The sequence below is a fragment of the Jaculus jaculus genome, chromosome 4 (genome assembly GCF_020740685.1).
Source record: "Jaculus jaculus isolate mJacJac1 chromosome 4, mJacJac1.mat.Y.cur, whole genome shotgun sequence".
Classification (NCBI taxonomy): domain Eukaryota; kingdom Metazoa; phylum Chordata; class Mammalia; order Rodentia; family Dipodidae; genus Jaculus; species Jaculus jaculus.
In genome coordinates, this window is record NC_059105.1 from 133,127,090 (window position 1) to 133,199,178 (window position 72,089).

The 72,089-nt window shown below is 43.5% G+C and overlaps 1 non-coding gene and 3 pseudogenes across 1 annotated transcript; all 4 read right to left on the bottom strand.

The window, feature by feature from the left end:
• Positions 1-22,397: 22,397 nt before the first annotated feature.
• LOC101601858 lies at positions 22,398-23,484 on the bottom strand (annotated as a pseudogene).
• Positions 23,485-36,548: 13,064 nt separating this feature from the next.
• Positions 36,549-37,205, bottom strand: LOC123460260 (annotated as a pseudogene).
• A 26,082-nt stretch (positions 37,206-63,287) lies between these two features.
• Positions 63,288-63,394, bottom strand: LOC123460455. The gene has a single exon (XR_006637015.1). It is a non-coding gene; the product is annotated as a U6 spliceosomal RNA (small nuclear RNA).
• Positions 63,395-68,478: 5,084 nt separating this feature from the next.
• On the bottom strand, positions 68,479-69,290 carry LOC101594591 (annotated as a pseudogene).
• Between the last annotated feature and the right edge of the window lie 2,799 nt (positions 69,291-72,089).

Here is a 72,089-nt window from a genome sequence, read left to right on the forward strand (position 1 = left end):
AAGCTAGGGAGGGGGTCTTGCTCAAGGGGTTAGGGAGGGGGTCTTGCTTAAGGGACTTTCTGATTGGTGGAATCCACCTGTGTTGCTTGGCTAAGTCTGAAGCAACCATAGGCAGGGTGGTGACCTCCTGGGTTCCGGGAAACTGAGACAGAGTTTTTGCAACTGGGGCTGTTTTAGCTTTGGGATTTTTCCATGGGGTTTTACAAAGGAGCTTGCCTACAAAGCCTAAAGACCTGGGTTCGATTCCCCAGTAAAGCCAGATGCACAAGGTAGCTCCTGCATCTGGAGTTCATTGCATAGGCCCCTGCAATGCCCATTCTCTCTGTCTCATAAATAAATAAAAATATTTTTTAGAAAGAAAGAAAAGATCATAATTTGTATTATACTTGCTTGGGTGTGCTTGGTGTTTTCTGAAGCGTTTTGGGTGTTATTTCTTTTTTATTGAAAGATTAAAAGGGTTCTGTGATCACATAGTTTTGGCAAACATGGATAAATACCAGGATTCTCTATGGCAGAATTTACTAGAACAACAAACATGCCAATAAGAATTATGATACAGCTGGAGGCAGGTGTGGCAGTGCACACCTTTAATCCTAGTACTTGGGAGGCAGAGGTAGGAGGATTACCATGAGTGTGCAGCCAGCTTGGGACTACATAGTGAATTCCAGGTCATCCTGGGCTAGAGCAAGACCCTACCTTGAAAAAAAAAAAAAGAATTATGATACAAGGGTTGGAGAGATGGCTCAGCAGTTAAAGGGCAGTTGCTTGCAAACTCTGGCAGCCTGGATTTGTAGCCCCAGTATCCACATAAAGCCAGATACACAAACTAGCATATGCATTTGGAATTGGTTTGCAGTGGCGGAAGCCCTGGCATGCCCATTCCCTTTCTCTCATTCTCTTTCCTTGCAAACCAATAAATAAATTAAGAATTATGGTTCAAGGGGGTCCGGATGTGATGATGTACACCTTTAATCTCAGCACTCTGGAGACCGAAGTAGGAGGATGATTGTGAATTCAAAGCTGGCCTGGAGCTGGGTGTGGTAGTATACACCTTTTTTTTTTTTTTAAAAAAAAAACCAATTATTTATTTATTTATTTAAGAGAGGGAGGGAGGGAGGGAGAGAGGGAGGGAGAGAGAGAGAGAGATTGGATGTACCAGAGTCTCTAGCCTAAGCAAATGAACTCCAGACACATGTGCCAACTTGTGCATCTGGCTTATGTGGGTACTAGGAAATCAAACCTGGGTCCTTTGGCTTTGCAGGCAAGTGTCTTAACTGCTAAGCCATCTCTCCAGCCTGGTGGTGCACACCTTTAATCCTGGCACTTGGGAGGCAGAGGTAGGAGAAGTGCTGTGAGTTCAAAGCCAGCCTGGAACTACAGAGTGAGTTCCAGATCAGCCTGGGCTAGAGTGAGACCCTACCTTGAAAAATAAAACAAATAAACAAACAAACAAAAAAAATAGAACAGGGCTGGAAAGAAGGCTTAGCGGTTAAGGTTCTTGCTTATGAAGCCTAAGGATTCAGGTTCCATTCCCCAGTACTCACATAAGCCAGATGCCCAAGGTGGCACATGTGTCTGAAGTTCCTTTGCAGTGGCTAGAGGCTCTGGCATGTCCATTCCCTCTCTCTCTCTCTCAGTCTGCCTCTCTCGCAAATAAATAAATAAAATATTAAAAGAAAGATATTTAAAAAAACAACAATCCCCACCCAAATTATGATACAAGGGGAGGGAATGGAGGAGAGGAAGGTTAATCAAAATTAAAGCTGTAAAATACAATTAAAGATGTCAAATACATAAATAAATAAAATATTTTTAAAAAGATGTTATGAGGGCTGGAGAGATGGCTTGGTGGTTAAGGCACTTGCCTGCCCCCGACCTGCGGGGCCACTGTTATGCGGGGTGGTCGAGGAGGGCTCCAACCTGAAAGAATGGGTGGGAAAGAAGAAGGAGGCCAAGTGGAGGTTTTGTCAAGGTCTCATTTAATGTTGGATTTTTTAGCTCTTTTATAATCAACCAGCAGGTAGGGCAATAAGGGGGGAAAAAGGGGGAGGGGGTACAAGGAAGGAGAAAGTAGGGCCACCTGGCTGTAATCTTCTGGAGCATCTTCTCGGAATCTCTCTTGTGACGTCTCCCAGAGCAGCTGTTTGTTCTCGGGGAAGGGGCTGCATGAGGGCTGCTAGTTCTCTTTTGTCCTCAGGGCAGTGAGGGGCCATATGAAGGCTGTTAGTTCTTCTTTTGTCCTAGGGTGGTCAGGTCATGGTCTCTGACACTTGCCTTCAAAGCCAATGACCTGGGTTAGATTCCCCAGCACCCATGTAATGCCAAATGCACACAGAGGCACATACATCTGGAGTTCATGTGTAAGTGGCTAGAGACCCTGGTGTGCCTAAGCACTCTCTCTCTCTTTGTCTGTCTGTATATCTCTGTCTGAAAATAAATAAATTATAAAAATATGTTTTGAATAAGTCACATGGAAATCTTTTGTTAGCTGTATAGATAATAGTTTGGGTTTAGAAGTACCTTGTAGGGTTGCATAATGCTGTAACCAGAAGCCATAGATTGTTATAAGAAAATTTAAGTGCCACAGGTGGGATACCTTCTAGTGAGTTATTGTAAAGGAGGCCCCTGATGTCCCTCAAACATTAACGGCTATTGCCACGCTCTTGATTGCACAGCAGAACTAGATGGTAAAACCCTATTGCTGAAGATACCAACCACATGCTTTTGCTGAAGGTCACTGAGAAACTAAAGTGGAGCTGAGCTGGGAGTCTCCTTCCTGTTGACTAGCTGTCAGGATGCTGGAAAGACCTATGCGGCTTGTTGGGGGAGAAAAGTCATCAATGGTCTATATCAGCAGTGAACTCTAAAGCTTATAGCTGGACAGCTAGGCCAAATATACCAACTTGTGCAATGGTGGCATGTCTGCTATGCGGGGGATCCAACAGCTCTCTGATTGGACTTGAGGCCTACTCCACAAGAGGGAATTCATACCTGGTGTTAAAAACCTAATCAAAAGCCTATGCCTTGGGAGGTCATAAGCCCTAGGGGGAACCTACTCTGTTCAGTCTGGCTAAATGCCCACCAAACGCACTCTGAATTCTTATGTCTACATCCATGAATTAATGGTATTCTCACTTTTGGTTAGAAAAGCTTTTCCTTTCAGATACTGGTGGCCAGTGGAAATACTCAACATTCACCAAAGTGCTGAGAAAAAGTGACAGTAGAGTGTCCAGCTGTTATGTGAGACATCTCTATCACATCCTTCAAGACTCAGGGACCATTGTGGAAGAGGTGGCAGAAAGAATGCAAGAGCCAAAAGGAGAGGAGTGCTTTGTAATACAGTCATCCAGACACAAAGTGGCTTTGATACTCATGACTTCACAGTGGCTGATGCCATCTACACAAAATCTACATAATAGGAGGGAAAAATTATAACATCAAAATGGACTAGTTGGAAAGAAGAGATTCAGTAGGGGAGGGGGAAGGAAAGGTGGTGTGAGGGGATTGTGTTCATGACATATACAGAAGCTGCCAATAAAAAGTAAAAAATAAAAATAAAAGAATTACGATACAAATCAGGTGATGTCCTGCTGTAAATTATATAAAACTGGCTTCAGGCTGTCTTGCCCTGGGTGACTCCATTTTTCAGAGCAGCAGTTGGCTTCATTTTGAGTGAAAATGCAAAGGCAGAATGACTCTGCATCTCATTTGTGCACCTAGACACCACCACCTGGGCAGTATCGCCTGTGAGGCACAGACTAAAAAACAGCTTATAGCTAAGTGGAAAGATACCATCTATAAGCTTGTCAGTGGATTGGAAACACCTGGGCACATTGGTGCATTAAAACCGTATCAGAAAAACCAGGCTCTGGGGGTGGGGAGGGAGGGAATTACCATGGGATATATTTTATAATCATGGAAAATGTTAATAAAAATTTAAAAAATAAAAAAAAAAGAAAAACCAGGCTCTTCAATGTTGTTGATTTTCCTGGTGCTGGAGTTTGGACTTGATGTGTGTGGGAGGTGCTCCAGCATAATGGCAAGTGCTCTACCACTGAGCTACACCCCGTCCTCAGTCCTCACTCATCCATCTCTCCAGCGACCACACCATCTGTTGCAGTTACCTTCTCCTTGCTGGGACAAAGCACCCATCAAAAGCAGCATATGGAAGGAAAGTTTTTTTTTTTAAATGATTTTTTTTTGTTGTTTATTTTTATTTATTTATTTGAGAGCAACAAACAGAGAAAGAAAGAGGCAGATAGATAGGGAGAGAGAATGGGCGCACCAGGGCCTCCAGCCAGTGCAAACGAACTCCAGACGCATGTGCCCCCTTGTGCATCTGGCTTAACATGGGTCCTGGGGAATCGAGCCTTGAACTGGGGTCCTTAGGCTTCACAGGCAAGCACTTAACCGCTAAGCCACCTCTCCAGCCTGAAAGGGTTTATTTTTGAGGGAAAGTTTACTCATGGCATGACTGAAAAGAGGCTTGGCATCACATCTTGCCACAGCAGCTGGCAGGAAGCAGCAAGAGAGTGAGCTGGCTCTGGCAAGGGGGGCTTAGCTATAACACCCCAAGGTCTCTCACAAGCAACGTACTTCCTCCAGGAAGGCTCCATCTCCCAATTTGCCACCAGCTGGGGATTGAGTATGAGGCTTAATCACAAACACTGAGGTGATGGGGACATTTCACATTCAAACTAGCATACCTTCAAGTTGGACCTTATAAAAGGGCACCTAACACTGTGTTGGCAATTACAATGAACCCATTCATTTTGGCAAGAACTCTACTTACTGAGCTTGTTGCAGTCCGGTTCACATTGCTGGTAGAAATCACCCAACCAAGAGTAGCTTCTGGGAAAAAGAGATTTATTTTGGCTTACAGGCTTGAGGGGAACCTTCACGATGGCAGGGGAAAATGCTGGAATGAGCAGAAGGTGGACATCACCCCCTGGCCAACATAAGATGGACCACAGCAACAGTAGGGTGTGCCAAACACTGGCATGGGGAAACTGGCTATAAAGCCCATAAGCCAGCCCCCAACAATATACTCCCTCCAGGAGGCATTAATTCCCAAACATCCATCAGCTGGGGAGCTAGCATTCACAACACCCAAGTTTATGGGGGACACCTGAATCAAACCACCACATTCCACCTGTGGCCCCCATAAACTGATATCCATACATGATGTAAAATACAATGCATTCAGTTTGACTTTAAAAGTCCCCATAGTTTTTAATCAATCCCAATGATGTTCATACATCCCCATAGTCCAAGATCTTTTAACTGAGCCATAATACCAAAAATAACCTCAAAAAACCCATAATGGCACAGAATAAATATTCACACTGCAGTAGATGGCATTGGGCATAGCAAAGAAACATTCAACCAATACAAGATTTAAAACAACCAGGGCAAACATTTGTAGCTTCAAGTCTAACAACTCCAGCCAGTGACAAATCTTCAAGTCCGATAATTCTAACCATCAACAAGTCTCTGGCATTCCAATTCCGCCCCTCCAGCTAGGCTACTCACAGTCCTGGGAAACTTCATCGGGGCTGGCAGCTCCTCGGCAGCCATCTCATGGTCCTGGCATCTCCACTGGGTCTCCACTGCAAGCCACGGTTCATCGTCATGGCCCCATGGGGTCTCTATGCAGGCAACCAGCAAACCGCTTCACACTGCCCATGGCCGTTTCCAAAACACAAGACCGTGTTGCAAACTCAATGACCCTCTTTCCAGCATTTCTTAAACTCCACGATACTAGGTAGGGTGCCAGTTTGTTAATCCGGGGGGAATAAAGCCGACTTTGAAGAACAGGACACTCCTTGAGCACTCAGGCCCTTTCAAAAGAGTCGACATTCTTCCTGTTGCCCCAGCACAAGTCAGCTAGCCCAGTTTCAAAGGCTGTAATCTCTCAGTTGCAGCTGAATGGCCAAAAATTTACCCAAAGATTTTTCTTTCTGGGCCATATTCCTCTGCTCACACCAGTTCATTTCTACGCAAGGCAACCCTGCACAACTTCTCAGGACGTGGGCACAAAAGCAAGCTTCTCACACAGACTGCTAGCCCAGTCCAAGCAAAGCTCTTTCTCACCCTCATAAGCCAAACCTCACAGTCCACAGTCCTTATTGCATTCAGGTCTTGCAGCTCAGACCAGAATAGTCCATCAAGCTGTACTTACAGCCCTGCAAGGCATCTCTTAGGCCAAAGTTTCAAATCCTCCCACATTCCTCTTGGAAACCAGCTCCAAAAGGCCAAAGCCACACAGTCGGGTGTCTAGCAGCAGTCCCACTCCTCGGTACCACTTTACTGTTGCAGTCCGGTTTGCATTGCTGGTAGAAATCACCCAACCAAGAGTAGCTTCTGGGAAAAAGAGATTTATTTTGGCTTGCAGGCTCGAGGGGAAGCTTCACGATGGCAGGGGAAAATGCTGGCATGAGCAGAAGGTGGACATCACCCCCTGGCCAACATAAGATGGACCACAGCAACAGTAGGGTGTGCCAAACACTGGCATGGGGAAACTGGCTATAAAGCCCATTAGCCTGCCCCAAAAAATATACTCCCTCCAGGAGGCATTAATTCCCAAATATCCATCAGCTGGGGAGCTAGCATTCACAACACCTAAGTTTATGGGGGACACCTGAATCAAACCACCACAGAGCTACAAGTGATTTTTTTTAAAAAATTGGGTTTTTTTTTAGAAGTTTCTATTTATTTGAGAGAGAGAGATTGAGGATGAATGGGTGTTCCAGGCCTCTAGGCACTGCGAATGAATTCCAGAGGTATGTACTGCCATGTGCACCTAGTTTACATGGGTATTGGGGAATCAAACCTGGGTCTGTAGCCCTACAGCTGATTTTAAATATGAGAGGTTGTATTGCAATGTCATGCCCTGTTTGAAGAAAGCTTAGATTCACCTTTGCAAAAACGAGGTAGAGAATCAAGTTGTACCTGGGAAAACAATCTAAGGCTATTGGGAAGAAAAAAACTCATTTGCTGAAGAGGACAATTTGGGGATATACCCAGCGATGTTAGTCAGGAACAACTTCCTTTGCTAGATTATCTGGTTTTCCTTCTTTGGTCCTAAGTGGAAGAATTAAGCCATAAATTTAGAAAGTTAAGGCAGTCTTATTAACATTGGTACAGCTTGTGGGAGGATTATACTACCACTTAGAATTTGAACTAATGCCTATGGATATTGCCTTTTAAAATTTATTTGTGTATTCATTTGTTTGCAAGGAGAGGGGGCTGGCAAAGATGGCTTAGTGGTTAAGGAACTTGCCTGCAAAGCCTAAGGACCCAGGTTTGATTCCCCAATACCCACGTAAGCCAGATACACATGGTAGTGCATGTGTCTGGCGTTCCTGCCTTTAGATTTTCATTTTAAAATATTATTTATTTATTTATGAGAGAGAGCGCAAGAGAACGGGCACACCAGTGTTTGTGATTGTTTCCTACTCATCCCCCACCTGGTAGAGCACGTGGGAAGTGGAGCCCTGTTTGGGGAAGGTGTGGCCGGGCGGTCCTCGGGGTTGAGTGCAGCCCTGTGTGTTCACAGTCAGCTGGAGCTCTGGCTGTTTTCGGTCTCTCTCTGCTGTAGGTGTCTGGTGAAGTGAAACAGCTGCCTCCACCAGGCTCTTCTTGAAACTGTCAGCCCGAAGCTTTCTACCCTATAAGCTGTTTTTGCTTGGGTGCTTTGTCCCAGCAAGAAGAAGGTAACTACAACACCAGCTGTATTTTTCCTATTTTCAATTTTAATATTTTATCTTTTTGGATTTTTGAGGTAGGGTCTCCCTTCAGCCCAGTCTGACCTGGAATTAGTCTCAGGCTGGCTTCAAACTCATAGTGATCCTCCTACCTCAGCCTCCTAAGTGCTGCGATTAAAGGTGTGCCCCACCATACCCGGCTGGGCTCTAGTTTGTTTTTTCAAGGTAGGGTCTCAGTCTAGCCCAGGGTGACCTGGAATTCACTATGGAGTCTCAGGGTGGCCTTGAACTCCCAGCAATCCTCCTACCTCTGCCTCCTGAGTGCTGGGATTAAAGGCGTGTGCCACCATGCCTGGCTGGGCCCCTATTTTTTAAATTAAGAAACGTAGCATATGAATATATAGCAACTCAATCATAGTCCTATTGGTTATATTCAAATTCTCTCTCCCCTGCCCCTATTCCATTGAGTGGAATTATTGGTCATCACTGTGGGGTCATGAGCATACCAGTCCATCTCTGTTTGTGCCTCGGAGTTCACCTTCTGAAACTGTACCGCACTCTTCCCCAATGTTCCCAGAGACTTGGAGGGCGTGTTATAAGTCTCCTTTAGTGTTGAGCTCTAGGCAACCTCTAATTTTCTGTTTTGATAAGGTCCGAGACTCCTCAGGATCTACCACCAACTCCTTGAAGCACATTCTCAGGCTAGCAGTCAAAGTGGTACTCATATTTTAAAAAATTGAAAAAAATAAAAATAAAAAAAAGAAACATAAAAAAACTCGTACTCATGCTTATTTTGTCACTTCTTTTTTTTTCATTTAATTATTTATTTATTAGAGACAGATAGGAGAAAGAGAGAGAGAGAAAGAGAATGGACACACCAGGGCCTCTAGTCACTGTAGACGAACTCCAGACGCGTGTGCTACCTTGTGCATCTGGCTTACGTGTGACTTGGAAGATGGAACCTGGGTCCTTAGGCTTCACAGGTAAGTGTCTTAACTGTTAAGCCATCTCTCCAGCCCATAATGTGTCACTTCTTTATAATGCTTTCTGGGCCCTGGCAGATGTGACAGAGATGACTTATCTCATGAAGGCAGTCAGCTTTTCTTTCTTGTTTTTCAGATGGGTCTTGGGTCTTCTTGGTATTTACTGACACATGTAAAAAACAGACTCTTGGTCTGGAGAGGCAGCTTAGTGATTAAGGTGCTTGCCTGCAAAGCCAAAGGACCCAGGTTTGATTCCCCAGGACCCACATAAGCCAGATGCACAAGGGGGCACATGCATCTGGGGTTTATTTACAGTGGCTGGAGGCCCTGGTGTGCTCATTTGCTCTCTCTATCTGCTTCTCTTTCTCTCAAATAAATAAAATTTTAAAAAGTTAAAAAAAATTTGAAAACAGTTGTATCTTTTAATTAGCTAGCTAAGGGTTAGGTTTATATAATTCTGACTCATGCCATCATTAGTTTTGTGTTTCTCCTTTCTCCTCTCCCTCCCTTACCCCTATTCCCCCCAGGCCCTTCCATCTCTTGTGTTCTCTCTACTTGCCTGTCGGTTTTCCCTCTTTGATCCTGGCTCTGCTCCTCTTCTCTCCCAGCCTCATTCTAGCTTCCTAACCAGTATTACTGATGTCTACTATGACTAATAAACAAATTAGACGAATTCATATTATGATCTGCATATAAGAGAGAACGTGTGTAATTTTGTTTAGCATTATTTTTCAAAATACATCCATTTCCTGTAAATTGTATTATTTCATTTTTTCTATTGTATATATGTACCATATCTTCATTATGTATTCATCAGTTGATTCCATCTCCTACCTACTATGAATACAGCAACAACAAACATGGCTGAGCAAGTATTTCTATAGCAGTCTTTAGAGTATATGCTTAGGAGTGATAAATAAATTCTTTTTTTGTAAATTTTTTTTATTGACAACTTCTATACTTACAGACAATAAACCATGATACTCCCCCCCATTTTCCCCTTCACAACTCAGGTGTCCATCATATTCCCTCCTTCTCTCTGTTAGTCTCTCTTTTATTTTGATGCCACCATCTTTTTCTCCTATTATGAGGGTCTTGTGTAGGCATTGCTAGGCACTGTGAGGGCATGGATATCGAGGTCAATTTCTGTCTGGAAAGTTGCATTGTAAGGAGTGGTGCCCTTCCTTTGGCTCTTACATTCTTCCTGCCACCTCTTCGGCAATGGACCCTGAGCCTTGGAGGGTGTGATAGAGATGCTTTAGGGCTGAGCTCTGCTCCGCCACTTCTTCTCTGCACTATGTTGCCTTTTGGGTCATCCCAGTGGTCACTGCCATCTGAAGAAGCTTCTCTAACCAAAAGTGAGAGTAGCATTAATATATGAATATGAACATTAAGTGTAGTGCTTTCAGGGCAGTTTTCTGTGAATTATATATGCATTTAGCCAGACAAGAGCAGGCTTTATACCCCTAAGGCAATGACCTCCTGTGCCATAAGCTTTTGATTAGGTTTTCAGTACCAGGCATATACATAGAGCGGACCTTCAGTCCAATTATAGAGCAGTTGGCTTCCCCCAGGGCAGACATACCAGTATTGTGCCCATTTGGTCATTTGGCCTGTCTGGCCAAACTTGAGACTTCCAGTGTCCACTGTTTCCACTGCTGATGACTTTTGTCTACCATAGGGCTGCGTGCAGTGCAGCTTTTTCCAGCTTACAATTGGCTGGTCTACAGGGAGATGGTTTCCAGCTCAGCACCAGGTTGCTGTCCACACATGTGAAGTCTTTAGCATTAGGGTCTTACCATCTGTTACTCCTTGGAAACCAAGGGCCTTGGAAAAAGCCTGTAATGTTCTGGAGGCAGCAGGGACCTCCCTGGCCAACAACTCACTGGTAGGTATCCCATCTCTGGCACTGAAAATTTTTAGTAGCAATTTATAGCTTCTGGATGTGCTGTTATTCAAAGAAGTAGGCCTTCATATGTCTTATTCAGAATATCTTCTTGGGCTGGAGAGATGGCTTAGCAGTTAAGCACTTGCCTATGAAGCCTAAGGACTCCGGTTTGAGGCTTGATTCCCCAGTACCCACGTAAGCCAGATGCATGCAGAGCTCGTTTGCGGTGGCTAGAGGCCCTGGTGCATCCATTCTCTCTCTGCCTCTTTCTCTCTCTGTTTGTCTGTCACTTTCAAATAAAAACAAACAAAAACAGAATATCTTCTTGAGGAGCCTCCTTACTTATTTCCATGAAGGTTGTACATTTTACATGTGATGAGGGTTCACTTTTGTCCGCACCCTCACCAGTACTCATTTTTATTTTTATTTTTATTTTTTTATGTGTTTACATTTTTATTTGATTTTTGTTTTTTGAGGTAGGGTCTCACTCTAGTCCAGGCTAACCTGGAATTCACTCTGTAGTCTCAGGGTGGCCTTGAACTCACAGTGATCCTCCTACCAGAGTTCTGGGATTAAAGTCATGTGCCACCACACTCAGATTTATTTTTTTTTCAATTTATTTTATTTATTTGACAGAGAGGGAGAGGGAGAGGGAGAAGTAGAGGGAAAGGCATATAGATAGAGAGGGAGAATGGGTACACCAGGGCCTTCAGCCACTGCAAATGAACTCCAGATGCATGTGCCACCTTGTGCATCTGGCCTATATGGGTCCTGGGGAATCAAACCTGGATCCTTTGGCTTTGTAGGCAAGTGCCTTAACAACTATGCTATCCCTCCATCCCATATTTATTTTATTTTTAGAGAGAGAGAGAATTGGCACACCTTGCCCTCAGCCACTGCAGTCAGTCAAACTCCATATGCTTGCGTCACCTAGTGGGCATATGTGACCTTGCATTTGCCTTACCTTTGTGCATCTGGCTTATGTGGGATCTGGAGTCGAATATGGATCCTTAGGCATCACAGGCAAGCTCCTTAACCACTAAGCCATCTCTCCATCCCCTCAAAAGATTTTATTTGTATCTCCCTGATAACTAGAGAGGTTCAATATTTTAGATGTTTGGTGGCCATTTGTACTTCTTCCTTTAAGGACTCTGTTTAGTTCTCCATTTTATGGCTGGGTTGACTTTTTTTTTGTGCTTAGTTTGTGGAGTTCTTTGTATATTTTAGATATTAAAACTCTGTAGGATGGATAGCTGGGAAGGATTTTATTCAAGTTTGTAGGTTGTCTATTGACTCTGTTGATGGTTTTCTTAGCTGTACATAGTGTTTTAGTTTAATGAGGTCCCATTGGTTGAGTGTTTGTTTTGTTCCCTGTGATTAGAGCCTCAAACTGGGGTCTTTAGGCTTCACAGGCAAGCACTTAACCACCAAGCCATCTCTCCAGCTTGATGGCACATACTTTTAATACCAACACTTAGGAGGTAGAGGTAAGAGGATCACTGTGAGTTCAAGGCCACCCTGAGACTACATAGTGAATTCCAGGTCAGCCTGGGCTAAAGTAAAATCTTACCTTGAGAAACAACAACAACAAAAGACTTGTGGAAGCCAAGTGTGGTGGCACATGCCTTTAATCCCTGCACTCAGGAGGCAGAGGTAAGAGAATCATCATGAATTCAAGGCCACCCTGAGTAGTGAATTCCAGGTCAGCCTAGGCTAGAGTGAGACTCTACCTCAAAAAACCAAAAAAAACAGGGCTGGAGAGATGGCTTAGCAGTTAAGCACTTGCCTGTGAAGCCTAAGGACCCTGGTTCGAGGCTCGGTTCCCCAGGTCCCACGTTAGCCAGATGCACAAAGGGGCGCATGCGTCTGGAGTTTGTTTGCAGAGGCTGGAAGCCCTGGCGCGCCCATTCTCTCTCCCTTCCTCTATCTGTCTTTCTCTCTGTGTCTGTCGCTCTCAAATAAATAAATAAATAAAATTAAAAAAAAAACCAAAAAACAAACAAACAATAAAACAAAACAAACTAAAAAACAAAACAAAAACCCTGTGGAGTTTGGTGGAGGCTTTAAAATATATTTTTAAATTTATTTACAAGCAGACTAAGAGAGGGAGAGAGAGACAAAGAGGCAGACAGAAAAGAGGTAGTCAGAGAGTGAGTATGGGAATGCCAGGGCCTCTTGCCATTGCAAACAAACTTCAGATGCATGTGCCACTTTGTTCATCTGGATTTATGTAGGTACTGGAGAATCAAACCCAGGCTATCAGGCACTGCAAACTAGTGCATTAAACTGCTGAGCCATTTCCCCATCCCCTCCTTAAAAACAAAACAAAACAAAACACATATTTTTATTTGCAAGTGGGGTTTGAAGGGAGGAGGGAGAGAGAATGGACATGCCAGAGCTACTTGGCATTGCAAGTGACCTCCAGATACATGTCCCACTTTGTGCATCTGGCTTTATGTGTGTACTGTAAATTGAACCTAGGCCATAGGGCTTATCAGGCAAGTATCTTATCTGCTGAGCCATCTCTCCAGCCCCTGTTCTAGTTCAAATTTTTTTAAAAAATTATTTTATCTATTTGATAGAGAAAGGGGGGAGGCAGAGAGAGAGAGAGAGAGAGAGGGAGGGAGGGAGGGAGGGAGGGAGGGAGAGGCTGACAGAGAAAATGGGCACTCCAGGGCCTTCAACCACTGTAAACAAACTATAGACACATGTGCCACCTTACGCATCTGGCTTACGTGGGCCCTGCAGCATTGAATCTGGGTCCTTTGGCTTGAAAGGATAAAAGTTGCCCTATTTCTGCTGCTCTGTTTTCTAGCTGCTTTGCTAACTTGCCTTTTTAAGCTTCTGTAATATGGCTTGCTTGCTACTGCACTGAATCACAGAACTGCCATTTTGCAACTGCCTCCATTTTGTAAAAAGTATGCAACTACCTCCATTTTGTAAAAAGTATACCATAAGGACCTGGCCCTTTGTACGCCCTACCCAATCAGAGGGACCCTCACGAGCCCGCCTCGTGGGCCCCACCCAATCAGGGGAACCCACGGCTGAAAAGCCCCTATGACTCTGCATACCTATAGTTTTCAGCCTTTATAAGCTGACCAAACACGTGGCTAGGGGCTCTTCACCTTTCCTCCTGCGAGAGGAATCTGTGTTGAGCCCCGATGCATCGGAATCAATAAACCTCGTGCGGTTTGCATTGAGAGCGTCCTGCGTGAGTGTTCTTGGGGTCCCGTAGACAGCCCTGAGCAGGGACCCCTCCGGGGAACCCCACATTTGGCGAGCCAGCCAGGAGTCTCTACAGGACCCCAGACCTCATCTAGGACCCCTCAGAGGTAAGAGGCGCCTCCCGTCTTGTCTGTGTATGTCTGTACTTTTATATCTGTCCTCTGGAAAAATTCTCAATTTCAACCGGTTTCAGTATCTGGATGCCTTCCCTTTGGGTGCTCTGAGTTGGGGCTGACGGGCCTGAGAACCACCACCCAGCAATCTGGAGGACGCTCCTGATTGCCCCCAGGAGACAGGTTTTTCTGTCTCCTATCTGAAGAACTCGGATCGAGTTCGCCTCTGTCGGGAAGCATCATCTGGGTCCCGCTCGCCGCCATCTGCTTCAGTTTCGTTTTTACTCGAGCAGCGATCGGGCCGCCTTTGTCTCTTTGTTCTCGGTGTTCTCCAGATCCTTTTGTTCTCCTATCTCTTTTATTCCCCTTCCAACATGGGACAGACTATCTCAACCCCTTTGGACTTGACTTTAGCTCACTGGACTGACGTTAAGAGCTGAGCTCATAATTTATCTGTTGAAATAAAGAAAGGAAAATGGCAAACTCTTATGTGAGGGAGAAGGGACTATGTTTAATGTTGGATGGCCCCGAGGAGGGACCTTTAACCCAGATCTTACTCAGGCTGTTAAACGATCACCTTGCAGGAGCCCGGAGGCCACCCCGACCAGATGCCTTACATTTTTACTTGGCAGGATCTTATCCAAGACCCGCCTTCCTGGTTGAAGCCCTGGATTCCTCCCCAGCCCACTAACAGTAGCCCCTCGGGGTATTCAAAAGTTCTCGTTGCAGGACCTTCCCAGAAGGAAAAGAAGATTTACCCGGACATTCAGATGGAGCTCCTCCTGGATTCACCACCTCCCTACCCGCCAATCCACGCCCCCATAGCTCCTCTTCTTGCCCCCTCACAAGAAGGGACACAGGGGGGCCCAGCCACGGGGACCCGGAGTAGGCGAGCTCTGTCTCCTGATACTACCGTTGCCCTACCACTCAGGGCTATAGGACCCCCACCCCCTTTAGGACCCATCTCAGAGACCTCTGCCACCCCTACAATATTGGCCTTTCTCCTCTGCAGACCTTTATAATTGGAAGGCCAACCACCCTCCCTTCTCGGAGGACCCCTCAAAATTAACTGCACTCATGGAATCCCTAGTTTTCTCCCACCAGCCCACATGGTTGCCAGCAGTTACTCCAGACCCTCTTCACGACCGAGGAGAGGGAACGTATCCTGTTGGAAGCCAGAAAGAACGTCCCTGGTGACGACGGGCGCCCAACGTGGCGGCTCGAGGCACGGACCCCTGCTGGACGGAGAGCCCCCAGCACATGAGCTCCAGAGTGTTCCTGAATGGTCACCACTTCTCCGCCCAAGAAGACGGCAAGACCTGGTAAGTTTTCCCTCTTCATTCCATCCCATCAAGATGGGCCATTCATTGTCTAAAGAGGCTTCTTTCATAAAGGATTTAAAAACCTCTCTCAGAGAGCGAAGAATATGGGTAAAGAAAAAGGATCTTATACAGTTTTTTATTTTTGTTGATAAGACATGTCCATGGTTTATGATTGATGGACCTAACATTCATCCCAAGAAATGACAAAGGGTTAGTAAAGAATTAAATCAAAAACTTACTACTGAAAAAAATGGCAAAGAGTCAACACCTCTGTCTCCTGTGTGAGATATGTGTCGACCCCAGAGCTCTGGTTTCCTGAATAAAGCCTCATGCTTTTGCAGCAAGTTGGGTCTCCTGTGTGTCTTTGGGTGCATGCTATCTCGAGACTTGAGTGAAGGTCTCCCTCTGGGGGTCTTTCAATTGAGGACTCGTCCAGGGATTTGCACGTCCACCCAGGACTCCGGAGACCCCCTTGGAGGTAAACAATGTAAATGTCTGCAGTGCTGCTTGTCTGAGTGTTTGTCTGAGTGTTTGCCTGAGTGATTTCTGTTGCTCTGATCTGTTTTAATTTCGGTTTGGGCAGCTGTTGTTCAGGACCGTGAGGACCTGACAATGGTGGTTGGCAGGACCACAGGCTGCAATCCTGGGGGACGCCCCAGGATCTGAGGAGAGTCAGGGTGGCTGACAGTCTCCTATCTGGTAAAGGAAGATTGTGTATTTCTCCTTCAGGAGAAACCACAGAGGCATCTTCCATCTGAAACTGCATTTGGTTTTCTGTTCTGGACACATCGGAGGTGTCACGGTTTTTGGTTTCTTTTTGTCAGTATCTATTTTGTGTTTGTTTGTGGACTCTTGTTTCTAATTATGGGACAGACTATGACGACCCCCCTGACTCTGACGGTATCTCATTTCTCTGAAGTTGGAAGTAAGTCTCATGACTTATCTGTAAAAATTAAAAAAAAAAGGTAAATAACAGACTTTCTGCTCCTTTGAGTGGCTGCCAGAGGGAGCATTTGATCTAACCATTATTTCTGCTGTTAAGAATATTGTTTTTCAGAAGGGACCCATTCTCACCCAGATCAACAGCCATACATCCTGGTCTGGGAGAGCCTAATGATGGATCCCCCGGCATGGGTCAAGCCCTGGATCCACCCCCGCCACGGTCAGGCTCCCAAGTCCTGGCAGTGGCCCAACAACCAAGCCGAATGGCCACAGACCCCTCGGCTCAGCCCAAAATATATCCTGAAATAGAGGACCCTCCCGAGTGGCCCTCTGCCCCGATTCCATCTCCCCCACCTTAGCCCCCTGCTCTCCCCGCTCCAGCTTTGGCTGAGGGAGGAGGAGATGGGCCCACTGCAGGGACTAGAAACTGAAGGACCTGATTCTACCGTATGAGCCTTTGGTCCTCCCCCTGACCTAGCATGTCTCAGGCCCAAATGAGCAGCCTACCTAGCTCCCAAATGAGATTGATGTGGGATTCCCTCTCACCCGACCTGAATGCAATTACAACTCAGCAGAAGGTAGGGAGCAACTGACAGTCTACCACCAGGCTCTGATGGCAGGTCTCAGGGGGGCTGCTCGCCGTCCCACGAATCTGGCTAAAGTAACCTCCCTCTATCTTTTTAGAATGCTTGATGGAGGCTTCCCAGAGATATACTCCTTTTGACCTTACTTCTCCCGGTCAACAGGCAGTGATAACAATGACATAGATAAGGCAGTCCACTCCAGACATTAAAAGCAAGACAAGAAAGGAACTTAGATAGGATATTGGCTACAGTGATTAAAAAAAAGAAAAAAAAAAAAACCTGAGGGCTTTAGGAAGCCCCTTGAGAAGGATCAATGTATGTATTACAAGGAAAGAGGATCTTAGGTTCATGAATGCCCCAAAAAGAAAAAAACTGGGAAGGAATTTTTCAGTGTTGGGACATAGAGTGCTTATTAAAAATGTCGTTTGAATGGTACTTAGATCAGAATGTTAAAGTATGTAGATGAAGATGTGTGGATATAATATATATATATATATATATATATATATATATATATATATATATATGGATATAAAAAATATATTTTCAGGCTGAAGTATGTTGGGATAGTTTGCTTGAGCTTTATCAAATTTAAGTCATGGGTAAAACATAAAATTGTTTTATGTTAATAAAAATTTCTGTGGTGCATGAAATCAATAGTTATCAAGTGTAAGCCAAAATCATTGGTTGTCAAATAATGTTTTTTTTTCTTTCAAAAAGATTTATCAAGGGTTATATTAATATTTAGCTAGCTGTTTGGGCTCAGAAAAGACCAGATTCTACTTTGTTGTATGTAAAGTAACTGTCTCAATTTTGGCATCTTAAGTCCAGTGCTTATAACAAAATTAACCCTTAAGACATATTCCCTACTTTAGGGCACAGCCTCATGCTCAAACAATGGTCCTCATCTGAGGAAAAAAAAAAAAAAAAATCAAACTCCACGGTTCTGTTTCCAATGTTCTCTGGGTAATTTGTACCCACACAGGTATCTAAACTAATCAAAGATGTTTTCACACAGGTGCTAAGATCTTATATTGTCTTACTTGTTTTCTACGTTAAATGAATTAAGTTTGTAAATCAACTGGTACTGTTTTCAAGACTGGTAACAGGTTCTGCCTATACTTATAAATGTTGGATATTTAAAATGGGAGATGTGCCTACTTTCTATACCTCAGATATATGGCTATGCTACTACAGTACAACAAAAATTTTAAAGATAGGACAAAATGATTTTAGAAGCCCTGTGCCATTCTTTAGTTAAGTCTATTTCAGTAATTAAATGTGCTCTATATGTATGTACATCCAAGCTGGTGTAACTTCCTTTCTAAGTGTGTTAATCACCTATGTAGAAGCCAAAGCCAATTGGAATCATCGGAGTAAAAAGTGTCAATATTTTGGCCTGTGCTCCCATGTCATGAGGCCACTGGAGATGATGGGACACTTCTACAGTGGCCCCCTGGTAAGTCACCTGTCTTCCTGAGCAGGGAGGATATGGAGACCCAAACAAAAGTGGTGTACAATGTAAAACAGGAGAGTCACAATTGAGGAGCAATCAGTCCTCCTGACTTCCCAAAGAAGGGAAAACTACTTGGCCAGCATGGCGCTGACTCATCCTAACAGGCAAAAGACACCAGTAAGCTATGGGGCTACTCCTGTGTCCCTAAAGTCTCTTTGGAGAGCCATTAATGACCTCCAAAATTAATCCTTAATTAACTTTTGGCTATCTACAAGGTCTTAAACACTCAGAGAGAAATGTATAACCAAAGATAAAAAAAAAAATAGCTCTTTATTATTAAGATTAAATGTTATGTATATGTTTCTGATCACTCTGCTAGCATCTCATCTGTTTTACAAGCCATGTTAAATACTACTGTGCCATTTAATGAACAGTTCTGAAAGAAGATCTCAGCCAGCTCATCCTCAGATGGTCCTGAGATGATCCAAGCCTGTCTACCTGGATTCCCTCGACCTACAAAAAGACCAGTTTGCTGTGTGTTCACTTCTCAGTAACTCCTTACTTTTATTCTTTCCAAAGTTATTTTTCAAGATTATCTTCCTACACTCTGGGGTACATTAAAATAGTTCCCCTCTCTAGGAGAGATTCTCTAACTGCAACAAGTCTCCACTTCGTGTCCCGTTCAGCAGGAAGTAGTAAATGATCTGATGTCTTTGACCCAGTCCCCTAAAGCAGTTAGAGTGTCTTCTCATGAGAGGGAGAAATAAAAGGGAAATAGACTGTCTATACCATACGTTCCTGTTGTCATAGATAAAGTTTACTTAAAATAAGTTTATTTAAAGTTCCTCAAATAAAATTATAGAGCTTGGTTAAAATGCCATACAGATTAAAAGTTCTAGGACCTCCCTTTTATGAGGGAATTGCCATCCTTACATCTCCTGTGTCTACTAACAGTGCAGAGGGATTATTCTGGCACTCTGCCCCAGAGGGGGGTATTACTCTTGCATCCATTTCCGGCCTCGGACTGTGTCTATTAGGCCCTGATATGCTCCCTCCTCTGACTCTTGAACCGGTATGCAACCAAACTGCTATTATCAATGACTCCTTTATATATACTAAAGCCCCTAGTAACTCCTATCTTGCTTGTTCCATGGGGCTGACTCCCTTTATTGTCAACAAGGACTTTTTACAGACTAAGGACTATTGTGTTGTAGTTATAGTTTTGCCACGATTTTTCATTCATGATTCTGAAAGTTTTACATCTACTATAGATTAAGGCATTGCCATTAAACAAAATAGAGAGCCTTTAACTGCCCTCACCCAGACTGTGCTCCTGGGACTTGGTGTTATGGGAGCAAGAACAGGCATTGCCTCGCTGGTAACCTCCCAACAGCATTTTTCACAACTCAGTGCCTTAGTGGACAGAGATCTTAACCTCATACATGAGGGGATACAAGATCTCAAAGATTCTTTGGCCTCGCTCTCTGAGGTTGTACTTCAAAACCGGAGAGGGCTAAATTTGGTATTCTTAAAGGAAGGGGGACTCTGTGTAGCCCTCAAAGAAGAATGTTGTTTTACTTAGATAAGACTGGGCTAATACAAAATAGCCTTGATAAAGTTAAAAAAAAAAAAATCTAGAGGAAAAATTGGTTTTCCACATCTCCCTGGCTAACTACTTTGCTTCCCAGTCTTTTAGGCCCTTTTGTTGGATTCCTTTTGCTTATCTCCTTTGGCCCCTGGGACTTCAGATGACTAACCAGTTTCATTAAGAGTCAGGTAGATTCTGCAATCAAGCTGGTTACTACCATCGCCTCGCACAGAAGAAACATCTGCCGCTGACCTGCCAAAAGAACAAGACAACCCCCCATCTCGACCCTTAATAATGGGGTTGGGTGTTGCAGGAGCAGGCACCAGCATAGCTTCCCTTGTCACCTCCAACCACTCAGCTTAGCAATAGACAAGGATCTACAAGAGTTACAGTCAGGAGTGCCGAACCTAAAGGACTCGGTTTCTTCACTTTCAGAGGTTGTGTTACAGAATAGAAGAGGCCTAGATTTATTATTTTTACAACAGGGGGGACTCTGTGCAGCTCTAAAAGAAGAGTGCTGCTTCTATGCAGACAAGTCTGGATTAGTAGAGAACAGCTTGCAGAAAGTACGAGGAAGCCTAGAACAACGTAAACGGGAGAGACAACAGAACCAGTCTTGGTATGAATCTTGGTTCACCAGGTCCCCCTGGATGACTACTTTGATCTCCACCTTGCTAGGGCCACTTATCATCTTAATTCTCCTCTTCACCTTTGGTCCATGAATAATAAATAGATTAGTTACCTTTATTAGAGAAAGGATCAGCACTGTCCAAGTCATGATACTTAAACAACAGTACCAGTCTCTTGCAGAAACTGAAATTCCATGATTGGAATTATGACAAAGAAAAGGGGGAAATGAAAGGATAAAAGTTGCCCTATTTCTGCTGCTCTGTTTTCTAGCTGCTTTGCTAACTTGCCTTTTTAAGCTTCTGTAATATGGCTTGCTTGCTACTGCACTGAATCACAGAACTGCCATTTTGCAACTGCCTCCATTTTGTAAAAAGTATGCAACTACCTCCATTTTGTAAAAAGTATACCATAAGGACCTGGCCCTTTGAACGCCCTACCCAATCAGAGGGACCCTCACGAGCCCGCCTCGTGGGCCCCACCCAATCAGGGGAACCCACGGCTGAAAAGCCCCTATGACTCTGCATACCTATAGTTTTCAGCCTTTATAAGCTGACCAAACACGTGGCTAGGGGCTCTTCACCTTTCCTCCTGCGAGAGGAATCTGTGTTGAGCCCTGATGCATCGGAATCAATAAACCTCGTGCGGTTTGCATTGAGAGTGTCCTGCGTGAGTGTTCTTGGGGTCCCGTAGACAGCCCTGAGCAGGGACCCCTCCGTGGAACCCCACAGGCTTCATAGGCAAATACCTTAACTGCTAAGCCATCTCTCCAGCCTCCTTGTTCTAGTTTTTTTTTTTTTTTTAACCTTCTTGATTTTATTGATCTTATTTTTGTGTTTTCAATGGCATTGATTTTTTTCCCCCTTTCTGGTTGCTTCATTTTTTTGTTTTTTCTTCCAGGAAGCCCAGGGAACTCACTCTGTAGTCCCAGGCTGGCCTCTGACTCACGGTGGTCCTCCTACCTCTGTTTCAACACTGCTGGGATTTGTTCTAGTTTTGATTACTGTTTTTCCTTTCTGTAGTGTCTTGAGTATGCTTATTCTTCTTTTCAGTGTGAAGTATTCCACCCAGTATTCTCTGTAGGGTTGGCAATGGAACATATATGTGTAAAGCCAGCTTTCATTTACTTTTTTTTTTTTGGAATCATTAACTTTATTTATCACTCTGTATAGACATTGGTCCACATGAAAAGTAGCAATCATCTACTTCCACTTAATATTCTACAGAATGATGTTGTACCATGAACCATAGTAACTTCACAGGGGAAAAAGTTACTGAAATAAAAATATTTTATATTAATGCCTCAAGAAGTCCCCCACAGATTTATTTTGGTTTATCTAATTACAAGCATCTATGTTCCACAAAGCTACTCTCTTCTTTAATCAATGTAGTATTTTTAATTTCCTATTACATCATATGGATCACCAAACTCATAGAAGAGGTTGAAAAACAGCTAGCCTACCAAACAGATATAATTCCAAAACTAAGCAATTGTATAAGCACATCCAGTATTTCAGTGCTACTCTAAGTTAAAAAATATTTTCTCTTGTTTCAGAGATATTTACATTTAAATAAGATATTCACAAATGGTTCCTAATATATACCAACATATATAATTTTCATCTATCCTGTGTAAGGCAATTAAGCATTCATAAACTTCTTTAACAAATTCAGTGCATTTTTCCAACAAAAATAACACAGCTATTCTAAGTGTTTTTCATTTCTTTCAGCACATATTCCCAAATTTATTAAATGGAATGAAATTACATTAGTAAATGGCTACATCAACAATATTCAGGCATATTATGGATTCTATATCACAATTCAAATTCATGTCAGTACTATAACTCACTCTAAAAAAACCACAAGCATGCACAAAATAGAACAAAAATATTTTTAAAATAAATTTCAGGTATACTATCTACTTTAAACCACATTAAAAGGTATATTTTAATAAAACGGCCAATTACCAAACCTTTTGTCTAAGTCTGGCATAAGGAAAGTTCAATCCATTCGAATCTTCTGGTTTGTCATCCTATAAATAATGCTATCATATCCAGGATCCATATTCCAAATATTATAAGAGGTAATAATCACAGCCAAGGCTAAGCCAATTATAATCCAAAGTACCATGTTGGAAACCATTGAATATTCAAAATTATATGCCAGGTTGTAGGGAGTTTCTGGGTCCTCTTGTTTTACCTCAAGGATGGTCCTTGTCTTCCTCACAGAAGATGTGTCAAATGATTTGACAGTCACTAACTTTACCACTGCATTCCCACCATAGAGATTGTACATGTCATCTGCAAACTTTTGTAGAGCATCAACAAGGATACTGGAAGCATCCCTGAATTGTTCAGAGTCTTCCCCATAGCGTTTCCCAATTTCATCCAAACCTGCCAGCTCCAGTGAATACAAATCAGGGGAATGATCCTTGGCGAGATGCTTATGACGAGACAACAAACTTGAAATATCATGTAGCACTTGCAGTTCTGAAAGAAACAGCAGATCAACTTCATTGTTTCTGCTCAGAGAATTGAGAGGAAGTGAGTTAAGAACGGAGTTTTCTTGAAACAGGCGATTACGAAGCTGCCATAATGTGACTGTAAGGTATTCAAAAACTGAGTTTGCTTTCCCCGCCATATACCCTCTTTCCTCACTGGGAGCCATCTGCAAAGCTACAGGAGTTTCTTCAGAAAATAGGGAATGAGTGGAATTTGCAACACTGTCAAGACTAAAAGGAACAGCGTTCTCCAAAGGGTAGGAGATGACACTGCCTGGGGGAGAGCCAGTTTGTCCACTCCCTTTACCATCACCACAATGGTTGCCCCGGGGGGGTGGAATAGGTTACCCACTCCAAGTCCTGGCCAAGAGAGGTCTTCTTTCACAGAGAAGCCCATGGACAATGCAGCCACATCTGGGCTTCGCTCTCCTGGTGTAGGCCAATTTCCATTTTGGAAAACAACAGATCCTGGTGATCTTAATATGCTAAACTCATTTCCTAAAACACCTGCTACCAGCAAGGACAGGAGCAGGATGAGCACAGCCATGGTGCCGCGGCAGCTGAAGCAGTGCAGAAAGCCGCGAAGAGGACCAGCGAGACACCGCAGAGCGCCGCAGCGCCAGCCAGGGACGCTCTCCGGCCGGTTACGGCTGCCAGGGCTTTTTTTTTTTTAATGTAGGGCCTCACTTTAGCCCAGGATGACTTGGACCTCACTCTGTATACCCAGGTTGGCCTTTAATGCATGGAAATCCTCTTAAATCTGCCTTTTGATTGCTGTGATTAAAGGCGTGTATCAACATGCCCAGCAAACTGGTTTTTCATGAAGGTTTTCTTTTACCTAATAGTATAAGAGATAATTTTGCTGGGTGTTGTAGTTAGAGTTGGCAGCTGTGGTCTTTTATTTATTTATTTATTTATTTATGGTTTTTCGAGGTAGGGTCTCACTCTATCTAGCCCAGCCTGACCTGGAATTCACTCTGTATTCTCAGGGTGGCCTCAAACTCATGGTGATCCTCCTACCTCTGCTTCCCGAGTGCTGGGATTAAAGGCTCATGCCACCACACCTGGCTTCTTTTAAATATTTTTATTTATTTGTGAAGAGAGGGAGAGAGAGAGAGAGAGAGAGAGAGAGAGAGAGAGAGAGAGAGAGGGAGGGAGGGGGGGGAGGGAGGGAAAGTGAGCAAGAGAGAATGAATATGAATGGCCATGCCAGGGCCCCTTGCTGCTGAGAAAGACCTCCAAATATATGCTCCTTTTTCATCTGCCTTAATGTGGTGTTGCAGTCACATTCACATTGCTGGCAGAAAACACCTGACCAAGAGCAGCTTGTGGGGGAAAAAAGGGTTTATTTTGGTTCTTGAGGGGAAGTCCCATGATGGCAGGGGAAAATGGTGGCATGAGCAGAGTGTGGACATCACCTCCTGAGCAACATCAGATGGACAACAGCAACAGGAGCGTGTGGCAAACACTGGCAACAGGAAGCTGGCTATAACACCTAAAAGTCTGCCTGCAACAATACCCTGCCTCTAGGAGGCTTTAATTTTCAAATTGCCATCAGCTGGGGACGTAGCATTCAGAACACTTAAGTTGATGGGGGACACCTGAGTCAAACCAGCACATATGGGTACTAGGGAATTAACTGGTCTGACAGGTTTTGCAAACATGCCCCTTTCACTGCTGAGCCATCTCCCCAGGCCCAGCCATGGTCTTTTAAAATTTGAAATACTCCATTCCGCATCCTTCTTTTTAAATTTAATTGAATTTTATTTATTTATTTTGGTTATTCAGGGTAGGGTCTTGATCTAGCTCATTCTCACTTGGAATTCACTATGTAGTCTCAGAGTGGCCGTGAACTCCTACCTCTGAATGCTAGAATAAAAGGCGTGTACCACCATACCTGGCCTTTTAAAAGATACTTCAGAGAGAGAGAGAGAGAGACAGAGAGAGAGAGAGAGAGAGATTGAGAATGGGCACATCAGGGCCTCTATCCACTGTAAACAAACTCCAGATGCATGTGCCACTTTGTGCATCTGCCTTTACGTGGCTACTGGGGAATTGAATTGGGTCATTAGGCTTTGCAGGCAAGAACTTTAACTTAACTATGGAGCCATCTCTCCAGCCCCATTCCAAGCCCTTTTGGCTTTTAAATTTTCCCTTGAAAAATTGGATATAACTCTGATGGGTTTACTGGTGCAAGTGGTGGGCTGTTTTTCTATTACAGCTTTTAGTACTCTCTTTGTTTTGTGTATTTAGTGTTTTAACTGTAATGTGGCACAGAGAAGTTCTTCCCTTATTCTGTCTATTTGGTTTTCTGTGCCTCTTATACCTGGGTGGGCTCCTCTTGTGTAAGATTTGGGAATTTTTTCTATAATTTTATTGAAGATATTCTCAGGGGAAGTGTGCTTACTGGGAGCAGGTAGCCATTGGGGAAGCATGCTCACTGGCACAAGTAGGCACAGGTGAACCCAAGGTCTGGTCTTGGCTACCTCGACTGATTGGTGCTGAGCCACAAGGTACCTCCTCATTCTTGTGTTCCTGCCCCAGTTGTCTCTGGAGACTGAAGCCCCCATACCGGTCAGGCCTGGTCCATAGAGTGGACAGCACGGGAGTAGAGCTATTGGCACACTTGCAACTTCCACAACCTGCGCATCTGTGGTGACAACCCCATCCACCACAATCTGGTTCAAACCTGAAACAGAACATTCACTGAAGATCCTACAAAAGCAAATGCTTGCTTCCTCCTTAGTAAAATAAGACTTTTACCTCAAGATGGGAAGACCCCAGTGGAAAAACAAAACAAAAAAACAAGACAATGAAAGACAACAAACTGAGAGATCTCCACCAACACTGCCTAGTCTTACAATGGAAGCCTTCATGAAAACATAGAGGAAACAACAGAAATTGAATCCCAAAATTAAAACATATAAACTCAATGAGACCTTTATTAAGAGAATGGCAGAACTGGAAGCAAAAACCAACAATCATATAAATGCACACAGCCTTTGTCACTAGGCTTAACTTAATTAAGAAAAACCAGAGAGACCTCAAAAGAGAGATACATAAATTGAAGGTGAGTCAACAAATAGAGGATCTCAACAACCAGCTGATTAGGCTTAATTAAGAGATGATCAAATGCAAGAATGAATTTCAGAAAGCATCAAGAGAATCAAACCTTAAAGCCGGGCATGGTTGCACACGCAAGTACTTGGAAGGCAGAGGTAGGAGGATTGCTGTGAGTTGGAGGCCACCCTGAGACTTCATAGTGAATCCCAGGTCAAATAAATAAATAAAACAAAATAAAATAAAAATTAAAAATACTTTATTTTATTTATTGCTTATTTGCAAGCAGAGAGAGATAGAAGAGAGACAGAGAGAATGAGAATGGACATCCCAGAACCTCTAGCCACTGCAAATGAACTGCAGATACATGTGCTACTTTGTGTATTTGGCTTTACAAGAGTACTGGGAAATCAAACCCTAATCATTAGGCTTCCCAGTCAAGTGCCTTTCCTGATGAGCCATCTATCCAGTCTCAAATAGAGCTTTTAAAAACCTCTCTTGCAGCCATGTAGGGTGGCACACACCTTTAATCCCAGCACTTGGGAGACAAAGGTAGAAGGATCACATGAGTTTGAGACCAGTCTGATACTACATAGTGAATTCTAAATCAGCCTAGGCTAGAGTGACACCCTGCCTCAAAACAAACAAACAAACAAACAAACAAACAAACAAACAAACAAACAAACAGAAAAAAGCCTGTCCAGAAGTCCTCACTAACAGAGTTGATCAAGTGGAGCACAGAACCTCAGACTTGGATGACAAGACAGAAGAAATTGGTTGGGAGTATAAAATCTTTGATAAAAAAATCAAGTTCAAAAAAATCAAGTGAACAGAATATGAGGTAATTGTGGGATACCCTAAAACAACCAAACATCTGGATCATGGGTATACCACAAGGAGAAGAAATTCATACCAAAAGCACAGAGAACATATTCAACAAAATCATTGAAGAATATTTTCCCAATCTTGCAAAAGAGACGCCTATCCTGATACAAGATGTATATGGTGGTGCATGTGCCTGGAGTTTGTTTGCAGAGGCTAGAGGACCTGTTACAGTCAGGTTTGCATCGCTGGTAAAAATCACCCAACCAAGAGCAGCTTGTGAGAAAAAGAGGTTTATTTTGGCTTACAGGCTCGAGGGGAAACTCCATGATGGCAGGGGAAAATCGTGGCATGAGCAGAGGGTGGGCATCACCCCCTGGCCCACATAAGGTGGACCACAGGAACATGAGAGTGTACCAAACACCAGCAAGGGGGAGCTGGCTATAATACCCATAAGTGTGCTTCCAACAATACACTCCCTCCAGGAGGCATTAATTCCCAAATCTCCATTAGCTGGGAACCTAGCATTCAGAACACCTGTTTATGGGGGACACCTGAATCAAACTGCCACATTCTGCCCTGACTCCCATAAACTGATAACCATACATGATGTAAAATGTAATAAATTCATCCAATGTTAAAAGTCCCCATAGTTTTTTTTATCAATTCCAAAGGTGTTAATACATCTCCATAATCCAAGGTGTTTTAACTGAGCCATAATACCAAAAACTAAGCCCCCCAAGACCCATAATGGCACAAAATAAACATTCACACTGCAAAATATGGCATTGGGCATAGCAAAGAAATACTTAAGCAATACATGATGTAAACAGGGCAAACATCAAACTCTGGCTCCAACAACTCTAGCCAGTGACAAATCTCCAAGTCCAATAATTCTAACCAGCAACAAGTCTCTGGCATTCCAATTCCGCCCCCTCCAGCTAGGCTACTCACAGCCCTGGAAAACTTCATCAGGGCCGGCAGCTTTCCTTAGCAGCCATATCATGGTCCCGGCATCTCCACTGGGTCTCCACTGCAATCCATGATTCATCCTCACAGCCCCATGGGGTCTCCATGCAGGCATCCAGCAAACCTGCTTCACACTGCCCATGGCCATTTCTAAAACACAAGACCTCAATGACTTTCTTTTTCCTGCATTTCTTATACTCCACAATACCAGTTAGGGTGCCAATTTGTTAATCTAGGGGGGAATAAAGCAAACTTTGAAGAACAGGACATTCCTTGAGCACTCAGGGCCATTCAAAAGAGTCTACATTCTTCCTGTTGCCCCAGTGCAGGTCAGCTGGCCCAACAAAGGTTATAATCTCTCAATTGCAGCTGAACTGATAGCAGTTCCCCCAAAGATTTTTCTTTCTGTTCCATATCCCTCTGCTCACAGTAGTTCATTTCTATGCAAAGCAACCCTGCACAACTTCTCAGGACACAGGCATAACAGGAAGCTTTTCATGTAAACTGCCTCTAGCCCAGTCCAAGCAAAGCTCTTTCTCATTCCTACAAGCCAAACCTCACAATCCAATTAATGTAATACACCACATAAATGAAGGATTCAGGAAGCCATAATAAGCCTCAGAATCATCAATAGGCCTAAGTTTCTGCTTCCCAGCAAGGTCAGTTTTCTGATAAGGGGGAATAAATTGTCTGTACCATACGTTCCTGTGGTCATAGATAAAGTTTGCTTAAAATAAGTTTGTTTAAAGTTCCTCAAATACACATAGCCAATCACAATAAAGGCTACCTAATCTGCTTGAGATTCCCCTAGCCCCCTGCCCACCAGCTTTGCCCACCAGTATCCTAAGCCTATCAGAAAAATACAAGTGCAGTTACTGCTTAAATCAACCAATCATGTAACCATTCCCCTACTTCTCCCTATTTCTTTGTTCAAATCCCAATAAAAAACCTGCCCCCCTGCTGCTCAGGGCTCTTGTATGGATCCACTGAGTTGGTGAAGTCAAGAGTCTGAGCTTAATCCTGAAATAAAGCTCTTTGCTGTTGCATAGGTGTTTGACTCTTGGTGGTCTTTGGGGACTTTGTGATCTGGGCATAACAATAAATAAGCCTAAGAACCACATTATCATTTCAATAGATGCAGAGAAGGCCTTGACAAGATTAAAGATGGCTTAGTGGTTAAGGTGCTTACCTACGAAGTTTAAGGACTCATGTTCAATTCTCCAGGTCCCATGTAAGCCAGCTACACAAGGTGATACAAGTGCACCAGGTGGCATACATATCTGAAGTTCGATTGTAGCGGCTAGAGGCCATGGCATGCCAAGTCTCTCTCTCTCATAAAAATATTATTAAAAAAAGCTGGAGAGACTAGGCACAGAGGATTTATATCTCAACATAATAAAAGCTATATATGCCGGCCATGGCACACACCTTTAGTCCCAGCACTCGAGAGGCAGGGGTAGGAGGATTGCTGTGAGTTTGAGGCCACCTTGAGAATTGATATTGTTGAAAAACAAAAAACAAAACAAAAATGCTATATATACAGCATTTAAAGCCCAAATCGTACTTAATGGGGAAAGACTCAAGGAGTTTCCATTAAAATTGGAAATAAGACAGGTCCTATTTCTGCTGTGGCCAGCCGGCCAATGGCCAAAAGAGTGCCCCAATCCTCAGCCCCCTTCCAGGGCATGTCCAATCTGTGGACAGTGGGGACCCTGGAAAATGGATTGTGCGACTAGCTGCTCAGGGGCAACAAGAAGAATGTTGACTCTTGAAGGAGCCTCAGTGCTCAAGGAGTGTCCTGTTCTTCAAAGTCTGCTTTATTCCCCCCTGGATTAACAAATTGGCACCCTACCTGGTATTGTGGAGTATAAGAAATGCTGGAAAGAGGGTCATTGAGTTTGTAACACGGTCTTGTGTTTTGGAAATGGCCATGGGCAATGTGAAGCGGGTTTGCTGGTTGCCTGCATAGAGACCCCATGGGGCCATGAGGATGAACCGTGGATTGGAGTGGAGACCCAGCGAAGATGCCAGGACCATGAGATGGCTGCTAAGGAGCTCCTGGCCCTGATGAAGGTTTCCAGGACTGTGAGTAGCCTAGCTGGAGGGGTGGAATTGGAATGCCAGAGACTTGTTGCTGGTTAGAATTATCGGACTTGTCGATTTGTCACTGACAAGAGTTGTTGGACTTAGAATTTGAGTTTAATGTTTGCCCTGGTTGTTTTAAATCTTTTAGTGGTTGAATGTTTCTTTGCTATGCCCTATGCCATCTTTTGCAGTGTGAATATTTTATTCTGTGCCATTCTGGGTTTTTTGAGGTTATTTTTTGGTATTATGGCTCAGTTAAAAGATCTTGGACTATGGGGATGTATGAACATCATTGGGATTGATAAAAACTATGGGGACTTTTAAAATTAGATGAATGCATTGCATTTTACATCATGTATGATTATCAGTTTATGGGGGCCAGGGGCGGAATGTGGTGGTTTGATTCAGGTGTCCCCCATAAACATAGGTGTTGTGAATGCTAGGTTCCTAGCTGATGGAGATTTGGGAATTAACGCCTCCTGGAGGGAGTGTATTGTTGGGGTGGGCTTATGGATATTATAGCCAGTTTCCCCTTGCCAGTGATTGGCACAGCTTCCTGTTGCTATTGTCCACCTGATGTTAGACAGGGGGTGATGTCCACCCTCTGCTCATGCCAGCGTTTTCCCCTGCCATCGTGGAGCTTCCCCTTGAGCCTGTAAGCCAAAATAAACTTCTTTTTCCCAGAAGATGCTCTTGGTTGGGTGATTTCTACCAGCAATGCGAACCAGACTGCAACAACTCCTGTCCTCATAAATCTTGAAGATCCTTCTATTTCCATCTCCCAAGAACAATACTCCTTACCCCTCCTGCTGTTCGTCAAGGATGAAAGCCCATAATTCAACATTTACTCTCAGCCTCTCTTTTCACCCTCATCCATTCACCCTGTAGCAGACAGCTTCAGGTTCACTGAGAGGAACTTCCAGACCAGGTACAGTTATGGAGGAAGAGCTTTATTGAAGCTTACAGACCCAGGGGAAGTTCCATAATGTCAGAAGAAGCTGGCCTGTTTTCACAGGACCAAACACACACACACACAGAAGCACAGCCTAAAAGCCAAAAGCCACAGGGCACAGCACACTTAAGGCACTCCAGCTAGGCACACTTTGCATATCCTTAGATTGAAATCTGAAACCCACCACCACACCTTAAGATCCACCCAGTGACACTGCCTCCAGCCAAGTGGCTGCAGATGCAAACTACAAATTAATAAAATCTGACTATATTGGGGGCCATCTCTTCAAACCACCATACAGCCCATAATACCCCAATCTGGACATAAGAAAACCTAATGGATCCTATCTTTTAGTACAGGACCTCCGAAAAATAAATTGTGCTATCATCCCAAACCTTACAGTTGTTGCTAACCCCTACACCTCCTCTCCTCCATCCCACCTTCTTCAAAGTACTTTTCTGTTTTTGATCTCAAGGATGCCTTCTTTACTATTCCCCTATACCCTAAATCAAGATCACTTTTTTTTCCTTTTGAGGTAGGGTCTCACTGTAGCTCAGGCTGACCTGGAATTCACTGTGTAGTCTCAGGGTGGCCTTGAGCTCTTGGTGATCCTCCTACCTGTGCCTCCCAAATGCTGGGCTTAACGGCGTGCACCATCACGCCTGGCAAGACCACTTTTTGTCTTCACCTGGGAAGACCTTGACACCCAGCAGGCCAGCAGGCCCAACAATTGACCTGGACAGTCCTGCCCTAGGGATTTAGGGGCAGTCCCCACTTTTTTTGGCCAGGCTTTACAATGAGACCTGGCCACCTTAGACCTCAGACCTAGCCTTCTTCTTCAATATATAGATGACCTCCTATTAGGCAACCCTTCCAGGGAGCTTAACTTAACACATGCTACCATGCTTCTCAACTCCTTGGCTTCTTGGGGATATAGAGCTTCTAAAGATAAGGCTCAAATCTGTAAAACCTCTGTCCTCTATCTTGTTCTTTCACTTTCACAGGAAGGAAAAACCACTTCTGCTTCCAGAATTAAGGATCTCAGTAATTATCCCTTACCCCATACTAAATATGATCTCCTTGCATTGCTTGGTCTGTGTATTTCTTTCTGTATTTGGAGTCCAAATTTCTCTCTCATAACCCATCTTCTATATGAGGCCACCAAGGGGTCCCTTGATAAGCCACTCCTATCTACCTTGTTCCTTCAGGCCCCCATAGACCTTCTCAAATGATCTTTATCCACTGTCACCATCCTTTCCCTACCTGACATTAACAAGCTTTTTTTTTTTCTTCTTTTTCTTACATGTCAGCCAGGGACAAGCCTTATCCATTCTCTGCCAAAAAGGAGGTGACACTTTTTGCCCCCAGCTTACCTTTCCAAACAATTGGATTTGGTAACAGGAATGGCCCCCTCTCCCTCCACACACTTGCAGCAATTGCCTTTCTTGTCCCTGAGCCCAATAAAAATCCCTCCTTAGCCTTCTCCATATTCTCACCTCTCACTCTCCCAAGGACCTCTCGAGTCACTGAGCCTTTCTCTTTCTCCCCCTCCCCATGTCCAGATTCTCCACACTCACCTTCTAGATCCCAGTCCGTTTTGAACAATCTCCCCCTCTGAACCCTGCTACTGTTTCACCTGCCACACATTCCTCTACACCATATGATAGCCCCGTTCATGTCTGCACAGATAGTCTAGATTTCTCTCTGAATCCATTCTTGCACATTCATGACTCCCCCTTACCTGATGCCCCTGACTGGTTTATTGATGGCAGTGCCCTCAAACAGGAATCCTTTATAGGAGGCTATGCCATCCTCCAGGGTGATCCTCAACATCCCCAGTACCCATAAATCACAGAAGCAAGGTCTCTGCCTCCATATACTACTTCACAACAAGCTGAACTTATTTCTTTAATAAGCTCACGACAACCATTCTCAGTATGAATATCTATACAGATTCCAAATATACATATAACATAATACATTCAAATATTCTAATTTGGAGAGAAAGAGGCTTCCTTAAATAGAAAGGGTCCCTATCATCAACTTATCTCTTATCCAAGAACTCTTAGACTCAGCTATATTACTCACCCAAACAGCTATCATTCACTTCAAAGGCCACTATCTAGACAAACAGTACATTTCTATTCTCAATAACCAGGCAGACACTCTTGCCTGCCAAATGGCTTTCGCTTACCCATAGCACTCTTTGAAACAGGCTAACACTTTCCTCCTCTCTCCCGGAACTACACCTTTATTCCTAGCTCATCATACCACTCACAGCACTTCTAGCCCACCACTAAGGAGATGCTTTCATACCTGCACTCCCCGTTCCATCTGGCTGACAGCACTTTGCTGTTCTTCCTTCGAGGCTCATACAACCTCACTCCTGAAGACAAACAGTTTCTCCAAACTTTTACAGCTTCTTGGTCTGTCAGAAAACTAATCCTTACTCTAATATACCTCCACCCCAATTCCCAACCCATCAAATGAGGGGAACCTCTCCTGCCATGGACTAGCAGACAGACTTTACTCACATGCCCTCTGTCAAATGCTAGCAATATCTTTTGGTCTTTATTGATACCTTCTCAGGGTGGATAGAAGCTTTTCCACGGCGAACAAGAGGGCCTCAACAGTCACTAGATTCCTCCTTACTGAACTGATTCCCCAATTTGGTTTACCCTCCTCCCAATTTGATAATGGCTCAGAATTTATTTCGGTTGTCACCTAACAAGTGGCCACAGACATTCATATACCTTGGAAGTTTCATATTCCCTACCACCCACAATTCTCTGGAAAAGTTGAAAGGGCCAGTTGTTTTTTCACAGGAATCTTAACTAAACTAACTCTGGAACTAAAATTAGACTGGATCAAACTCCTATCCTTAGCTCTCCTTCATTTCCGTGCCCTCCCCTGTAAACCAACTAACATCAGCTCCTTTGAATAAATGTATGGCAGTCCCATCATCCCCCCCTGGACTTCACTCCACAAATTCAAACCTGCCCCCTACTCTTGCCCAAGACTTTTTCTTTCTTTCCTCAGAGCAGAACTGTGGAAGACTGCTGATTCAATCCTCTCCAAGACTATCCCTAATGCTCCTCTTCCCTCTCTTCAAGTTGAGGACCAAGCTTATATTTCTCCTAACACCCACTCCTCCTTACAACCTAAATGGCAAGGACATAATAAAGTTATTCTCCTTACCCACACAGCTGCCAAACTTCCAAATCTTGCTCCTTGGTTTTGTCTTTCATGCCTCAAGTAAACACCTCCCTCCTACTCCTCCACCCTCCTAAATTTCACCAAACTCAAAATTTCTCATCGCTCATCCATTCCTGAAGAGACAACTAAGACTGCTATTAACCTTATGCTTTCTTTTCCACATCTACTGAATGACTCTGAGTTTCATCAGTTTCACCTTTTCCTGACTGACCTGTTAGAGAACATTTGGTTAATGCCATGGCTTGTCCACACCTTTGATCATCTACTCAAGACTACTAAAATCCTTTGGTTATGAGACACTTTTTTTTTTTTTTCTTTTCAGTCCCATCAGATTAAGTTCTTTACTCTTGCCCTTTATTTTGCCATTCACCAGGATTGCTCATGCTCTGCTCCATCCTTCCCCTTGTCCTCGCCTTCATAACAGCTGCAATCCTTCACATTGGACTGATCACAGCCATACCCTCTAGCTGGTCCTGCACTGAAAAGGCAGCTTTCACCCTCTTATTATGGTCATATTTCATTATCATTAAAATCATAAAATGATACCCCTTCTATTCACCTTACTCTTTCTACCATACTCTACCCATTTCCAACTCTTCCCAAAGATCATAACTTCTGCTTACACCTTATCTGACACATGTGTCCCCTCTGTATTCCTAATAGGACTTGCCACTGCAGGATTTCTCTTAATGCTAAGCTATACCTTTTCATGTCCTGACACCATAATTGACCCTATTAAATGGTATAAGGATGATCAAGAAATATTTCCTCAAGGTTTCATGCAGGGACCATGGAAAAAGACTCACAGACTGATGTAAAAGAGAAAACATAAACTATGGTATTTATAAAACTCTTGCTAACTTTTAAGACTCAGGGATATATTCTTGTATTAAACTTAAAAGGGGATTCCCCACAGATACAGTGTGCTTACTCAAAGGCTACCTTAAATGTAAGGGTTTCCATGAGCCCTCTAGGGTCCCAGAATAGGGTCTCAAAACTTCTAGGTACAACTGGCTGTTGACAAAATGAACAAATATGTTCCTTTTGCCTACAGGAGGAAAACACTATCCATCAACTGTTAACTAATAATCTCATGAGCCTGTCCATCAGATATAATGAATGTGTTAATGTCCTTGGGGACAAAATTAAAACACAAGACTATCCTGTGCCTCATTCTAATCCAACACTCCCAATCTTTCTAACTATCCAACAATGCTGCTTACACATCAAATATACCCTCCTCCTAACCTCTCATAGACCCTCAACTCCTAATTGTTCCATTGAAGGGAATATTTCTTTGCCTTCTGACAAATGTTTACCCAAGGCTTGGGTCTTCCTCTGAGACCAAACAACCTACCAAGCCTTCCTGCCAAATTCTATGGAATCTGTTCCATTGGATAGGTCCTTCCCTTACTACCTTCCCTAACCCCTTCCCAATGAATTATCAAGAGATTGCCCTTTTTTTATAATCATGGAAAATGTTAATAAAAATTGAGGAAAAAAAAGAGATTTCCCTCCAACTGTGATGACAATTTGATCTTATTAGATCCAAAACAGGCAGCTATCATATCAGCTTTAGTCCTGCCTGTTCCAGGTCTTAAAAGGAAGTCTCAAAATTGGCCTGTATTTTCAGTAAAACTGCTATTCTCACTGCATGGGTTCTGGCAAAAATTAACTAAAAAATGAAAAAACTCTAAGTTTCAATATTACAAAATAGAGATGCTATGGATTTTCTATTATTCAAACATCACATTGGATGTCAGTAATGCCCTGGAATGTGCTGCTTCAACATGACAGATAATTCTAATATTATTAGATAAATAAAATTATTAGATAAATAAAATTATTAGATAGATAAAATCAAACGAGAAATTAACTAAATCCATGAGAGTAAGTTTTGGTCAGGTTTATGGCAATGGTTTCCATGGTTAAGCTCTTTATTGGGCCCTATTGTTATGATTCTGCTAATTTTCCTTTTTGATCCTTATATACTCAGATGCCCCACTGAGTTCCTCCAAGACAGAATACATGCCTTCACTTCATGATGAGTCCCTGAATTCCTCATGGCCACTGAGTATCATCTCCTGAACATCCAACCTCCACAGGACTGTGTGGGACACCCCGAGAAGTCTACTGCCCCCATTAGGAAGTAGTTGGAGATGAGTCATCACCCCTGTTTGGGCCCATGCAGTCCTCCCCTAGATACCCCACACATGCCCAATTATCCCCAGTCTTTTTTATTATTCCAGAGAGTCTGGACTGAAGGGTTAATAGCCTTCCCTGAAAACTAGAGGGAACTAAAGAGTTAATAACTATCCCTAAGATCAGCAGGCAATAAAGAAGCCTCAGAAACCTGTGGCCTTGATGGGCTTGTCTACTTCCAATGGATAAACTTCCCTTATCTCAGAGAACCTTGAGGGAACAGAAACCGTCTGGTGGGATATTCTCCCTAGACAATTTTACTAAAAGAGCTTATTCTGAGTAAAGTCACAAATAACTATAGTTTCTTACCTACTTTCTTGGACCTGCAGCTGGTCCAAGTCTTTAGCGAGGGACCGGCCTGGGTGTGTCCAGATCTTGGCTGTGTTATCACAGGCACCAGCGAATAAGAAGTTTCCATGGATATGTTAAAACTTGACACCAGTCACTAAGTTCTGATGGGCAGGGATGGTATAGATGCCGAGTTGCTGTCACAGGTCCCATACTTTGCAGGTGTTGTCACCACTGCCAGCTGCAATATGGTAGCCACTGGGAGATTCCATAGATTTCCTTCAGGTAGGTTTCTAGAAACATGATGCAGCGACCAGTGCGCAGGTCACAAACTTGACCAAAAGCACTCAGTCCCCCAGTGCCAGCCAAAGAGCCATCTGATGGAAATACAACCCATGCTGTGGCCTTCCTGATGAAGGATCTCTTCTTGAGCCTCTAAATCCCACAAGTGCCATGAATGGGCATAGCAGGTGGTACCCAGGAAACGTCCTGATGGCTACCACATTAGCCTGGCCACATGCACTGTATGGCCTTCAATATCAGCCCCTGGCTCATCACTATGAAGACTCCAAAACTTCACAAAATTGTCAGCAGCATAGGAGGCTAGGTTGACATCTTTTTTGATTCAATGAGACAGTGGACTTGGGATGGAATACAATTGCTCCTACATTGTGTTATGGCTTGTACCTTCCAGTACCAGAAATCGGTTGCAACCCACATCAAGCTGTTGACTGGAGACACCTATGAGGTTCTCAAAACAAGACAGGCTTTTTTGTCAAAGCAATTGATTACCTGCCTGAGGTAAAAGGTAAGACTCTATTGCTGAAGACACCACATACTGCTAATGCAGAACATGAAGAGATATGGCTGGAATCTGGAAGGAAGCCAGCTTCTACATGGTTAGCTTGTTTAGTGCTGGAAAGTGCTTCATGAGCTTCTGGTGGGGGGCGGGGTGGGGAGGAGGAAATGGCCAACAACGTTCTGTGCTAGCAGGGGACACTGCTACACAAAAGTAACCAGCCTGTGGTGGTATCACCATACCTGATTTTAACCTATACTACAGAGCCATAGTAACAAAAACAGCATGGTACTGGCACAAAAACAGACATGTAGATCAGTGGAACAGAACAGAGGACCCAGATGTAAGCCCAAGTAGCTATAGCCACCTGATATTTGATAAAAATGCCAAAAATACCCATTGGAGAAAAGACAGCCTCTTCAGCAAATGGTGTTGGGAAAACTGGATCTATATCTGCAGAAGGATGAAAATAGATTCTTCTCTCTCGCCATGCACAAGAATTAAATCCAAATGGATTAAAGACCTTAACATCAGACCTGAAACTCTGAAACTGCTAGAGGAAAAAGTAGGGGAAACCCTTCAACATGTTGGTCTTGGCAAAGACTTTCTGAATACAACCCCGATTGCTCAGGCAATAAAACCACAGATTAATCACTGGGACCTCATGAAATTACAAAGATTTTGCTCTGTAAAGGACACAGTGAAAAAAGCAAAGAGGCAACCTACAGAATGGGAAAAAATCTTCGCCAGCTATATATCTGATAGAGGATTAATATCTAGGATATACAAAGAACTCAAAAAGTTAAATAATAAGGAATCAAACAAGCCAATCAAAAAATGGGCTATGGAGCTAAATAGAGCATTCTCAAAGGAAGAAATACGAATGGCATATAAGCATCTAAAAAAATGTTCTACGTCACTAGTCATCAGGGAAATGCAGATTAAAACTACATTGAGATTCCATCTCACTCCTGTCAGATTGGCCACCATCATGAAAACAAATGATCATAAATGTTGGCGGGGATGTGGAAAAAGAGGAACCCTTCTACACTGCTGGTGGGAATGCAATCTGGTCCAGCCATTGTGGAAATCAGTGTGGAGGTTCCTAAAACAGCTAAAGATTGATCTACCATATGACCCAGCTATAGCATTCCTAGGCATATATCCAAAGGACTCATCTCATTTCCTTAGAAGTAAGTGCTCAACCATGTTTATTGCTGCTCAATTTATAATAGCTGGGAAATGGAACCAGCCTAAATGTCCCTCAACTGATGAGTGGATAATGAAGATGTGGCACATTTATACAATGGAGTTCTACTCAGCGGTAAAGAAAAATGAAGTTATGAAATTTGCAGAAAAATGGACGGACCTGGAAAGGATTATACTAAGTGAGGTAACCCAGGCCCAGAAAGCCAAGTGCCACATGTTCTCTCTCATATGTGGATGATTGGGCTTCTGCGTGAGAATGAAAATACTTAGTAGCAGAGGCCAGTAAGTTAAAAAGGAGACATAAAGGGAAGAGAAAGGAAGGGAGGAGGGTACTTAATAGGTTGATATTGTATATATGTAAGTACAATGATTGAGATGGGGAGGTAATATGATGGAGAATGGAATTTCAAGGGGGAAAGTTTGGGGGGGGGAGAGAGGGAATTACCATGGGATTTTTTTTTAAATCATGGAAAATTCTAATAAAAACAAAAATAAAAAATAATAATTAAAAAAAAAGGTAACCAGCCTGACAAGATGTATGCACCTATGCAATAGTGGCACCTGGGGGGAGGGGATGGAAATACCATGATTTGTTTTCTGTAAGTATAGAAGTTGTCAAATATATACATACACACACATACACACACACACACACACACACACACACACACACATATATATATATATACACATATATATGTATGTATGTATGTATATATGTATGTATGTATGTATGTATGTATGTATGTGGTGGCACCCAGCCTAGATGGGTAACCAATGGCTCTGATTGGCAAAGAGATCTGCTCAGTGGAAAGCAACCCATATCTAGAACTGGGAACCAAGTCAGAATCCTATGGAGACCAAGATCATGGACTCCAATGAGAAGCTCCCACTAGTCTTTGGCCAAAAGAGAGGCTACACCCATCAAAATCTCTCTTAATTAACAATGCTTATCCCATTTAACCTATGCTGACCTCATTCTTTGTTGGAGAATCTGTTTTCTTTTTCAGAAAGCAGTGAGAACCGAGGAGATAAACCACCCTTTGCACACTTCAGCCAGGGCCCAGGTGAAACCACAGAAGAATTGACAAGATGACAAGAGAGCTGCTTCCATGGCGAGCCTGACAACCAGCGCCAGAGTGACAGAGACAGACCCTGAGGATACTCAGCACATACCAAAGCAGAGATCCAGAAGCTGCTGGAAGCTCAAGGCTGAAGTAGACTTAAAGCACACCTACCACATCTCAGGGAATTTTGTGGAAGAGGGGGCAGAAAGATTGTAAGAGTCACAAGGTGGGAGGGAGTATCCAGAGGCATTGCCTCCCCTATAATGACTGAGTGCTGTTTCACAACTCATAACCCAAAACCCCATGGTGAATACCAGCAATCTCATTAAGGTGGGTCCTCAGTGGAATGGGGCAGGGAGGGGGGAAATGATGGTAGCAGCACATGATTTATCCATACAAAGTTTCTACTTTATAATAATAAAAAAGATATTCTATATATCCTCGGCCTGTAGTTCTTCCCAATTCTTATATGTCCATGAATTGAATGTTTGGTCTTTTTAAGGTGACTCACATTTCCCTCATGTTCTGCTTATACTTTTTTTTTGAATTTGATTGTTTTTGTTGCTTTTTTTTTTTTTTTTTTGAGGTAGTCTTGCTTTAGCCAGGGATGACCTAGAACTCACTCCAGAGTCCCAGTCTGGTTTTGAATTCATGGCAATCCCCCTACCTCTGCCTCCCAAGTGCTGGGATTAAAGGTTTGTGCCACCATGACTGGCTTGAATTGTTTTTGACTCCTCATCTGTTTTCTCTCTTAGTACTTAGGAGGCTGAGTTCATGGCTAGCTTGGGTAGAGTTTCAGGTTCAGCCTGGGCCAGAGTTAGACTTTGCCTCAAACAACACAAAACAAAACAAAACAAAACAAAACAAAACAAAACAAAACAAAACAAAAACATTTTTTTTTTCTGAGGTAGGTCTCACTCTAGCCCAGGCTAGCCTGGAATTCACTATGTAGTCTTAGCGTGGTCTTGAACTCACGGTGATCCTCTTACCTCTGCCTCCTGAGTGCTGGGATTAAAGGCATGTGCCACTATGCCCGGCAAAATTTTTTATTTATTAGAGAGAGAGAGTGTGAGAGAGAGACAGAGAGAAAGAGGGGGAGGCAAGCACATGCCAGGGCCTCTACCCACTACAAACTCCAGATGCATGTACCACCTTGTGCATTTGACTTTTTGTGGGCACTGGGGAATAAAAACTAGGTCCTTAGGCTTTGCAGGTAGTGCCTTAACCTCTGAACCATCTCTTAATTACGTTTGAGATATATTAGCTGGAGATTTTTTTCATTATCTTTCAGATACCTGAAGAAAACCCCAAAACATCAACACCGCTATTCTTCCCCCCCCCCCCTCACCCGCAGGTAGGTTCTCACTCTAGCCCAGGCTGACCTGGCCTAGAATTCACTATGTAATCTCAGGGTGGCCTCGAACTCATGGCAATCCATCCACCACTGCCTCCCAAGTGCTGGGATTAAAGGCGTGTGCCACCTCGCCCGGCTTCAACACCACTATTCTTTTTTTAATGCAGACCTTTCCCCCCCCCCTAAATATTTTGGTTATTTTTATTTATTTATTTGGGAGCAAAAGACAGAGAAAGAGGCAGAGAGAGAAAGAATGGGCATATCAGGGCCTCTAGCCACGGCAAACGAACTCCAGATGTCACCTTGTGCATCTGGCTTAAGTGGGTCCTGGAGAATCGAGCCTTGAACTGGGGTCCTTAGGCTTCACGGGCAAGCGCTTAAGCTCTAAGCCATCTCTCCAGGTCTGAACACCATTATTCTTGTTTCATGTTTGCATTTCTTTAAATATTTCTGTTGATCTAAAGGTATCAGGTCAGATCTGTGGATTGAATTTAAAGGCAGTTTCAAAATTAGAGAAACTCAAGATACTGAATGTACCATTTCTATTTTCTACAGTAAATTCACCTCAAAAATGTTTAGCTGGGCTGGAGAGATGGCTTAGTGGTTAAGGTTAAGCCACAGGACCCAGGCTCGATTTCCCAGGACTCATGTTAGCCAGATGCACAAGCTGGCACCTGCGTCTGGAGCTCCTTTGTCGTGACTGGAGGCCCTGACGCACCCATTCTGTTTCTGCCTCTTTCTTTCTCTCTCTGTCAAATAAATAAAAATACAACATTAAAAAGTTTACTTTTTACTTATTTGACATAAAAATAAAATATTAAAAAAAAATGTTTAGCTGTAGCCCAGTGGTGGATCACGCCTGTAATCCCAGTACTGCAGGCTGAGGCAAGTGGATAATCAGTTCAAGGCCAACCTGGGCTATATTTAGACTGTCTCAAGAACCCGAAAAGTTTAGCTGTCATGTTCCCTGCGGTCCGATTTTCCTTCTCCTCGGCACGCTTTAGTTCTGACGAACCCCTCCTTTCACTGCTATCTGGGGGAGGAGGAGGATTGCAGGAATCGGGGAGACTCAATTCGCAGACCTCCCCCGCCCCCGCCCGGCCCCTCCGAGCACCAGGGGCCGCGGGGGAGAGGGGGAACCGCGCGCCGCGGCTGCTCCCCGCGCAGGCCGGGCGCTGCAGAGCGCGGGCGGGCGTCGGGGCCGCGGGGCCCGGGGCGGGCGAGGCGGCGGCTCTGCTTCCGTTTGCACTCGGAGGATGGGGCGGGTGCGGGGGTCGCGGGCGTGAGGTTAGCCGTGCAGAGGCCGACGCGCCCGTTCTCTCGCCGCCGCGCAGTCCCCCCGCCCGCGGGTGGGCTAGGTCGAGGGCGCCCTTCGGTCCCCGCGCACTCGGCCGTCGCCGGCTCCCACGCGGCCACCCGGCGCCCCCGCGTCCTGCGGCGCGGTCAGCACGGAGGGTGACGGGGTCCGGGCTGCCAGCCTCTTCAGCTGCCTATGGGGTTTAGACGCTGCCTCTCCCGTCCTTACCCTCCTCTGGGGTAGCTCGAGTGTGTATCGGGGCGCAGCCGGCCTCGGGTGGCCGTGGTGACGCCGTTGCCCGGTGAGTGCCTCGTTTTATCCAGGCTGGCCCCTAGGTCTCGCTGCCCATAGCGCCGGGGCAGGGGTGTGGGCAGGAGGGCCTGGGGTCCGTAAAGGCTCGCTCCACAGCGCTGTTCTGTGCCGAAGTTTCCACCGAACAAGCAGTCCGGTACAAGATGTAAATATACTTGGGTCTTGCTAAGTAATGGAAGGATTTATTCCTAGGTCCCAGTGACATAAAGACATTCTTCTGGTTAAGGAGTTAACTGCCTTTTTACTTTATTTATTTATTTAAATTATAAAATCAGAGTGAGCCCCCCCCCCCCCAATGCATTCCACATGTTGAAGTTATGTACATCTGTGAATAACAGGGCATGGAACATTTTGAGAGTCAAGATTCTGGGAGAAGTGGCCCAGTGAATTGAGTGTTTGATGCCGTGTGAGTATGTGAACTCACATTCCCAGAACCCACGTGAAGCCGACAGTAGTGCAAGCATGCTACATGGCGGCGGGAGAATTCTCCCTCACCCAGGAAACAGGTGGGAGGCGCGGGCCAACACTAGAAGTTGTCCTCGCTCACACATGCACGCCTCAAAAAATGTCTGGCTTCCCTCTCAGTTGTTATGAGACATGGTTTCACTTTCACCTCCTCCTTACAAGTGATTTTTTTTTTTTTTTTTTTCCCAGAGAGGGAGAGGAATTTGAGCCAAGGGATGTTACAGTGACCTTATGCAGTCTGGGTCCTAGAAGCCCCCAGAGAGAAGCTACTGCCCCTCCTTCATAGCCAACAACTAAGGTTACAAATGAACCAGTGTCTCCTCCCTCATAGTCCGCAGCCAAGGGCACTAGTTGAATGAATGTTTCTGTCCTCAGGGCCTGAAAGTGTGTGTGTGGGGGTATCCAACCAGAAGTCCACTTCCATTCTCTGGACAGAAGCGGGGCATCCAATCTACTACTAACTAAGAATGCATGGATAGGTGAGACGCTGCAGAGGCGAGATAGGCTGGGGAAAGGGCTATGAGCCTAGATAAAAACCTTGGTCAGTCAAGAGATCACTGGTCTTCCTGCTAAGGGGCCCCTCCCTATCTGAAGGGTGGGATGTTTCATTTAGTTTTGCGTTTGCCTGAATAAAAACTGCTTGCTTTACTATATCACCTGAACTCTGATTCTTCATTGTGTGGAGAGAAAGAAACCGTGAACTCTTAAGCCAAGGCACAATCTCCCCTTGAAACAACATGGTGACCAGTAAGGGGAATCCAAACACCATCTACTCAAGGTTTGTATAACTGAGCAGAAAAGATAAGAATGACCAGTGGCTTCTTGGAAGCTTTCTTTGAGTGGGGAGGGACCCCCAACCACAAAAAGCACGGTTGAACTCCCAGGTGGTTTAATTCTCTCCTTTTCAGGGTAATAGTAGGGGTGGGCTTCCGGGTCCTAGTCAGTGTCTTAAGGGATGGCGGACTTCACAGCCATAAGGCAGTCTTCCTGGGAAGGATCCTGATGTGGGGATTATAACATCCTGCCCAAAGCCAAGAGGTGCCTTCTAGGGGATTCTAGAGGAAACCCTAAGTGAGACACAAGTGGGTGTCCCTTCTGTCCCCTGCAGAAATGGCCAGTGTTCTTTAGACACCTGTGGAGACACACACTCTCCCAAGAAGCTGATTAAAAAAATTGTTTATTTATGAGCGACAGACAGAGGGGAAAGAGGGAGGGGGCAGGGAGGGAGGGAGGGAGAGAGGGAGAGAGAATGTGCGCATCAGGGCCTCCAGCCGCTGCAAATGAACTCCAGATGCATGCGCCCCCTTGTGCATCTGGTTTAAGTAGATACTGGGGAATGGAGCCTTGAACCAGCATCCTTAGGCTTCACAGGCAAGCGCTTAACCACTAAGCCAGCTCTTCAATCTGAGAGGCTGATTTTAATCTTAGCTCCATTGCATCCACCTCCTTTTCCTTGCTCCTTTTGTTTCAGCAGACACTGGGTAGGAGCCCCTTCCTCTTGACCTTGAGGACTTCAGCTCCTTTCTCTTCCATTTGGGGCATCGTGTCCCTTCTTTACCTCTTTCTATTAAATAACTAGCAGTAACATCTAATAACTTCTGCTAGAAAACCTACAGAGTGTTCCCCTTATCGTGAGGTTACTGTTCACATGCTAGCCAGCCACCTTTTGAGACTACCGCATGAATTCTTTTGGAGACCTAGCTTCCCATGGACAGGAGGGCTGGGCTATAATAATGTCTTAGTTGTCTTTAAACCAAACAGTTTGGGTCAGTTTCCGACAGAGCCAGGTAGAAAGAAAAGAATGTGTCCTCTTAAACACCCTCCCTGTACTATTAAAGGTGATTAAATCTTTTAGAGATGAGATGTGAGCAGAGATAGTGTTCTTGAGGAATGGAGGCTCTCAATGTATTTGGTATACAAAAAATTATCAAGGCTGTGGATCTCAGGGATGCACAGGTGACCTCAGGGATGTAGCCAATAGAAAGCAAGGTTAAGATGGGAAAAAGCAATGAAAAGCAGAGATGCCAGGCCATGTGTAAGTGCAGACATAACACTACTTGGGTCCTGTTCTTCCCCTGAGAGTGGCTGGAGCCACCCCTGTGACCTATGTTGGGGTAATGGTTGAAAAGGGTGACTCATCCTAGAATCTTCTTTTCCTCCCCTACCGATGAGCTCATCAGCATCTAAGATCCTCAGGAAGTCTCCATTCAACTGTTTTCTGACAAATTAGGACAAACTAGATCTCCAAACGGTTAAGTGAAAGTCCCAAATTTTCTTTTGTAATGAGGCCTGGCTTCAGTTTCCCTTGTGGGATGAAGTGCCTTGGCCCCTCAAGAGAGTCTAAATTACAATAGCATCCTCCAGCTAGATCTGTTCTATAAAAAAGAAGGGAAATAGAAATTTCCTTTGTACAACTCTTTCTCAGGGGCCACTTTGAGCTAGCTTGAAAATGTAGTGCATACCTAGCTGCCTTCGCCCCTAAGCAAAAGAGCCTGGGTGTGATGAGAAAGGTGAAATTATGATTTTTGTTAATTATCATTTTTTTTTTTAGGGTGCGTCTCACTCTAGCCCAGGCTGACCTGGACTTCACTATGTAGTCTCAGGGTGGCCTCGAATTTATGACAGTCCTCCTACCTCTGCCTCCCAGGTGCTGGGATTAAAGGTGTGTGCCACCATGCCCAGCAAAACTGCATTTTTTTTTTTTTTTTTAAAGCTGGTGACAATGAGAGGTGAAGGATAGGCAGCCACAAATGCTCAAGGGAGTTTTAAGACAGCTGCCCTTGTTTCTCAACACTGCCCCAGACCTCATCTTGGGTCAATATTTAGCACACCAGCACAAATTGCCTTCCTCTAAGATTTTATTATATGGGGGGGAAAAAAAAACTCCTTACAATGGACAGTGATTACAGACAGAAAATTATTTCCTTTCTTTCCTTGGCACTGAAACTGCTTTTGGCTGCAGTGCTGAACTGCCTATAAATAATGGAGATGGGTACATGACTTCAATTTATGTATGGGCAGGGCTTGGTTTTTGCCCTGGCCTGCCAACGAAAAAACAGATTATTCAGGAAGGAGGCACTAGATCACTCCTACCTTCACCTGTGTTTGCTTGGGCACACTCACACAGGCACCTAGTGTAACACACCCTTAAGATAGGGCTTGCCAGTGTTAATACCTGCTAGTCTTTTTTTTTTTTCTTTTAGATTTTATTTTCATTTATTTATTTGAGAGAGAGGGGGGGGGGGAGGGAGGGAGAGAATGGGCGCACCAGGGCCTCTAGCCACTGCAAATGAACTCCAGATGCATGTGCCACTATGTGCATCTGGCTTACATGGGATCTGGAGAATCAAACCTGGGTCCTTACGCTTTGCAGGCATATTCCTTAACTGCTAAGCTATCTCTCCAGCCCAATACCTGCTAGTTTTTAAGATGTGAATTCTCTATGCTGACCTAAGTACAAACCCTAGATTATAGGATGAAATTTCTGAGACTCACAATGCTCTAAAACTTAATGTTCTAATCTGCTTTACATGAGTTTTAAACTATGTTTCTGAGGGCTGGAGAGATGGCTTAGCAGTTAAGGTGCTTACCTGTGAAGCCTAAGGACCCAGGTTCAATTCCCCAGTGTCCACATAAGCCAGATGAACAAGGTAGTGCATGTGTTTGGAGTTCGTTTGCAGTGGCTAGAGGCCCTGGTGTGCCCATTCTCTTTCTCTCTGAAAAATAAAATAAAATAAATATATTTCTGAGAATTTACAGAAAACAATATCTCAAAAATCAACAGGTTAATAAGAGGAAAAGATAATGACATCAAAATGAAAGAGAGACTAGTTGAGGGGGGAGGGGATATGATGGAAGGTGGATTTGTGAAGGAGAAAGTGGGGGAGGGGAGGGAATTATCATGGTTTATTGTCTATAATTATGGAAGTTGTCCATAAAAAAGATTTTGCTGGGCGTGGTGGCGCATGTCTTTAATCCCAGCACTTGGGAGGCAGAGGAAGGAGGATTGCTGTGAATTCGAGAGACCTACCTTGAAAAACCAAAAAAAAAAAAAAAAAAAAAAAAAGATTTTTGTATGCTAAATTGTCTGAAGAATCAATGAGATTTTATTTATTTGAGAGTAGGGGGGGGGAGAGAAAGAGAGAATGGGCACACCAGGGCCTTCAGCTGCTGCATATGAACTCCAGATGCATGTGCCATTTTCTGTATCTGGCTTACATGGGTCTTGGGGAATCAAACCTGAGTCCTTTGGCTTTGCAGGCAAGAACCTTAACTACTAAGCCATCTTTCCAGCCGCAATGAGAGTTTTTAATGACAAATTATTTTTAAAATGGTTCTAATAGAAAGAAAGTTAAAAAAGATGTCCCCCCAGATAAGAAAGTTTTTGTTTGTTGATTGTTTTATGTAAATGTATACTAAGATAAAATGGTTAAATGGTAAATTAGAAAGGAAATTTTAAATCCTGAATGCTGAGTTGTTTATCAAATGGGGATGTTTCATTAAGAAGGATTTTTCTAGAGTGGTTACAAGATTGTAAGGTGAAAATGTGTGTAGAAGGTCTGAGTAAGTTTGAATAGGTTTAGAGACATATATAGATATGATATACAAGAAGGAATGAACTTAAACAATGACACTGCCTTAAAGAAAAAATATAAATCCAAAAATGTAAAGGTCAAAACAGTCTAGATTGAATCTCTCTTTTTTATTTTAGTTTTTTTGAGGTAGGGTCTTATTCTAGCCCAGGCACCTCTCCCAGGAATTCCACCTTGGCTGAACTCTCATAACAGCTGGGATTTGCCTGCCATTTATGAAGGGCAAAGCCCATGCAATTCATCTGGGATTTATTTTCACCACTTAGGGCCTTGAATATCCATTAGGCCATATATACACATATTTTTTTTTTTGAGGTAGGGTCTCACTCTAGCCCAGGCTGACCTGGAATTTACTATGCAGTCTCAGGCTGGCCTCAAACTCATGGCGATCCTCCTGCCTCTGCCTCTTAAGTGCTGGGATTAAAGGCATGTGCCAGTTCATCCCACATATTTTTATCTTTACCTAATTTTTATAGCAACTACTTTCAATTTTTCCCTGTTTGATGTGAGAGGATGAAATCTACATCTTCCAGTGCAGAATTCAGCTAATCTCTGCTTATTTAAAGTTAATTAAATTCTTCACCTCTTTTATATTTCATTTTCTCATCTACCTAATAGACAGATTAGTGGCATAAAATTGGGATCAGCCTTTAGTAAAATTTTGTAGGTCACATGCACATTTTGAAAAGTGATAAATAGTGCCAAATGACTGTTTGGTTTCCTAATGCACACTGCCATCTACAGTGAGGCAGAGATGACGAGCAGGCCGACTCGAAGTCCTCATGCAGGACAGTGTCATTTTAGGCAGTGGGCTTTACACACCCAAGTTACTGAGTTGCTTTGAAAATATCACTTTTCATCTAGTCCCATTTTCTCTACCAATCACATAGTGATTTAAATTGGATGTGGGCCAGAGATTTAGGGAACTCATAGAATCTAGAGTATTAGATTTATAAAAATGAGACTTACATTGCAATATGACTTGTAGTCTTTATTTTTTATGTGAACAACTTTTTCTACATATGTATGTGTGTTTGCACATGCCTCTGTGTGTGGGTGCACATGTATGTGCAGATGTGCAAAGATGTGTAAAGGCCACAGGTTAATGTCAGGGGTCCTTAGTTGTTACAATCTTTTTTAAAAATTTATTTAAGAATATTTGTATTTATTTTCAAGGAGAGAGAGAGATCAAAGAGAGACAGACAGACATAATGGATGCATTGCAAATGGACTCCAGATGCATATGCCACTTTGTGCATCTGAGTTTATGTGGGTACTGTGGAATCGAACTTGGGTCATTAGGCTTTGCAGGCAAGCATCTCAACTGCTGAGCCATCTCTCCAGCCCCCCCTTTTTTGAGGTAAAGTCTCTTACTGAACATAAAGCTTACTAATTCAGTAGACTAGTTAGCCAGTGAACCCTGGGACCTGTCTCTCTTTGTCTCCCCAAAGTTGGGATTAAAGGCATGTGCCACCATGTTCATGCTTTGTATGAGTTTAGGGGATTTAAACTCAGACCTTCCTGCTTGCATAGCAAGTGTTTTACCCACTGAGTCATTTCCCTGGTCCATAAACATCTTTTTACATAAATGAATTGTAGTATTTTATTTCTTTTTTGAAAAATTATTTGAGAGAGAGAGAGAAGAAGGAGAAGAGGAGGAGGAGGAGGAGGAGGGGGAGGAGGAGGAAGAAGAAAGAGAATGGGTGCATCAGGGCCTCCAGCCACTGCAAACAAACTCCAGATGCATGCATCACATTGTACACCCGGCTTACGTGGGTACTGGGGAATCAAACCTGAGTCCTTAGACTTTGCAGGCAAGCACCTTAGCCACCAAGCCATCTCTCCAGTCCAACTTCTGTATTTTTAATGGCAAATTATCATAGGAACCCATAATGCAAGCATGGTGGCTGTGGTTGTTTGATGTTCCCTAATAGAATCAATTTTATTAAAGCTTCTTGGATTTCCAGGTGCCTGGTTAGAAGGGGTGTCACTGTAGGTGGATCCCTAGAGTCCAGCCCTAAGGTGCGTTTGGGGGCAGACCTGGAATTTCCAGTCTAAAGACATGCAGAGTGCTTGAGCTCTGCCTGGGATTCCTAGGGTGTGCTTGCTTGTGCTGCTGGTGGTATTTCTTTCTGCATGGTCCTGTGAAAGCAGGCCAGCTCCTTTTGCCATTTATGGAACTTCCCCTGGATCTGTAAGCTTCAATAAATCCCTTTCCTCTCATAAACTCTGTCTGGTCTGGAGGTTCATCCCAGCAACATGAAGATGACTATGATAGAATTGGTACCAGAGAGTGGGTTGTTGCTGCACAATGAATTGAACCATGTGGATGTTGGTCTATTGGAACTTTTGTTTTGGAGGAATGGGCATGGACTTGGTACTTGAAACTGAAGATGCCATCCAGAGCAGTGAGTAAAATTTTATGGAATATTATTATGAGAGTTTGAAACTGCTAAGTGCAGAGAGAATTGTGTTTGGAGGCTTGACTTACGAACTTTCTTATTTTATTTTTAAAAATTTTATTTATTTATTTGAGAGAGAAAGAGGGGAGGAATCGGGGGGGGGGGGGATTGGTACATCAGGGCCTCCAGCCACTGCAAACAAATTCCAGACGCATGTGCCATCTTGTGCATCTGGCTTATGTGGTTGCTGGGGAATAAAGCCTGGGCCCTTAGGTTTCACAGGCAAGCACCTTAACTGTTAGGACTTAGGAACTTTCTAAGGGGAAGAAAAGATGGCAGAGAACATTGTTGGAATTTGGCTACTGGCATAGGGCTGGCTGTGTTCTGTTGCCCATGCCCAGAGAGTTTGATCAAAGTTAAATTTTTAATAGACTGTTGTGCTTGGCTAAAGATATAGAACTTAAAAATTTAGTGTTGGAAAAACTCAAGCAAGTTTAAAATTCTGAGCACTGAAGCTGGGTATGGTGGCACATGCCTTTTATCATAGCACTTGGGAGGCAGAGGTAGGAGGATCACAATGAGTTTGATGCCAGCCTAAGATTACAGAGTGAATTCCAGGTCAGCCTGGGCTAGAGTGAGACCCTACCTCAAAAAACTGGAAAAAAATTATGTGCACTGAGACTGGTTGTTGAAGCTGCTATTGTTAAATACATTAGCACTTGGAAGGAAAATGGCACAACTACTTTACATTGAAACAATGGAAAATATGCCTGAGGAAAGACTGAATGGTAGAAAAGCAAATCTTTTTGAAAGGAGTTGACTGAAAGGAAGTGTTGCAGTCAGGTTCGCATTGCTGTCAGAAAACATCCAACCAAGAGCAGCTTGTTGGGAAAAGGTTTATTTTGGCTTACATAATTGAGGGAAATCTCCATGATGGCAGGGAAAATGATGGCATGAGCAGAGGGTGGACATCACCTCCTGGCCAACATCAGATGGACAACAGCAACGCGAGGGTGTGCCAAACACTTGCAAGAAGCAGCTACTTATAACACCCATAAACCTCCCCCAACAATACACTGCCTCCAGGAGGCTTTAATTCCCAAATTGCCATCAGCTGCGAAACTAGCATTCAGAATACCTAAGTTTATGGGAAACACCTGAATCAAATCACCACATTCCACTCCTGGACCATATAAACTGATAACCATACATGATGTAAAATGCAATGCATTTATCCAACTTTAAAAGTCCCCATAGTTTTTAACCAATACCAGTGATATTCAAATATTCCAATAGTCCAAGATCTTTTAACTGAGCCATAATACAAAAAAAGACCCATAATGGCACAGAATAAATATTCACATTGCAAAAGATGGCATTGGGCATAGCAAAGAAGTATTAAACCAATACAAGATTCCAAACAAACAAGGCAAACATCAAATTATGTAGCTCCAAGTCCAACAACTCTAGCCAGTGACAAGTTGTTGCAGTCGGGTTCGCATTGCTGGTAGAAATCACCCAACCAAGAGCAGCTTCTGGGAAAAAGAGGTTTATTTGGCTTACAGGCTCGAGGGGAAGCTCCACGATGGCAGGGGAAAACGACGGCATGAGCAGAGGGTGGACACCACCCCCTGGCCAACAGAAGATGGACCACAGCAACAGGAGGGTGTGCCAAACACTGGCATGGGGAAACTGGCTATAAAGCCCATAAGCCCGCCCGCAACAATACACTCCCTCCAGGAGGCATTAATTCCCAAATCTCCATCAGCTGGGAACCTAGCATTCAGAACACCTAAGTTTATGGGGGACACCTGAATCAAACCACCACATTCCGCCCCTGGCCCCCATAAACTGATATCCATACATGATGTAAAATACAATGCTTTCACTCTGACTTTAAAAGTCCCCATAGTTTTAATCAATCTCAACGATGTTCATACATCCCCATAGTTTAAGATCTTTTAACTGAGCCATAATACCAAAATATAACCTCAAAAAACCCAGAATGGCACAGAATAAATATTCACACTGCAAAAGATGGCATTGGGCATAGCAAAGAAACATTCAACCAATACAAGATTTAAAATAACCAGGGCAAACATCAAACTCTATAGCTTCAAGTCCAGCAACTCAAACCAGTGACAAATCTTCAAGTCTGATAATTCTAACCAGCAACAAGTCTCTGGCATTCCAATTCCACCCCTCCAGCTAGGCTACTCACAGTCCTGGAAAACTTCATCGGGGCCGGCAGCTCCTCGGCAGCCATCTCATGGTCCCGGCATCTCCACTGGGTCTCCACTGCAAGCCACGGTTCATCCTCATGGCTCCATGGGGTCTCTATGCAGGCAACCAGCAAACCTGCTTCACACTGCCCATGGCCATTTCCAAAACACAAGACCGTGTTGCAAACTCAATGACCCTCTTTCCAGCATTTCTTATACTCCACAATACCGGGTAGGGTGCCAATTTGTTAATCCAGGGGGGAATAAAGCAGACTTTGAAGAACAGGACACTCCTTGAGCACCCAGACCCCTTCAAAAGAGCTGACATTCTTCCTGTTGCCCCAGAGCAGGTCAGCTAACCCAGTCTCAAAGGTTGTAATCTCTCAGTTGCAGCTGAACGGGCAGCAGTTCACCCAAAGATGTTCCTTTCTGTGCCATATCCCTCTGCACACACCAGTTCATTTCTACGCTAGGCAACCCTGCACAACTTCTCAGGACATGGGCACAAGAGCAAACTTCTCACACAAACTGCCAGCCCAGTCCAGGCACAGCTCTTTCTCACCCTCATAAGCCAAACCTCACAGTCCATAGTTCTTACTGCCTTCAGGTCTTTCAGCTCTGACCAGGATAGACCACCAAGCTGTACTTACAGCACTGCAAGGCATCTCTTAGGCCAAGGTTTCAACTCCTTCCACATTCCTCTTGAAAATCAGCTACAAAAGGCTGAAGCCACACAGTCAGGTGTCTAGCAGCAATCCCACCCCACTTCTGGTACCACTTTACTGTTGCAGTCGGGTTCGCATTGCTGGTAGAAATCACCCAACCAAGAGCAGCTTCTGGGAAAAAGAGGTTTATTTGGCTTACAGGCTCGAGGGGAAGCTCCACGATGGCAGGGGAAAACAATGGCATGAGCAGAGGGTGGACATCACCCCCTGGCCAACAGAAGATGGACCACAGCAACAGGAGGGTGTGCCAAACACTGGCATGGGGAAACTGGCTATAAAGCCCATAAGCCCGCCCGCAACAATACACTCCCTCCAGGAGGCATTAATTCCCAAATCTCTATCAGCTGGGAACCTAGCATTCAGAACACCTAAGTTTATGGGGGACACCTGAATCAAACCACCACACAAGTCTTTAAGTCCAATAATTCTAACCAGTTACAAGTCTCTGGAGTTCCAATTCTGCCCCTCCAGCTAGGCTACTCACAGTCCCAGAAAACTTCATATAGTGCTGACAGCTCTCCTTGGCACCTGTCTCATGGTCCTAGTGTCTGCACTGGGTTTCCATGGCAACCCATAATTCATCCTCATGGCTCCATCAGGTCTCCATGCAGGTAATACAAGAAGCCTGCTTCACTCTGCCCATGGCCATTTCCATAAAATAAAACTGTGTTGCAAACTCAATGACCCTCTCTTACCTGCATTTGTTATACTCCATAATACCAGGGTGGGCTGCCAATTTGTTAATCCAGGGGGGAATAAAGCAGACTTTGAAGAACAGGACACTCCTTCAGCATTCAGCCCCTTTAAGAGAACCTACATTCTTCCTGTCATATCAATGCGGGTTAGCTGGCTCAATCTCAAAGGCTATAATCTCTCATATAATTGCAGCTGAATAGGCAGAAGTTTCTGCCCAAAGATTTCTTTTTTTTTTTTTTTTTTTGTGCCATATCCCTCTGCTCACACCAGTCCATTTGTACATAATACACAAATTCTCAGGACACAAGCATAACAGCAAGCCTTTCACACAAACTGCTTTTAGCCTAGTCTAGGCAGAGCACTTTCTCACCCTTATAAACAAAATATCACAGTCTATAGTTCTTACTGCATTCAGGTCTTTTAACTCTGACTAGAATAGTCCACCAAGCTGTACTTATAGCACTGCAAGGCATTTCTTAGGCCAAGGTTTCACATCCTTTCACATTGCTCTTGAAAATCAGCCCTAAAAGGCCAAAAGCCATGCAATCAGGTTTTTAGCATCAATGCTCCCACTTCTTGGTACCAACATTACTGTTGCATTCAGGCTTGCATTGCTGGTAGAAAACACCCAACCAAGAGCAGCTTGTGGGAAAAAAGGTTTATTTTTGCTTACAGTCTTGAGGGGAAGCTCCATGATGGCAGGTAGAAACAATGACATGAGCAGATGGTGAAAATCTCCTGGTGGCTAACATCAGATGGACAACAGCAACAGGAGAGTGTGCCAAACACTTGAAAGAGAAGCTGGCTATAACACCCATAAGCCTGCCCCCAATGCTACACTGCCTCCAGGAGGCTTTAGTTCCCAAACTGCCTTTAGGTGGGAACCTAGCATTCAGAATACCTAAGTTTATGGGGGACACCAGAATCAAAGCCCCACAGGAAAAAACCTGCTATTCAAGGTCACAATTTCTTTTGTCCCTGATTAAGAATATGGCTATGTTCCGAACACCTTGTATAGTTTTTGGAAGCATAAGGAATGTGTGGAGATGGTCATGAAGTGCCCACAGTTACAGGGGCTGCATCTGAGATGCAGCCTATTTAGGTAGGGTGTGATTACCCTGATAGGCCAGTGAAGTCATTGGAAGATGGGCCTTAGTTTGCATGGAGAACCGAAGATTTTTTGGATATACCAGGACTGTGCAAGAGTTACTATGGAGTGATCTTGGCTAGGGATGGAACTTTCCCGTGGTTATTCAGCCCAGCTGGAGGGCTGGAACTGGAAAATCCAGAGATTGTCAGGCACTGGTTATGATATCAGACTTGAACTGCAGATGTTTGATGTTTGCTTGGTGGCTATATAAGTTTGCATTGGTCTACTCTCTCCTTGTTATGTCTCATAGCAGTTATAAATGTTTACTCTGTGCCTTTATATGTCAAACATATATAAATTGTTTTGATATTACAGGACTCATAGCTAAGAGACTATCTTAAATCTCAGATGAGACTTGTGACTTTGGAACTATCTTAAGTTGGTAAAGACTATGGGGACCTTTGAAGTTATACTGAATACAATTCACAATGTATATGGTAATCAATCTATTTGGGGGCCAGGTATAGAATGTGGTAGTCTGATTGGATGTCCCCAGATAGATACAGTTTTATTAAAGGTTTTTGGATGCCCAGCTGCCTGGATGGAAAAGTTGTCAATGTGGGCAGATCCTAGGGCCCAGGTTTGAGGGTTGATATGGCATCTAAAGATATCCAGAGTACTTGAGCTCTGTCTGAAGTTCCTGGAGTGTGCTTGCTTGTGGTGCCGGTGGCAGTATTTCTTTCTGTGTGGACCTATGAAAGAAGGCCAGTTTCTTCTGCCATTATGGAACTTCCCCTTGATCTGTAAGCTTCAATAAATTCCCTTCCTCCAATAAACTATGTCTAGTCTAGAGGTTCAGGTCCCAGCAACATGAAGTTGACTGCGACAGTGACATGTGCCTTTAATCCTAGTGCTTGGGAGGTAGAGGTAGAAGGATCACTTTGAATTCAAGGCAAGCTTGGGACTACAAAGTGAGTTCATGTCAGCCTTGGCTAGAATGAGATGCTACCTTGAAAAAAACAAAAAATAAAACAGAAATAAATTAAAAATGAATCCATAATAATTTATGTAAATGGTTCCTTATTATTGAACAGTTTGGTTATTTGACAGGAAGAACAATATGAAGAATAACCTTGTAGCTAAATCTTTACTCACATCTTTAACATTTTTCCTGGTACACAGTCATAGGTGTTAGATCACTGGGTCAACAGATATATACTTTTTTTTTTTTTTTGAGGTAGGGTCTCACTGTAGCCCAGGATAATCTAGAATTCACTATGTAGTCTCAGGCTGGTCTTGAAATCATAGCAATCCTCCTAACTCAGCTTCCCAAGTACTGGGATTAAAGACATGCACCATTATGTCCGGCCCTGATACATACATTTTTAAGACCTTTTGTAGGTTTTAATTATTCTATTTATATATTTTTTAAAGCATGGAAAGAACATATGTGCAATATGAAAATTCAAATACTAAGAAAAATGTAATGTATAAAGTGAATGTTCTTATCTTTCTTTTTTTTTTTTTTAAATTATTTATTTATTTATTTGAGAGCGACAGACACAGAGAGACAGACAGATAGAGGGAGAGAGAGAGAATGGGCACGCCAGGGCTTCCAGCCTCTGCAAACGAACTCCAGACGCGTGCACCCCCTTGTGCATCTGGCTAACGTGGAACCTGGGGAACCGAGCCTCGAACCGGGGTCCTTAGGCTTCACAGGCAAGCACTTAACCGCTAAGCCATCTCTCTAGCCCAGAGTAAACATTTTTAACTGCTATCAGACATAGCAAGGAGAGACCAGAAATGTTCTTATCTTTCATTATGCAGAGATACCAACATTTACCTGCAAACAGTGATTATTAGGTATATTGGCTTTCAGCCTACTAACTTGTTCTCCATAAATATGTACTCTATACATTAATACTTTACAAACTGCTCTCCCTTTCTCTCTGTCTCACTCCCTGTGTGTGTGTTTTAAGCCTGGCTCTCATTTTGTAGCCTAGGGTATCCTTGAATTCAAAAAGATCTTTTTTTTAAATTTTAAAATTTTATTAACATTTTCCATGATTATAAAAACAATCCCATGGTAATTCCCTCCCCACCCCCACACTTTCCCCTTTGAAATTCCATTCTCCATCATATTACCTCCCCATTACAATCATTGTACTTACATATATACAATATCAACCTATTAAGTATCCTCCTCCCTTCCTTTCTCTTCAAAAAGATCTTTTTAAGAAAAACTTTCAAGAGTAGAATTATATTTAAGAAAACTTGAATTTTGACCTCAGGACTTTAACAATATTTAATAATATACCCATATTATCCTTTGTTTAACTTTTAAATGTATCCCAATCAGAAACTAAACAATTTCTTTACAACCATTTTAATACATCAGCACATATTACATACTTTATGTCCTTATTTAGGATCAGACATCTTGTCAGGAGGCAAGTTTTTTATTAGTTATGGACATACTCAGTATGTAAACAGCACATGTTGATACCATCCTTACCCTCATCCCTGACCACCCCCCCCAGAGGGGCCCTTCTCACTGGGGATGCCAGATATCCCCACGGAGATTGTGGGTCATGCATTGTGGGGGTAGCCATCAGTTGTGGGGAAGAGGCAATGTCTCTGTGCATAGTGTCCCAACTTGTGGCTGTAACAGTCTTTCCACCCCCACTTCCATCAATTTCCCTGATCCATTTTGGTTTTAGGGCTCTCTAGCCCTTATTAGCTGCTTTTAATAACATGGTTTTTGTAAGAAGGGCTACTTCAGTGATAAGGTCTTAGAAGCCTCTGTGTCTCTGGATCTCTTGTTTGGTAGGAGTTGAGTGTTCTCTGTTGTCTATCTTCTTCACCCTTGTGCTTACACCAGATTCACCAAGAAAGAAGCACTCTTGCTCATTTCCCCAGTTCCTCTATGATTTCAGCTGGGCCCCTGGTGAAGTGCGATGACCTATTTCTCTCCTCAGGTCCTGCTTCCATCTGAAAAAGAGAAGCAGATTTTCCAATGGATAGTGAAGTCAGCACAGATTAAATGGGATAACCATTGTTAGTATAGACAGAATTTAATGGGTGAGGTGGGAGCTTCATATTGGAGAGTGAACTCATTAGTTGGATATGATTCTGACTTGTTCCCCAGTTCCAGATATAGTTTCCTTTCCACTGTGCAGATCTGTTAGCCAATCCAAGAACGGTTGGTTACCTACCATGGCTGTGTGCCACTACTGCACTTGTGTGAGCATCACATCAGGTTGTTTGCTTCTAAGTAGCTTAGACCTCGAGTTGCTCAGACAGATGTTGACCACTTTTTCCCAGTAGCTCATGTAGTCCCTTCTAGCACTAAATGGGCTGTCTGGGGACTGGCTCTCTTCCATATTCCAGCCAGGTCTCTCCATGTTCCATACCAACAGCATATGGTGTCTTTGGCAGCAGGACCCAAAGATCTTCTTGCTTCAGCCTTTTGAGTACTGCTATGGACATGCACCACTATGTCTATCTTAACTTAGCTTTAATAGTATATATTGGATACATTCATGTGTCAGTACAACAGATCTCTCAATTTTTTCTTTTCTTTTTCTCTTTCTCCCTCCTTCCTGCTTGTTTAATTTCCTCCTCCTCCTCCTTCTTTTTTGAGGTAGGGTCTCACTTTAGCCCAGGCTGACCTGGAATTCACTATGTAGTCTCAGGGTGGACTGGAACGCACAGTGATCCTCCTATCTCTGTTTCCTGAGTTCAGGGATTAAATCACCATCACACCCAGATCCTTCCTTATGCTCTGAGCTCACACTCTGCTGCTCTTTTGTGGGCTTTCCATGAGCTTCCAGGACATTCTCCTGTCTCTGCCTCTAATCTTGCTTTCAGCATCAGTTTCAGCATGTTGAGATTACATAGCTTCTGCCTTTTTACCTGGGATCCAGGGATCAAACTCAGGTACTCCAGCTTCAGTGGCAAGCACTGTATCCACTGAGCTATCACTTTTGCCCTGATTAAAAGCAGCTAGTAAGGGTTAGAGAGATGGCCTAATGTTTAAGGTGGTTGCCTGAAAAGTGTAGCAACTTGGGCTTGATTCCCCAGTACCTTCATAGAAATAGATGCACAAGGTGGCACATGTATATGGAGTTCCTTTGCAGTGGCTAAAGTCCCTGGTGTGCCCATTTGACCTCTCTTTCAAATAAATGAATAAATAAGATATAAAAAAAAGCAGCTAGTTGGGCATGGTGGTGCATGCCTTTAATCCCAGCACTAGGGAGGCAGAGGTGGGAGGATTGCTGCAAGTTCAAGGCCACCCTGAGAATACATAGTGAATTCTAGGTCAGTCTGAGATAGAGTGAGACCCTACCTTGATAAACAAAGGCAGTTAATGAGAGGAAAATTGTTTTCTATTATGGTTATAGTTTTGATGGCAAGATTCATAATGGCAGGTGAAAGCATGGCATGAGCAGAGGCTGGGACATTACTTCTGCCACAGCAGGTGGAAAAGAGAAGCAGGGAGTCAGCTGACTAACACTGGCAAGCTAGGGGCTAATAAACTTCAAGGTCTACCCCCAGCAGCTAGCTTCCTTCAGAAGTCTTCTACCAGCAAGGCTCCACCTCCCAAATTGCTACCAGCTGTAGACTAAGCATTCAGAGCACATGAGTTTATAGGAGATACCTGATTCAAGCCATCACATTCCACTCCTGGCCCCAATAAAGTCACAACCATCCATGATACAAAATGCATTCAGTCCAACTTTAAAAATGTCCTCATTGCTGGGCGTGTTGGCGCACGCCTTTAATCCCAGCACTCGGGAGGCAGAGGTAGGAGGATTGCTGTGAGTTTGAGGCCACCCTTAGACTCCACAGGGCATTCTAGGTTAGCCTGGGCTAGAGTGAGACCCTACCTCGAAACACCAAAAAAAAAAGTCCTCATTGTTTCTATCAATCCCAACACCATTCAAACATCCCCAGTGTCCAAACTGTGAGCCTGTAAAACCAAAAACACATAACGGCTCAGTGTAAACATTCACACTGCAAAAGCTGGCACTGAACATAGTAAGGGATAGTTGAATCAATGCAAGAACTAAAACAAACAGGAAATACATGAAATCCTATAGCTCCAAATCTGACATTCATAACCAGTGATGAAGTCTCTGGGGTTCCAATTATATTTCTCAAGACTCTTACAGACTTACAGACTATTCTGAACCAGAAGCTCTGCTTGGCAGTTGTCTCATAGTCCTGCCATGTCCAAAAAGTCCTGGGAACTAGGCATGGTGATACATGCCTTTAATCCCAGCACTTTGGAGGCAGAGGTAGGAGGCAGAGGGTGGCCATGAGTTTGAGGCCACCCTGAGATTAGATAGTAAACTCCCAGGTCAGCCTGAGATAGAGTGAAACCCTACCTCAAAGCAAAACAAAACAAAAAGTCCTGGGGTCTCCACTAAAAGCCACTGCAATCCTCAAGCTTCCATGAGGCCTCCACACAGGGACTCCCAACAACACTGCCTCACATAGCCATTTCCAAAAAACTGTGTTAAGTCCAATGACCCTCTCTTTCCTGCATTTGTTATACTCCCATAGTACCAGGTGGGCTACCAAATTTATTAATCCAGGAGGGAATAAAGCTGACTTTGAAGAGCAAGACAGTCCTTCAGCATTAAAGCCTCTACTTTTATTTTTATTTTTATTTATTTATTTATTTATTTTTGGTTTTTAGAGGTAAGGTTTCACTCTAGCCCAGGCTGACCTGGAATTCACTATGGAGTCTCAGGGTGGCCTCGAACTCACAGTGATCCTCCTACCTCTGCCTCCCGAGTGCTGGGATTAAAGGCGTGCACCACCATGCCCAGCGATAAGCCTCTACTTTTAAAAGCCAGTGCTGTTCTTGCAGTCCCAGTGCAGAAGTTGCAGAGTTGGCCCAATCTCAATGGTGGTAATCTCTCAAACAATTGCAACTAAAACAGGATGTGGTCTCCAGCCCAACTTTCATTTCTTTCTGTGCCATATACTTCTGCTCACACCACTCTGCTTCTTTTAAATTCAACCCTGCTCAAGTTCTCATAAAATGGTATGATCACAGCTACTCTCATATAAACTGTCCTTAGCCCATTTTGGACAAAGATCTTTCTTTCTCTCATAAGTCAAACCTCACAGTACACAGTTTTTATTGCATTCAGGCCTTTCAATTCTAAAAAGAATGGTCCATCAAACTTTGCTTTCAGCACTGCAAAGTGTCTCGTAGGCCAAAATTTCAAATCTGTCCATATTTTTCCTGCAAATCAGTTCCAAAAGGCACAAAGCCAAAAAGTCTTATTTTTAGCAGTTATGCCTCTGCCAATTTTCTATTGTAGTTACCTTCTCATTGATGAGTAAAAGCAACCAATAAAAAAGCAGCTGATGGGAGGAAAGCTATTCATTTTGTCTTACAATACTGAAGGGAAGCTTCATGATGGCAGGGGAAAGCATGGCATGGGCAGAGGCTGCACATCACCTCTGCCATAGCAAGTGGAAAACAGCAGCAATATAGTGACCCAAGTTCTGGCAAGGAGGAGGAGTCTATAACACTCACAATTATTCCCCTCAGCGGCACACCTCCTCCAGCAAGGCTCTACCTTCAAAATTGCCACCAGCTGGTGACCAAGCATTCAGAACACCTAAAGCCATTACAGTCTCACTGATCCTAGAGCTCACTAATTCAGCTAGACTCAGTGAGCACTAGAGATCTGTCTTTGCCTCCCCAGAGCTTGTTACAAGCTGCCTAGGCTGACCTGGAACTTCTAATTTATGGCAATCCACACTCAGCAGCTGGTTCATTAAAAAAAAAATATTAGTATAAAATTGATTTTGATTACTGAAGTTTTTGCGGGCCCCCTAAATTTTGCACCCAAATGAGTGCTTCACTTGGCTCACTGTAGTTTGTCTCTGTCTGCCTCAAGAAAGCTTTGTATGGGAGTTATGAAGCCTTTGTTGGGTTCAATTAGATGAACAATCCTGAAAAAATAGTTCATTCAAGTGTGTCTAGCTTCAGTAATGCACAAAATTTTGGGTGGTTCTGGGGATCTAATGTAGGGCCTTGAACATGCTAGGAAACTATTTTCTATTGCTGAGCCATATTTCCAGTCTCTGAATTCCCTTTAGGGGCCAATAGGCTCAGTTTTCTTTAAACAGATTTTAACAGCTGGGCATGCCATTGTATATCTGTATTCCTAGCACTAGGCAAAAGAATTAAGAATTTGAAGCATTCTGTGCTATATAGTGAAACTTTGTATCAGACAAACAACAATAAAACAAAATCAGATTTGGCCAAATGCTAACAACAATTGTAGACAAACCCTTTGTGTATTAGTTCCTTTAGGATAAGGAAAAATTTAAATCTAAAGGATTCAGGAGCTGGATAGATTTCACAGTGGTTAAGGCACTTGCCTGCAAAGCCTAATGACCTGAGTTTGATTCCCCAGTATCCATATAAAGCCAGATGCACAAAGTGGTATGTGTATCTGTAGTCCATTTGCAGAGGCTGGAGGCCCTGGCATATCCATTCTGTCTGTGTCTCTCTGCTTGAAAATAAATAAAAATATTAAAAAAACCAAATATATTAAAAAATAAAAAATAAAGGATTCTGAATACCTTTGAAGATTTCATGGTATGGGATATAGTGATCATCAGTATCATCTCATCTATCCATACCATGCCAGAGCTACTAAAGCTTAAGAACACACACACACACACACACACACACACACACACTCTCTCTCTCTCACACACACACACTCTCCCTCTCTCTTTCTCTCTCTCTCTCACACACACACATGCTCCCTCTTTTTCTCCCCTCCCCCCTCTCTCAAGTCATTAAAATAGCTGACAGAATGATATTAAGACCCTTGCATTTCACTCATAGGAGATTCTTATATGTAGGCTCAGATCCCATTTTACATGTTCACACTTGACATACAATTCTAATAAGCTTGTTTATGTCATTTCCAGTCCTTGGCTGATTTGAAGCAGAAAATTAAAAGGCAAGAAGAAAAACTCTAGGCAGGTAAATCAATAAACTAAAAAGGCTTGAGAAAGCATAATAAGCCTCATTTATATGGTGCAGTAAAATGAAATAGAATTATACTAACTGCATTCAAGTTAAAAAATAAGGGTATGACAGAAGCAATCCTTCCCCTTCCCTTTTTTTGAGGTAGGGTCTCACTCTAGCCCAGGCTGACCTGGAATTCATTATGTAGTTTCAGGGTTGCCTCAAACTCTCGGCAATCCTCCTGCCTCTGTCTACCAAGTGTTGGGATTAAAGGCATTTGCCACCACGCCTGGCTAGCAATTCCTTTTTTTTTTTTTTTTTAAGGTAAGCCCAAAAACCAATACAACAAAGTATTTACAGAATCATAAAAATAATCTAGGGCTGGAGAGATGGCTTAGCTGTTAAGGTGTTCGCCTGCAAAGACAAAGGATCCCGGTTTGACTCTCCAAGACCCATGCAATTCCTTTTTAAAAGATTTTTTTTTGACAACTGCTGTACATATATGCCATTGTAATAAAAAAATGGAACACTTCACGAACTTGCACATCATCCTTGCACAGGGGCTGCACCAATCTTCTCTGCATTATTCCAGTTTTAGTGTACGTGCTGCTGCAGTGAGCACAGAAGCAGGTCTTTAGGTAGGATGATTGATATTTTTATTTTCCTAGAGCTTATTTATTTACATATTTACGTATTATTTTGAGACAGGCTTTTGCTATGGAACTCTGTCTTGCCTGGAGCTCACTCTGATGCTAAGTTGGTCTTGAATTGTCAGCATCTTCCTGCCTCTGTTTCCTTAGTGATGAGATTACAGGCATGCGCTACTACATATAGCGTTTTCCTTTTCTTTTCTTTTATGCTTTAAAATTTTTTTTTGAGGCAACCCAACAGATTGGCCCTTTTTCTTTATGGGAGGGTAAGAGTGAGAGTGCACGTGCACAAAAGAGAGAGAGAGAGAGAGAGAGAGGGGCAGGCGCTGAATAAGAATGTGTGCCAGGGCCTCCAGACACTGAAATCGAACTCCAGATGTGTGTACCACCTAGTGCACATATGCGACCTTGTGCACTTGTGCCACCTTGTGCATGTGGCATATGTGGGATCTGGGGAGTTGAATGTGGGTCCTTAGGCTTTGCAGGCAAGTGCCTTAACTGCTAAACCATCTGTCCAGCCCTGTTTTTTAAAAAATATGTTATGGTTTTTCAAGGTAGAGTCTTACTTTCTAGCCTAGGCTGACCTGGAATTCATTAAATAGTCTCAGGGTGGCCTTGAATTCACAGCGATCATCCTACCTTGGCCTTCTGAGTGCTGGGATTAAAGGCATATGCCATCACACCTGGCTTTCTTTTCTTTTCTTTTCTTTTCTTTTCTTTTCTTTTCTTTTCTTTTCTTTTCTTTTCTTTTCTTTTCTTTTCTTTTCTTTCCTGTTCTGTTCTGTTCTGTTCTGTTCTTTTCTTTTCTTTTTTTTGAGGTAGGGTCTCACTTTAGTCCAGGCTGACCTGGAATTCACTATGTAGTCTCAGGGTCACCTCGAACTCATGGTGATCCACCCACCTCTGCCTCCTGAGTGCTGGGACTAAAGGCATGCACCACCACACCCGGCTTCTTTCTTTCTTTCTAAGTTTAGAGAGACTATTGAATTAAGAGAAGGAAAGAGTATGAAGAGCTTTGCCCATGAGGTGTCAGGAGGGGGGTAAAGCCCACGTAGAGACCCACATTGAGGTCACTTATAGGTTATGAATTGGGGTGGAGATATCTATCCCTGATACCACGTTTAGGGGCTGAGCTAACCAACCATAATGCCTGGCTCAGGCTTAATCATCCCAGGAATCTTTTTTCTTAAAAATATTTTATTTATTTATTTGCATGCACAGAGAGACAGAAAGAAGAGAGAATGGGAATGCCAGGGCCTCTAGCTATTGCAAACGAACTCCAGATGCATGTACCACTTTGTGCATCTGCCTTTACATGATTACTGGGGAGTCAAACCCAGGTCATTAGGCTTTGCATGCAATAACCTTAATTGCTGAGCCATCTCTTGAGCCCCTTCCAGTAATATTTCTTTTTTGGTTTTTGAGGTAGGGTCTACATAGTGAATTTCACTAAGTAGTCTCAGGGTGCCCTTGATCTCATAGCAATCCTTCTCCCTCTAGCTCCTGAGTGCTGGGATTAAAGGTGTGAGCCACTATGCCAGGCCCTTCCAGTAATCTAAATTCCAGGAAAGGAGATCTCCTTCCCAGGGAGAGACTCAGTTTGTTTATGGAAAAACAGACATAAGGAACTCCTTTCAGCAAGAGATAAGAGAAAATGCATTGATAGAGTGGAAGATAGTCCTGAAAATGTTAAGAGTAAAAAAAGAAAATAAATAAATAAAATAAAAGTAAAGCATTAGGCATTGAATAAATTGGGGCTCTTTGCAGTTCCTGTTCTTGTAGTCTTTCAGGCCTTGGAGGGTGGTCAGAGAGACCCAGGTAGGTGGGAGTTAGATTGTCACAGGACCATTTGAGTATGGACTAACTGTAAGAAAGAGGAGATAAAATTAAAACAGCAGCTGAGTACAGAAGGTCTAAAAATTAGTAGAAGCTGGATGTGGTGGTGCACACCTTTAATCCCAGCACTCAGGAGGCAGATGTAGGATAGCCATTAGTATAGGCCACCATAAGACTACAAAGTGAATTCCAGGTCATCCTAGGCTAGAATGAGACCCTACCTTGAAAAAAATTTACTATTACTGGAAATTACAGGCATAATTTTTTCACTATGAAGATCCAGAAATCTATTTTTTAAAGTGCTTTTCTGAGTTTCTTTTTGTTTTAAAAAATGTTTTATTTTTATTTATTATTTGAGAGAGAGAGGGAAAGAAAGAAAGAGGTAGATAGCGAATGAGTGTGCCAAGGCCTCTAGCCCCTGCAAATGAACTTCAGATGCATGCACCACCTTGTGTATCTGGCTTATGTGTGTACTGAGGAATTGAACCTGGGTTCTTAAGATGTAGGATTTTGGAATTCAAGAGGGGTCCTCCAATGTATGAACCTGAAGTTTTGGGTCCTGTCCTACCTTTAACAAAGAATTGATAAAGATGGCACCAAGAATTATAAATTATGGTCTGAATAAATGGCTTAGTGGTTAGGCATTTGCCCGTGAAGCCTAAGGACTCTGGTTCAATTCCCGAGGACCCACATAAGCCAGATGCACAAGAGGGCACATGCATCTGGAGTTCATTTGCAGTGGTTGGAGGCCCTGGTGTACCCATTCTCTTTTTCTCTCTCTCTCTCAAATAAATAAATGAATAAATAAAATACTAAAAAGGAATTATAAATTATGAATTATTCAGTTTCTTTAAGGGAAAAATCACAAATTCTGGGGTTTATTTAAGAGAGAAATCACAAATAGTGGGATTTAGGAAACACTACATAGCTTATAAGGTTCATTTAAGAGAAATTGAAGTTTTTTAGGGGAACACTGGAATAGAGCCACAAGCATTCAAGGAAGTAGGTTGTTTTTAAATTTTTTTTTTTAAATTTTTTTTGTTTGTTTTTATTTATTTATTTGAGAGAGACAGGCAGAGAGAGAGAGACAGAGAGAGAGAGAATGGGCATGCCAGGGCCTCCAGCCACTGCAAATGAACTCCAGACGCATGCGCCCCCTTGTGCATCTGGCTAACGTGGGACCTGGGGAACCGAGCCTCGAACCGGGGTCCTTAGGCTTCACAGGCAAGCGCTTAACCGCTAAGCCATCTCTCCAGCCCTGTTTTTAAATTTTTTTATTAACAACTTCCATAATTATAAACAATATACCATGGTAATTCCCTCCCTCCCCCACTTTCCCCTTTGAAACTCCACTCTCCATCATATCTCCTCCTCTCAATCAGTCTCTCTTTTATTTTGAAGTCATGATCTTTTCCTCCTCTTATGATGGCCTTGTGTAGGTAGTATCAGGCACTGTGAGGTCATGGATATCTAGGCCAGTTTGTGTCTGGAGGAGCACATTGTAAGGAGTCCTACCCTTCCTTTGGCTCTTACATTCTTTCCCTCACATCTTCCACAATGGACACTGAGCCATAGAAGGTGTGATTGAAATATTTCAGTGCTGAGCACTCTTGTCACTTCTTCTCAGCACCATGGTGCCTTCTGAGTCATCCCAAGATCACTGCCATCTGAAAAGAGAAGGTTCTCTAGCCAAAAGTGAGAGTAGCATTAGTAATGGGTATGAACATTAAGAGAAGTGCTTACTGGGCAGTTTGGTGAGCATAGTATATACTTTTAGCCAGACAACAGCAGACATTATAGTCCTAGGGCTCATGGCTACCCCTGTTGTAGGTTTTCAGTATCAGGGATATATTCCCTCCCTTGGAGCAGGCTTCCAATCCAATTAGAGGACAGTTGGTTTCCCCCATAACAGACATATCACTATTGCACCAGTTGGCTCATTTGGCCTGGCTGGCCAAATATAAGGCTTGCAGTGTCCACTGTTGAGTGTCTTCACTCGTGATTTCTCTCTCTTCCATTGAAGCAGCATGGCTTCTTCCAGCTTTCTGTCAGCTGGTCCATGTGGAGGAGGTTTTCAGCTCAGTTCCAGCAGGGTTTTTCAGTCACCTGGCAGACCAAGTATGTGGAGTCTTCATCATAGGGTCTTACCATCTATTTTTGGTGGGAAACCAAGAGCCTAGTCAATAGCCTGTAATATTTGGGGAGGGCATCAGGGCCCTCCTTGGCCAATAATTGAAACTGGGGCCTTTTTTTTGTTTGTTTTTAACATTGTTTATTAGCACAGTAACAAGTATAGACATAAGAAGCGTACAACATAGAACCAATCCACTGAGTGATGCCTAGTCCACACCTTACAGTTAACAGCTTAAGGTGTTTCATTACAGGTTTTCAAAAGTCCTGATTCAAACCTTTGAAGTACATTTTATAAAATAAAACACATTAGCTACTCATTTCCTATATGGTGTTTTCTAGCCATGTATCCATTTTATGCGTACGAGATGGTAATCTCTAAAAACTGTTAAATATCATTGTTCCCTTTCAAGAAGGGAAAACAAATTTCAAGTTTTTTTAAAAACAAGAAAGTTTGTAGTCTTAGGACTTTACATAAATGGCCATTTGTATAACCTGTACAAAATGACGCTGTTTTAAAATTATAGACTACAAGCAACTGAACCCAAATGTCTAAACATACATCCTTCTCTGCACTACATATCAGCTGATATTGCAGAACGGACAGTTTTAAAAGTTGCTATTGCCAGTTTTGTCTACTGTAGCAAGATACCTTACTTTTAAAGTCAGACTAAATGCATTGTATTTTACAATCATGTATGGATATCAGTTTATGGGGGCCAGGGGCGGAATGTGGTGGTTTGATTCAGGTGTCCCCCATAAGCTTAAGTGTTCTGAATGCTAGGTTCCCAGCTGATGGATATTTGGGAATTAATGCCTCCTGGAGGGAGTGTATTGTTGGGGGCGGGCTTATGGGTATTAAAGCCAGTTTCCCCTTGCCAGTGTTTGGCACACCCTCCTGTTGCTGTGGTCCATCTTCTGTTGGCCAGGAGGTGGTGTCCACCCTCTGCTCATGCCATCGTTTTCCCCTGCCATCGTGGAGCTTCCCCTCGAGCCTTTAAGCCAAAATAAACTTCATTTTCCCAGAAGCTCCTCTTGGTTGGGTGATTTCTAACAGCAATGCAAAACGGACTGCAACACTTACGTTACAACAAAATCTTGGGAAATAAGACTGAATAATATCTGTTATAGAAATACCCTACTCTTGACCAACTCCCACCCCCTCCAAAACCATGAGCAGCTCTTCTGTGACAGACAAGTAATGCGAGAACCGCAAGGCCCCAGTCTATGTAGCTATCTCTTGGTCCACTGCCGGGCCGTCCTGTCATGCTCTGCTCTGTTGCTCATATATTGAGTGGCGAAACTTCCCACCAAAGGGTCAGCAGGGTTGCAGTCTGTTAGTAGTGAGCAGATAGGGAGGACGACTTTAGAATGGTCAGGACTGGACTCCAGTTGTCTTTCAGTATGTCCAAACAAATAACGCCTTGGCTGTTAATATCACAGTGATAAATTCTTGTCCGAAATGTAACGTTTGGAGGCTTGAAGGGATATTCTGGTGTGACGGTGATATCAAGGAAGAACATGCCACCTTCATACACAGATCCTGGAGGAGCCAGGATGGTGGGCCTCCACTCGTAGATGTTATGGCCTTTGGGACCAGCACTGCAGTTTGGTGGAGGGTCTAAGGTGATGTCTGCCAGCTCCTTCTGGATCCTCGGCGCTGGTGGAGAGGAGCTTCGAGTTTTTGCTCATGCTGACTTTACTCTCCTCCTTCTTGGGGGTGGCAGCTTCCTTGCCGGCTGGCTGGTTGGAGGAGGAGGAGGATAACGAGGACGATGAGCTGGTGCTGGCCCTCGGATCGTCATCCGACCTAGAGAACCCCGACCCCAGCCCTGAAGGCCCCTTCTCTTTGTGTGTGTGCACACACTGTGCTCGCTGCCGAGGCTGATTCCCTGGCCGCATGCTCCAAACTGAGGCTTTTAAAGATGAAATTAGAGTAAAGCTGCTGGCACATGGAAAACAGAACCTGGGAGCTTGTGTAGGGAAACTTGGGAAGAACCTGCACATGGTAGATTAAGAAAGCAGAGGAAGTCAACCCAAAGTATAAAGCAGAAAAGCCACCCAAACCAAGAAACAGTTTTGTGCTGTTTCCCCCACCAGCCAGGCTGGGTGAGGGGAAAGTCGGACTCACATATATCCTTGTGGCCCTGATGAAGAGAAGTAGGCAGGCAGAGCAGAGAGAAAGCTGAGCTGAGCTGAGCAGAGCCGGTGCAGTCGTTCACAGGAAGAAGATAGGAGCGTTTAGAGGCAAAGGGAAGACCTGATTGGCTGGTGAGTTTAAAGGGCAGATCCGTGGGCTAGTCCATCTGGGCCATCTGTGAAGGTGGGGTGCTAGATTGGGCACCAAGAAGTGCTGTAGATCAGTGTCTGTCAGACGTGAGTTCCATTTCTGCTGTTCCATGTCAGGCCAAGATGGCATGTGGGGTGGTATGTCTTGGTTCTCTTTGAGCTTTAATCCCTGACTGAAACTGTCTTTCTCTCCTATCTTCCTTCACTTAGGCTTTGCAGGCCGCACCTTAACCACAAAGCCATCTCTCCAGCCCCAGAAAAGCTTTTTTTTAAGGCTTTTCCCTAAATGGCATAGTAGTGTCAATGCCAGTTCTTGTAGATCTTGTAAAACAGGTGAGACATTAGCAGAATTATCAGTAATAAACACACAGCATCTGATCTTAATAATGGCACAGATGTCTCTGAGTTGCTATGAGCACATCTATCTAAGGTCACACTGTTTTGTACAATTGGTATTCTGAGTATACTACCTATGAGTATTTAGCTCTCAGAAGGACAGGCACACCTTCTTGGAGAAGAATGTTGATACAAGGCAGATCTGATCACTTTAGTTTTAGCAAAACAGATCCAGTTAAAGAATAACACAAAAGCTCAATGTCATTTTATCTAACATTCATGTCTGGTTGCCTGGTAACATTGTAAGCCATATCTAGACCACAGAAAGCAGGCATGTCTTATTTCTTTAAGCAGCTAACAGCTGCAAGTACAGGCAGAACATGTTAACAGCCCTGCAAACAATTTTTAATCAACAAATCTAACATACCTGGAAATGGTTTCATTAAAAAGCAACTCAAGCACAATAAAGTCTTGTCATCTCTGTTTTAAGACATAATGAAAAGTGTCCTCAAATTTAATTTGGTAGCCTTAGAGGGCTTCTGTTGTCATTGCCTGGAAGTAGGCTGGCCTGGAACTCCTGATCCTATTGTCTCTACACCTCAAGTGCTGGGTATAAAATGTGAGCCTCCACACCCAGCAGAATCCAGCAGATTTCCAATAACCCTCTAAAATGCCTGTTCTGGCATTTAAAGTGTGAGCCACCACACCTGGAAGAACAAAGCCTTCTTTTGGAGGCTTCCTTGTGTAAGCTCTGGGTATCCAGTTTTTCCCTTTCTTCAGCATAAAGGCTGGGGGATGGCGGGCGATGGAAGTTTCTTGTGAAACCTTGGGACAGGCAGCTCCCATGTGCAGGCTGAGAGAAAAACACAAGCTTAATTTACCCTATCCACATGTCTCCAGCAGTGCCTCGGCTTTTGTATGAAAAGACGTCTCTCTTCATGGTCTGTATCCATTCCCACTACTGGGGAAATGGGTCATAAAAGTCTGTCTGGGTTGGGGTTGCTGTATTAGTCTATTTCCCCATTTCGCCCCTTGTCTCTTCTTATATCCCTATCATCTCTGATACTTTTGGTTTCTGAAAGCCTAAAATCTAGTTGGGCCCAGAGCCATCAGAGTCCACTTTCTCTCCATGCATGTGAGGACAGTACAGTAGCCATGTGTAGCACTTCTATCTAATCAGCCCTTGGGATAGCATGCCCTCAGCCAAGGGCACACATGGTCCTATGGGAGCCAAGACTGCTGAGGTGGCATAACACTTTGGAGCAAAGATAGCCTACACATAAGGCACTTTTAAACTCATGCCTGGAAGTCTAGGGATTATAGATTTACATCCTTGTTGATGGGACCCTTCTGCATAGGGCCTGTAGATTTAGACTCTTACTCATGGGACCCTAAACTTAGGGTCTTTGGATTTAATTCCTTATGGATGGAGCCTTAAAGAGCCTATAGATTTAGATCCTTACTGATGTGACTCTAAATGTTCACTTGTCTGTGTAGGACCTATGACTGGTCTCTTTGGGAGCCATGCTTTTGATATGTCTCAGCCACATGTTTACATATTCAGCTTCTACGTGTTTTTAAGCCTGAAGCAATACTGATGAAAAGACAAAAAATTAAAAATAACACCTCTGGAGTAGATACAATGCAAGCATTCCCCATTCAAATCTGTTGGGCTGCTGTGGTGGTTTGATTGAGGTGTCCCCCATAAACATAGGCATTCTGAATGCTAGGTTCCCAGTTGATGGAAATTTGGGAATTAATGCCTCCTGGAGGTGGTGTATTGTTGTGGGTGGGCTTATGTGTGTTATAGCCAGTTTCCCCTTGCCAGTGTTTGGCACACTCTCCTGTTCCTGTTGTCCACCTGATGTTGGCCAGGAGATGATGTCCACCCTCTGCTCATGCCATCGTTTTTCCCTGCCATCATGGAGCTCCCCCTTGAGTCTGTAAGCCAAAATAAACCTTTTTCTCACAAGCTGCTCTTGATGGGTGATTTCTACCAGCAGTGCAGACCTGACTGCAACAGCTGCCTACATTAGGAAAGCCACACTGAAATTTACCATGGGAAGTACAGAAACC